This window comes from Ixodes scapularis, unplaced genomic scaffold (assembly GCF_016920785.2).
Source record: "Ixodes scapularis isolate PalLabHiFi unplaced genomic scaffold, ASM1692078v2 PGA_scaffold12__126_contigs__length_90152505, whole genome shotgun sequence".
In the NCBI taxonomy this organism is placed as follows: domain Eukaryota; kingdom Metazoa; phylum Arthropoda; class Arachnida; order Ixodida; family Ixodidae; genus Ixodes; species Ixodes scapularis.
The window spans coordinates 61,270,028-61,342,116 of record NW_024609838.1 but is presented as its reverse complement, the minus strand read 5'-3'; the positions used below and the strand labels follow the sequence as shown (position 1 = coordinate 61,342,116).

Sequence of the window (72,089 nt, the reverse complement as noted above, 5' to 3'; positions counted from 1 at the left end):
CTTGCGCCTCTAAAAAGAGGTCAGCTTTTGCTGCCACTTCGTCCAAAGTTCGGCAGTCCCTCTCTTTAAGAAATACCGCTAGCTTGCTTGAGCAGGTCCCGAGAAACTGTTCCACCAGAACCGTGTCTCGTAGCGCTTCGAAGGTCTTTTCGATTTCTGCCACCTCAACCCACCAATCAAAGTAACCTGCCAGCCTAGCGGCGAACTGCCTCCTAGTTTCACCCTCCTCGGGTTTAGCATCCCGAAATCTCTCACGGTATCCCTCCTTTGTGTACCTAAATCTCTGGAGCAGAGCCAGTTTTACCTTAGGATAGTCCAACGCGTCCGTGGGTGTCATGCGACCAACCACCGTGAGCGCTTCTCCTGTCAGACACAGGCCTAATGTCGTCGCCCATTTGTCCTGAGGCCACCCCAAACCTGTCGCTGTGCGCTCGAAACGCTGCAGGTATGCATCGAGATCGTCCCTCCGTTCGTTGAATTGCGGGATCAACTTGTGAGGACTCCCTCGCAGAGCCTGGACTGGCGCGTCTCCGCGTTGCCCATCAGCCCCTTCCTGGTGACCCCCTCGGGCAGCGATTCTCAACTGCAATATCTCCCTTTCTTTCTCTAGGGTAGCTTGCTTAGCTAGTTCCCCTTCGCGGTTTTCCCTTGCCAACTCACGCTCGTGAGCTCTCTCCTCCCTTAATCGCGCTCTTTCGTCGTCCACCCATTTCCTTAACTCTGGCCCAGCATAGCCCAGTTCCTTTCCGACAGCCGTTAATCTCTCTACCTCCATGACCCTGGATGCCTTTCGCCTTCCGACGCTCCTCTACCTCTCAGAAGAACAAGACGTCAGAATGGGCCAACATCCTGGCAGGCTCGCCAATTGTCAAGTTCCTCCGCGGGGACGAGGGCAGATCGAAAGACGAAGCGACACATAAGTAGACGAACAAAAGTTAATTTACTCACAAGCACAAAAAAAAAAGAAAACAGAACAGGAATAAAAATATAAGCCGAAGTGAAATAACAAAAATAGAGTGATTAATTAGCTATAGTCAATACAGTCAGTCTCGGTCGCGCGCTGAGAACACTCACAGTCTCGAGCGTCGATCTTGCTTGGAACGGAACGCGGCCTTGTTCCTCGATGTTACGGGTGTGGATCCAAGCTTGCTAGGAGCTCTGGGCCTTCCAGCACCGGTTCGATGGTGTCGCTTGACCGACCAGGTTCGCGGCCTGGGTTGACAGGAGTGTTGCGAGGACACCCCTTCGCGTCCGCCTTCGAGCTCGAAGTCCAATGCTCCGGGCTTCTGGTGCGAGCAGCAGGCACGACGTCGCTCCGGCTCGATGGCGGCGAGAAGACCTGGAGCGGAGCCAGGGTTCACCAGGAGCGAAGCCTGGGCTGCCGGGAGCGTTCGCGTGTCAGCTGCCGCCCTTCAGGTTCGTCGTCGAATGTCTTGCGCGAGCTTCTCCTTTCCCTTTTGCTCGAGCATATCCTTTCCCTTTTGCTCGAGCTTGCCCCCTTCTTCGCCTTTTGCTTTCACTGTCACTTCAAGAACGTGACAAGGATATAATCAGTATAATTTGCCCGTAATTTTTGGAGGATGACGGTCGGTGCAACAGTGTGCTCATAAAATTTTAAAAGGGACCAGTCTCAAGCGATTGGCAGTCTCTCCCAGGAGGAAATACAGTGGGCTGGATGGAGGAGTGTCACTCCATTGATGGGAATCAGGAGAGACGCGTAATATTCCGTGAGCCGAAGACTTAATGGCTGCACGGTGTTGGGTTTGTTCTGGAAAAGGCGAGAGAACCTTGAATGTTTTATGGCAGAATATGGTGGATGGTGAGGGTTGATGATGATTGGAGGTTTAATGGCGCAAGAGCAACTTAGGCCATATTGCGCCAAAACTGAGGTTTTTATTAGGAGCTTAGAAATGCAATCTGAATAACTGCAAGCTACAGCTGGTGTAAAAGGCCAGTTTTATGCAGGAATTTTATAACTCAATTGAATGGTACCAAGGGTTGATCACCAAGTAGAAAATATGAATAAAAAGGAAGATGACCTCGGAACAGTTTTGAAAAACATGACTGGGGCTGTTGATTTAAAGATTTACAATGCCAGAGGATGTGCCAGACAGTCATAGCTTTACCACAGTTGTCGCAGATCTTAACATCCTTATCGCAAAACAGGTGCAGGTGAGTCAAATGGGTATGCCCAATTTTTAAGCGGCAAAGAAGAACTTCAACGTGACGGTCTTTATGAAAAAAGCTCTCCCGTACCCCCAGAAGGGGCTTGATGACGTGGAGCTTGTTCTTGTTTTCCATATCCCAATACAGCTACCATGACTTCATAAACAATTTCTGTATGAACGGTTTCAGGTCTTGGTGTGGCAGGCCAAGGGGCAGTTTTGGGCACTCGTTCGCAGAGACAGCAAGCAAGTCTGCTTCATCATTGCCGGGAATATCCACGTGGTTTGGGACCCAGCAGAAGTTGATCAGGTGTCCTTGTTGAAGTGCTCGATTTAACCGAACCCGAAGACGTTGCAAAAGAGAGTTCTTGCTGTCTGTTAAGGACAAAATTGCTAGAACAACGCTCTGGGAATCGACGAATCAAATTTAGTTAAACTTAGGGGTTTTACGTGCCAAACCTACGACGGGCATCTGGCACGCCCCAGCGGAGGACTGAGGATTAATTTCGACCACCTGGGGACCTTTTGACGTGCAACCGAAAGCTCGGTTACACGGCGCCTTCTCCGCAATAAGCCTCCGTCATATTGCGGGCACCTCGGTCGGGATTCGAACCCGCCACCTGGGGATCCGTATGCCGGCGCTCTCGCCTCGGAGCCACCAAGGCGGCTTGGAATCGACGAACATAATATTGTTCTCTAATAAATACTCCACAGCCAATAAAATGGCATACAATTCAGCTGTAAAAATATTTGCAAGGGTGTTGAGTTGTCGAACTTTCCTGAAAGCAATGGAATAAACCGCACATCCCGCAAGAGGAGAATGGTAGAAGGTCCCAAGGCGCAACTCTCTCATTGCTCCTCAACAAAGCAGACTCACTAAAGGGAAGATGGAACAATGTAGTCATCCCTTGAACCCTGAAGCTCACTGGCTGAGCAATACTAGGCTGGTTTTCAAAGAGTCGGAAGGATCTAGAATGTCGGAGGGCATCAAAAGTGGGTAGATGGGGATAGCTGAATACCTTGTAAGCATGACGAAGACTCAAATATTGTCGTCGTTTTTCCAGGGTCATTTGATGTTCGAAATGCCCCCGTGGCAAATCGGAACCACAGATGATGGACGGGGTCCAACATCTTTAGGACAGATGGATGCGCCGAGCCATAAACAATCGTGCCATAGTCCAGGCGAGACCGCACCAAGGAGTTATGGAATCGTAAGACGCACCGTCGGTCAGATCCCCAGGACGTATGCGAAAGGACTTTGAGAATGTTTGGTAAACGCAGGCATTTATGTTTGAACTCTTTGAAGTGGCGCATAAAACCGAGCTTTTTATCAAATATTAGCCCTAAAAACTTGTGTTCCTCCTTTACAGATATAGCAACGCCATTCAAGTGGAAGACTGGATTTGGAGACTGGCCACAACGGAGTGAAAAGGGAACACAAATTGCCTTTTAGGGAGAAAACCTAATGCCATTTTGTCAGTCCATATGTTCATCTTATTGAGTGTGAGCTGCAATTGCCGTTCCCAGCTGGACAGGTTACAAGAAGAAAACATTATCGGCACATCGTATACATTCATTGAATAGGATACAGATGGTGGTATAACATTAGCCAGACTATTAATCTTCACGGCAAAGAGTGTAACGCTTAATACTCCACCCTGAAGGACGCCATTCTCCTGGAGAAAAACATCGGACAGGATGGAGCCCAAACGCACTTGGATGGTCCAAGCTGTCAAGAAACTTTGGATGCAGCGAATCATGCCACCTCGGATACCATATGAGTACAAGTGTCGAAGGATCCCATACCACCAGGTAGGATCATAAGCCTTTTGGAGATCAAAAAAGACAAAAACTCAATGCTGGTGATGGACAAATGCTTCCCGAATAGAAGTTTCCAGACGGACAAGGTGGTCAACCGTAGAGCGGCCCACTCGGAAGCCACATTGATTTCTATCAAACACACCCTCTGCCTCTAAAAAGTGTACAAGACGGCGATTAATAAGACTCTCATAGGTATCGCCCAGGCAGCTTGTCAATGCAACTGGGCGATAGCTCGCCGGTAAGGAGGGGTCTTTACTGGGTTTCAGTAGAGGAATTATGTGGGCCTTTTTCCAACAGTCAGGAAAACAAGCAGCATCCCACAATAAATTAAAAAGGGTGAGCAAACTTTTTTGAGATTCAGGCAATAGTCTCCTTAGCATCTCGAATTGAATCCTATCCGGTCCAGCCGCAGAGTCTTTCTTGATCCAGAGTTCAAGCTCACAGCATGTAAATGGCTTGTTATATGGAACACCCTGAGCATCAGACAAAGAAAGGGCTTGTTTTTCTGCTGCTGATCGAAACCTCTTAAAACACTCACTATAATTGGCTGAGTTAAAAACTTCCTGGAAGTGTTGACCAAGAACATTTGCTTGTTCCTTAAGCGATGTTGCTGATGGAAAAAGGGGCATCCTAAAAGACCCATACCCTCCCCTCATCTTCCTAAGACGATTCCACACTTCCTTTGAAGAAACAAAACAACTCAAAGACTACACATACTTCCTCTACGAACTGCCTTTAGCTTGCCTTCGCGTCCGGCGAGCCTTGGCTCTTCTTTTCTTGAATTCAAGTAAATTCCTAGGAGTGGAATAACGTCTGAAGATGCACCATGCCTTTTTTGCAACTTGCGTGTTGTGGAGCAGTCCTTGTTCTATCATGGCTTGCACCTCTTGGGGAGTCGTCCTGAAGTCTGGGGGATACTGTGTGATGCGGCATTTATAATCGCTTCTGCAACATAGAGCGTGGCATCTTCAGGGCGTATATTTACAAGAATAGACGAATCAATAAAAGCCTCCAAACAAAAAATTGAGCATTCAGCCTTTTTGGATCTCCACCTTGGGAGTCGCGTCAGAATGGAAGGAATTGGCATTGTGCTTTCTAGAACAATAGGAAAATGATCACTTCCAAAAGGATTATTTAAAACCTTCCATGAAAAGCATGTAAGTAAAATTGGTGTTGCAATAGAAAGGTAATAGATGTAAATGATTCATGTGCTGCACTAAAAAATGTGGGATCCCTCCCATTAAATGACACAACCCAGATGATAATAAAAAAATGGTCTACGACACCTCCACGTGTATCCTGGCGAGCACTGCCTCATAAAGGGTGGTGGAAATTAAAATCGTCCAAAATTAAAAAAAAAGGTGAGGTCATTGTTCAACAAGAGACTCAAGTTTACTCATATGCAGTGGAGAGTTAGGTGGCAGATAAAGAGAAACTACCGCGATCAAACGGTCAACAAGAAGGCGCACCGGTACAGCCTCTAGGGGCGCAGAAAGGGGGACCTCAGAGCAAGCAACACTATTCTGCGCCACCACTGCCACTCCTCCAGACGTATTAGGGTTGAGTCTATCTTTTCTAAAAACCTGGTGCCGACGCAAAATCTGCGTATGAGTGTTATTTAAATGTGCTTCTTGCAGGCTAAGTGTAATGGATCTCCAGCTCCCCCATAAAATAATTTATATCATCAATATTTGTCATTAGGCCACGGCAGTTCCACTGCATAAAATGAAAAATGGTCATTGTTTTAAAAATTGGTTAAAATGTGAGTAAAGACAGAACACTGGGAGTATAAATAAAAGTTCTAAGGCTGCCGTATGTGGCAAAAATTAATTCGCAATATCACGTTGATGAGATTACCGTTTTTTTGCTTTTGTGCTTACTCTGAACAGTCTGCCACTCCATGTCGTATTGGTCACACACATGAGTGGAGACTTCACCACACTCATCCATGGCCTCAGTTTCCTGAGGCGAGGCTTTTCCTGCAGGTTTCTTCAGGTTCGGGGAACGGGGCGCCATGCCCCGCCCGCGACCAGACCCAGCCAAAGGGGCAGAGGAGGTGCTGGGCGAAGCGTCGCCCAAGTCCACGCGTTCCTGTCCCTTTGGCGCTGCAGGCGCGGCACGAGAGCCATGCCGCTCCTTCGATGATGCTCTCTCCAGGGAGTGTGGGCGAGAGTGCCTACTCTTCTCCGTGGAAGGATACTGCGGAGGAGGGACGGTTGTGGTAGCCACCGGCCCATCCTGGGTCTGGGAAACAGCCTGAGAGGACAAAGGCTGTTGTCCCGTTGAAGTGCGAGGGTTCGCTCTCTTTCTGGGAGGGTCGGTAGACCGCCCAGCCGAGATTGCACGCCCCGGAAGCTGAATCTTCGACTGGGGCGTGGGGGACTGCCGTGGCTCCCCATAGTCCAGAAAGGATGTCTTAGTGGCCACTGGTACCATCAGTGATGCAGGTCCCCGATGCACCACTTGGGCGTAGCCGCCTTTTCGTACAAATGCAAAGCGACGGTGTGCTTCAGGGTAAGAAACGTTTACTTTAACTTTTAATTTGAGGACCTCTTTGTCGTCTTCCCATGTCTTGCATGATCTGGAATATGGTGGGTGAGGTTCAGAGCAGTTTATACAGTGTGGATTGTTGGTACATGCATCAGCTTCGAAGTCAGTCTTGCTACACTTTGCACAGGTGGCCTTTCCACGGTAGCTTTGAGAGCCATGGCCAAATCTCTGGCACTTGAAGCATCTACAGGGGTTTGGCACATAAGACCGAACCCTGCGGTGCAGGTACCCAGCCCTCACAGCTTCAGGAAGGACGGTTAATTGGAAGGTGAGTACAACATGTTTTGTTTTCAGCTCGTTCCCGTCACGACGCATGGTGATACGCTTTGCAGCTGTGACAGCTTGGTCAGAGAGGCCTTCAACAATTTCACTCTCAGAGATGTCAAGAAGGTCATCCTCGGAGATAACTCCTTGAATGCTGTTTAACGTGCTGTGGGGACAGACAGACGTCATAACACGAAATAGACGTTAAGCCTAGTAGTGCGCAGTGCTCTGTTGATTCGTTTCAACCTCAACAAGTAAATCATCGGAGCTCATTTTCTTTACCTTGTAGTTTTTCTCTATTCCAGTTTCAAGCACCTTTGCTACTAAGAAAGGGGACATTTGTGAGAGCTGCTTATCGCCTTCAGAATGAATGACTAAAAACTTGGAGAATCTTGGAGGCAGGTCAGGTGTCTTTGTAGTGATGGCTTCGGTGCGGACACTTTTCAGGGCCCGGTAAGTGATGTTTTGTCTAGAACCTATAAAGATGGAAGAAAAGATCAGTGCCCGGGTGCACCACCCACCACGGAGCCCGACAAGGGGGTAGGTAATGTACCGTAGTAAGAAAGGCTTGGCTGACACGATTACTCTACCAGTGCTGTCCGGGCACTATACCCTAGTGTGGTTGCAGGGACAGGACCTATTTCCACTCAAGGTTGGCCCTTGCCGCCTTAGGAGGTGAAAAAGAAAGGAAGAGAGTGCAGAAGAAAAGGGAAAGAGGTGGAAGGAAAAGTGAAAGTAGGAAGAAGAGGGGAGAAGGGGCGACTGGCTGAATCATCCTGGTCGGGCCAAGCCAGGACACCCGTCTACGAGATGCAGGGGCCTAAGCGGTGTATTGCCTCGCCCAGGGGGCCCCGAAGGGTCTAAGCGTATCCTGGGCTGAGCTCAACCACCAAGGTTCCCTTTTCCGGGTTAAGCCACGCACAGCCAGACATGGGTGGGCGAACCCACATGGCTCGGGGTTCGTAGTGACGCCACTTACCAAGCGCCTACTAAAGTAGACGCCCCCTGCGTGCGGGTATGGGCACCCCCTGCGGATTTCGGGGTCCGTGGAGACGCCAGTCTCCAAACACCTGCTTTCACAGGTGCCCCTGCGAAGGATGGTGAGGGTTAGCTAAAACCTTGTAGGCATATGTCATGCTCAAATTTTGCCTCCTTTTATACAATGAAAACTCGTGACTCTGCATGCGAACTTGCAACTGGGGATGTACGGAAAGCGCCCATGGCAAGACGTAAATCGAGATGGTGCACTGGGTCTAGCATTTTAAAAGCTGATGGTCTTGCTGATCCATATACTATGACACCATAGTCAAGACGCGATCGCACAGAATAATTGTATAGGCGAAGAAGACATTCTCTATCTGATCCCCAAGACCTGTGGGCTAGAACTTTTAAGATGTTCACACTTCGAAAACATTTTTTTAAGAGACTTCAGGCGAGAAATAAAAGTGAGTGTTTTGTCAAAAATTACGTCCGGAAATTTACGCTCGGTTCTAACAGGCAAGCATGTTGCTTTAGGTTCAAGCTCTGGATTCATAGTTATTCCACGGCGAAGGGAAAATATTACACAAACTGTTTTTTCCGGAGAGAACTTAAAACCATTTTCGTCTGCCCAAGTACCTAGCTTATTTAGCTGAAGCTGGCGTTCACAGCTGGAGGAGTTACAAGAGGAAAATGAGACCTGAAGACTGGCTACGTACAATAAATATGGGATTGAAGGTGGTATTATCCTGGCATTAGAGTTTATCTTGACTGCAAACAACATAGCACTTAAGATGCCCCCTTTGGGAACTCCATTTTTCTAAACAAAGGGATCCGACAGAGTACAGCCCAGTCTAACCTGGAATTTTTTATCTGTCAGAAAGCCTCTTATACACCTCAGCCTACGGCCCCCAATACCATAACTGTAAATATCCTTAAGTATTCTAAACCTCCATGTCGTGTCATAGGCTCTTTCTCAGTCAAAGAAGACAGAAATGCAATGTTGTTTACGCACAAACGCTTCACGGATAAGTGTCTCCAGGCGGACTAAGTGGTCCACTGCGGATCGTCCTTGACGAAAGCCGCACTGGTTATTTGACAACAAATTTTCTTTTTCTAATAGGTATATTGACCATCTATTAATGAGTCTCTCGTATGTTTTTCCTAGGCAGCTAGTGATTGCTATTGGTCGGTAACTCTCAGGAAGTGCTGCGTCTTTGCCAGGCTTCAGAAGCAGCGCAATTGGACCACAGATGTCCGGCGGACATCCGCTGGACATCCGCAAACAGACAATTCGACGTCCGTAGGAGACCCCACGCACATCATGGGGACGTACTAGGGACACCGTAGGATGGTCCCGTGCAAAGAAATCAATGTTTCAAGAAAAATCCCACGGACGTCGAATCCGGACTTTCGGATGTCCTTCGGACATCCTTTTTTTCTGTTTAGATGGCCAGGGGCCCGAAGGAAAAATCCATCAATGTAACCCTGTTTGGCAGTCAATGTTTTCTAGTGGACCGCTGACTGTGCCTGACTGTACGTCAAACATGTCTGATTGGCCAACAAGTTACTCTGACCGACAGTCAAGCCCAAGTCAGACTCCGCTTGTCGGCTTTCTGATGGTCTCCTGGTGGCAGTCGGCCGCCGCGAAATTCCATCAAGATGTCTTGGTGGCGATTCTGATTGTACATCGATTGGCTCTGACTGTACGTCACAAAGCTTTGACGTGCAGACAGACGTACGGTCAAAGGACGTAAAGTTCGTTCGGATACCACTATTTCGTCGAATCTATGAATACGAAAAATAATCTATGCACAAGAAAACTATTTCAGGACGTGAGCCCATAAAACCGCTGATGTTAGAGATATGACACGCAGCCGACCGACAACCTTGATCCCAAGCCCGCCGAAACGCTGAAAACGCCACTTCGCTTCGCCCATAGAGGCTTCGCCGAGCTTTCATGAACGATCGCCCTCGACTCGTTTTGTTTGCCCGCTTGCTCCAACCTGTCGATCCTGCCCGGGCTCTACAGTGTTTTATGTTTTAGTAGAATTTCTACTCGACAAGACCCAGCCTCTTGTGAGTTCCGACGATGTAAGGGACTTTAGCGGTGTAGTTGAAGACGACAAGGTGTACCTACTGGGCCGGAGACGCGCGAACAAAAGGATCGCTCTACGGCGCGAAAGTACTCTACATGGCAGGTGAGTAGAACTGAAGTACGGCGAGTGATGTACGAGTGCTTTGCATAACATGCTGAAGTCTTAACTGCATTTGCAACCGAAGCATCTCATATAAAACGAATGGTGATATCGAGTTTCCTAAGCAATGGCGTAGCTTAGGGGTTAGAGTGTCCGGTTTGTACGCAAGTGGTCGCGGGTTCGATCCGCGGTGGTCCTGCTTTTTTTTTTTTTTTTTCTAGAACATTTTGTTTTATCGAGGCATTTGGCGATATTTATGAGTGCGTATAGCTTTACTCTTATATAAATGCTGCCCTTGTTGATAAAAATCCCTTGGCGGTGGCAGTCAGACGTCATCTGATGGACCATGAGATGACGTCTGATGGTCCATCATATGACGTCTGACTGCCACTGCCAATGGAATTTCATCAACAAGGGCAGCATTTATATAAGAGTAAAGCTATACGCACTCATAAATATCGCCAAATGCCTCAATAAAACAAAACGTTCGAGAAAAAAGAAAGAAAAAAGTGAAAGCCGTTTACAACTCCCTGTAACGCCGAATTAGAGCGCAGCTCTTGAGGAGGAGGAGGGGAGGGTACTTGGGGGGGGGGGGGGTCAGGTGACCTCGGGTGGGGGTCACGTGACCCGGGGGGTCGCGTGACGATGACGATGCGATGACGTCATAAGTAACGATGACGATGCGGATACCGATGACGTCATCAGTGATGATGACAATGACGATGCAGATGCCGGTGACGTCGTCAGTGATGATGACGATGACGATGCGAATGCCGGTGACGTCATCAGTGGCGTCACTGTTGACGTCATCAGCGATGATGACGATGACGATGCGGATGCCGGTGACGTCATCAGTGACGTCACTGATAACGTCATCAGTGATGATGACGATGACGATGCGGATGCCGGTGATGTCATCAGTGATGATGACGATGACGTTGCGGATGCCGGTGACGTCATCAGTGACGTCACTGATGACGTCATCAGCGATGATGACGATGACGATGCGGATGCCGGTGACGTCATCAGTGACGATGACGATGACGATGCGGATGCCGGTGACGTCATCAGTGACGTCACTGATGACGTCATCAGTGATGATGACAATGACGATGCGGATGCCGGTGACGTCATCAGTGATGATGACGATGACGATGTGGATGCCGGTGACGTCATCAGTGACGTCACTGATGACGTCATCAACGATGATGACGATGCGGATGCCGGTGACGTCATCGGTGATGATGACGATGACGATGCGGATGCCGGTGACGTCATCAGTGATGATGACAATGACGATGCGGATGCCGGTGACGTCATCAGTGATGATGCCGATGACGATGCGGATGCCGGTGCCGTTATCAGTGACGTCACTGATGACGTCATCGGGGGTCACGTGACTTGAGGTGTCACGTGACCTTGGGGGTCACGTGACCCTGGGGAAGAGGTCACGTGACCTTGGGGTGACCTTGGGGAGTCACGTGACCCCCGATGACCTTTGGGGACGGGTCACGTGACCTTGGGATGACCTTGGCTACGCCGACGGCGACGGCGACGCCGACGCCGCTCAAGCCGGGAACGGGCCCCTAAGAACTGTGCTCTAATAAAAGCACGACCATCGCGGATCGAACCCGCGACCACTTGGGTACGAATCGGACACCTTAACCCCTATGCTATGTAAAATAACTGGACGATATTACTGGTTACAGCATGGGTAATGGGTTTAATGGGACGATGCCCGTTTCAAGCTCGCACCGTGGCGTATAAAATTGATGCTTCCCCTAAGCCCCCTCACGTGATTGTCGTCGTCGTCTCTTCTTCACCGATCGCTGTTGAAAATATTCAACAGGCTGCCGTCTCAGGGGGACAACGAGGCAGCTCGAGAGAATAAAGAAGTTGTACTGGCCGCCGTAGTATTTGTCCACTTGCCAACTTTAAGTCGCATGATCGAACGTGGGAATCCCGACCTGGATGCAATTGTGTTATCCGTCCTAGTTTCCACATCGTTTTAGGACGCATTGGCTCGTGTATAATTACGATGTCTCCGACCTTTAGATCATTATTTTCCTGTGGCTTCGCATGATGTGCCGAACGAAGCAGCAGAAGGTAGTCGGACATCCATCTTTTCCAAAACTGTGCAACTAGTAGTTGTCGGTAGTTCCAGCGTTTTGAGAGTTCATCTGCTCTTCGTTGTAGCGCCTCGGAGTCTTTGGATGACGGCAATGCTGTTAGTCGCTTGGCGATCAGGAAATGAGCAGGAGTTAAGGCTCTTGGCTCGTCGTGCTCTGAATGCATAAACGTCAAGGGTCGTGAGTTCACCGCAGCCTCGACTTCTTGTACCACAGTAGTGAGCTCTTCGAAGTTTAGTGAACTTCGTCCAAGAATCTTTCGAAGGCAGGACTTCACGCTACGAACCATCCTCTCCCAAAATCCTCCCCACCAGGCTGCCCGTTCAGCGCTAAATTTCCAGGATATCTGGTTGTGGGCAACGTAGTCTTGAACGTCCTGGTGGCGTAAGGCTGTCCATACTTCCTTGATGTCTTTAAACAACCTTTTGAAGGGGAGAGCGTTGTCCGAGTGGATGACCTTCGGCAGACCTCTTCGTGCCACAAACCGACGTAGTGTTAATAAGAAGGTCTGAGAAGACATGCTTGATATGACTTCAAGGTGGACCGCTCTTGACACTGCGCACGTAAAGAGAGCTATGAAAACTTTGTTCGGGGTCATGTTCTTGGCATAAAGGGGGCCTACAAAGTCAACTCCCACTATTTCGAAAGGGTTTGTAGGTTCGATGCGATCAGCAGGTAGAGGCGCTGTAGGTGCTGACAGTGGCTTGAGCCGATATCTAGAGCATGTAGGGCAGTTCTTTATACATTTCTTTACCAATTGTCTGCTTCGAATAATCCAAAATCTTTCACGCAATTGTGTTAATGTCTCAGCAACTCCTCCGTGTAGAACTCGGATGTGTGCATTTGAAATTATCAACTCCATTAGGCGATGGTTGGCTGGTAGAATGAGAGGATGTTTTACTTCTTCTGTGGAACGCAATTCTTGGAGCCTTCCGCCTACTCGCAACCCTCCTTTGTCATCAAGAAAGGGGTTAAGCTCGGCGATCTTTGACCTTTTACTTACTTGCCGTTTGTCTGTCAGTAAGGCTATCTCTTCAGAGAATACCGAGTTTTGAACATGTGTGATCCAGTGAAGTTCTGCTCGGGTTACTTCCTCCGCTGAGAGGTGATCTGCCGACAGCTTTTCGCTAGAACAGTTGTTCATAAAACGAAGTATCCAGGCAGTAACTCGGATTACCTTCTGCAGTCTGCTGTAACGATGGAGATCGAACAACGGCTCGAAAGAGCTAGTTCTCACTGGTAGTACAGCAGCAGGTATGCAGTCTCTCTTCTGCACCAGAGCTTCTTCAACGCAGTGGTCGGGCCATTCATAAATGTGTCTCTGGAGCCACACTGGACCTCCCCACCAAGTTTGGGCAGCCATCAGTCTTTCGGCTGAAATTCCCCTAGTGAGAAAATTGGCCGGGTTATCCTTTCCTGGACAATACCTGAAGTGGGAATTTGCTGTCAGTCGTTGAATCTCTTCAACTCGATTTGCGACAAACGTTTCCCAGCGTTGCGATTGCCCTTGAATCCACTTCAGAGTAATCATGGAATCTGTCCACATGTAGCAGGTAAAGTCATCTGTGTCAAACGTCTTCTGAACGTATCTCAAAAGCCGTGCTCCAATGAGCGCTCCTATCAGCTCTAACCGTGGGAGCGTTTGCCGTTTGAGTGGGGCAACCCGAGCTTTTGCTAGTAATAGACGAGTATTGACGTTGCCATCATTGTCAGATGATCGAATGTAGACTGCAGCGCCGTATGCTTGAGGACTGGCATCCGTGAACACATGCAGTTCGGTAGACCGCTCCAATCCTCGCAATTCGTGGAATAGGAATCGGGTTATGGCGAGTGTTTGAAGCTGATGAAGTTCGTTGCACCACGTGCTCCATTCATTGCTGATCTCTACAGGAACCTCAGCGTCCCATAAAATGTCTTGTTCCCACAGCTTCTGAAAGATCATTTTCGCCCGAATCGTGAAGGGTGGGATTAGACCCATGATATCGAATATTCGCGCCCATGCTTGGAGAATGAACCTCTTAGTGTTGACTCGTGACTCCAGTAAACTTAGGACGGTTTCCAATGGCACCCTAAAGGTGTCTTCGGACGTGCTCCATACCACACCTAGGATCTTTGTTTCTGGAGTTCTTTCTGCAGGTCCATCAGGAATTTCGTCGCTTCCTTCAGTGAAACGCCTTTGTAAATCCTTGTAGTTTGATGTCCACTTCTTCATTGTCATTCCAGCCGCTTGCATAATTTCTTGAGTTTCCATGTATATTTTAAAGGCGTCATTCTCATTTGCGGCCCCAGTGAGAAGGTCATCCACATAGAATGACCTCGCCAACATGTCAGCAGTCTCTCTGTGTCTGTCAATATTCTGAAAGTGGTGCTGCAGCGTAGCTGTGAGTAAAAAGGGGCTAGAAGTAGTTCCAAAAGGCACGCGCGTCATTCGCCATTCTTGTAAAGGCGGTAGAGTCCCAACCGTCTCGGGTGCGCTCGCGAACCAAAGAAAACGAAGAGCATCCCGATCCTCCGTCCTGATTGAAACCTGTAGAAACGCCTTTAGAATGTCTGCTGTCATTGCAACCTTCCTAGTTCTGAATCGCAGTAGGATCTGCAGCAGCTCGTCTGACAACTTAGGGCCTGTTTCCAAATGAGAATTGAGACTGTCTTTTCCCTGTTTGTGCGAGGACGCATCGAAAACTATTCTCACTTTTGTTGTGACAGACTGTTCTGTCAGTACTGCATGATGAGGCATATAGTAGAGATGTTCGGGCTCATTCATGACGTTATTTGCTTCTGCGTGAGGAACAACTTCTGCGTGACCGTCTTGCAGGTACTGACGAATAGCGCTGTCGTAGTTCTCTAGAAGGACCTTGTCCCTCAGCAGCTTGCGGACTAGTCCACGCAGCCTAGCTTCAGCCAGGTCTCTGTTGTTGTCGAGCTGCTTCGTCAAGTCGGTTTTCCACGGAAGGGATACTTCATACCGCCCTTCGCTGACACGAACTGATTCCTGAAATCGTTCGAGTACCTGCTCTTCATACGCTGACTTGACCATAGTGCCTGAAATCCCAATGTGCTCCAGGTCCCAAAATGCTTGTAAGCTTCTCTCTTCTCTTTTTTGAAGTGCGTTGATACGAAGTGCGCACGCAACCACATTTGACTGGTTAGTCAAGGAACACGATGCTTCCATCGGTCCTTGCACAGTCCATCCAAGGCGCGTATTGACAGCCATTATTGATTGGTCTGTATTTCGGGTGACTTCTCCCTTGACAATTTTCCAAAGCTGGTCGGCTCCAATCAACAAGCTGATACCTTCAGCCGACCAGCTTTGGAAAATTGTCAAGGGAGAAGTCACCCGAAATACAGACCAATCAATAATGGCAAATTTTACAGAAGGAATTCTTCTGTAAAATAACTGGACGATATTACTGGTTACAGCATGGATAATGGGTTTAATGGGACGATGCCCGTTTCAAGCTCGCACCGTGACGTATAAAATTGATGCTTCCCCTAAGCCCCCTCACGTGATCGTCGTCGTCGTCTCTTCTTCACCGATCGCTGTTGAAAATATTCAACAGGCTGTGCCACCTCTTGGGAAACTCGATTTGACTATTCGTTTTATACGAGATGCTTCGGCTGTAAATGCAGTTAAGCCGTCAGCATGTTATGCAAAGCACTTGTACATCACTCGCCGTACTTCAGTTCTATTCACTTGCCATGTAGAGTACTTTCGCGTCCTAGAACGATCCTTTCGTTCGCGCGTCTCCGGCCCAGTAGACCTGGTACACCTTGTCGTCTTCAACTACACCGCTAAAGTCCCTTATATCGACGGAACTCACAACAGGCTGGGTCTTGTCGAGTAGAAATTCTACTAAAACATAAGACATTGTAGAGCCCGGGCAGGATCGACAGGTTGGAGCAAGCGGGCAAACAGAACGAGTCGAGAGCGATCGTTCATGAAAGCTCGGCGAAGCCTCTATGGGCGAAGCGGAGCGAAGTGTCGTGTTCGGCCTCTGGTTCGGAGCTTCGGCGGGCTTCTGATCAAGGTTGTCGGTCGGTTGCGTGTCATATCTCTAACGTCAGCGGTTTTATGGGCTCACGTCCCGAAATCGTTTTCTCGTGCATAGATTATTTTTCGTATTCATAGATTTGACGAAATAGTGGTATCCGAACGAACTTTACGTTCTTTGACCGTACATATGTCTGCACGTCAGAGCTCTTTGACGTACAGTCAGAGACAATCGATGTACAATCAGAATCGCCACCAAGACATCCTGATGGCATTTCGCGGCGGCCGACTGCCACCAGGAAACCATCAGAAAGCCGACAAGCGGAGTCTGACTGGAGTTTGACTGTCGGTAGAGTAACTTGTTGGCCAGTCAGACATGCTTGACGTACAGTCAGGCACAGTCAGCGGTCCACTAGAAAACATTTACTGCCAAACAGGGTTACATTGATGGATTTTTCCTTCGGGTCTTCATTCGGAAATTTTGCAGTGTGTTTGCATTCATGTTTCGTTTCTACAGTAGGCTAGGCTGTACCATTGGATTTCTATACATCACTACAGCACCAATGTATGCCAGACATCTATGACACCACTTTGCAGTGGTAGGGTGACTTTCGGGGGTAACTAATTTTCAGTGATATCACAGCCCTAAGGTACTAACATCAAAGCAGCTGGCAGTTCACTCCAATGTCAATATATTAGGATGGTGATATCACCCTGAAACAGAAGTTGTCCAAGACAGCCCACCACCACAGTGTAGTGTCGTTAAAATCTGGAATATATTAGTATCACTGTGATGTTCAGAAATTCAATCTGCAGCCTCCAACCGACAATGAAAGGAAACATGAGTACAAACACAATGCACAATTCCATAGTGAAGTGACATACATGAATAAATACATTTTTAGAATAGAATTCCCAGCTGAAATGTTGAATGGCATTCAGTCACTTTGATTACTGGAAAGCATTAGCACGGGAAATATATAATGCATTTTTGGTGAAGAGCTCTTTTTAAAAGATTAAGATGTGGCCGTATCAAAGCCTCATGAACATATGGAAAGCAAGCATTTGGGTGATGCAAGGAATAACATTTTATTCAGACTAGCAGGGGAACATCATATCATAGATACTTCTTGTACCTGACGAAAACCTAGTAAATATTAGGTAAGCAGGTATCCACGCAAGTTGAGACAAGACAATTAAAATGCAGCCTCTGCACATATCACAGTTTAAAAGGAACATAAGAGTAGGCCCATGCAGCACTTCACTTCATCGTTGGCCGCATTCTCAAGCAGTGTCACTGGTTGTCAACCTTTAATATTATAACACTAAAGTATATGCCACTTCAGTCATAAAAAGGAGAAAAGAAGGTTCACAACACTCACAATCACATGTAGGCAAGTATAAAACGGTATGAACATAGCAGAACACAAAACATCGGTTCACAAAGATCATGGAAAAAATAATTCGCAAAGCACGGGGCAAAATTAACACACTAAATAAAATGTTTTGAATAAATTGTAAAGAAAGGTGGTGAATTTGATATTGGAAAGCAAATTAGAAAAAAAAAAACGCTTCCCGCTTCCCTCATTTAGATGAAAGCAGTAAACTTCCAATATACTTATCTCGTTAAGCTTCTTTTAGCTATGAGAAATAAATTTTTCTCAATGTCATGTTTATACTAACCAGAAAACAGAAGTGAAATGAAAAGCACATTTTCCCCGCCCTTCCCTAGAAGACTAGAATGCTCAACATTGTCAGACTTTAAACACTCTCACATCCTAAAATGAACAGAGGCAGGCGCTACGAGCCGCCCAAGACAATCTAGCTTGGAGAAATTGACACATAACAAGCGCCACATAATTTGGCGTTCAACTGCAAGTTTATGTGTCATGCCTTTACACTAGATTGGTGCGATGGCTTAAAGCGTCTGCTGCGGTCCACTTTAGATGGAGACAAATTATATGCCGCTCGGCAGTGTTGGACGCTGTTATGCTCAGCCTCCTTGCTGGCATGTCGGGAGGTAAAAAGTCTAAGAAAATTAGGCAACCAAGCTACAGAGAAGCTGTGAATGACATAAACGCTGAACTTAGATAACAAAGAAGTGGCCTCTCCAACGAATAAAACAACAAAAACCATAGTCGCTACTTAAGAAAAAAAGACAGGTAAATGCCTTGGTGCGGCTTGCTGCAGTCGTCGAGCGGTGTGGCAGATCCGGTTGTGGCAGATCCGGTTGCTGGCTTCGTTTACTCGGAATCTGGAAATTGAAAGAAAAAAGTCACTAGAGTTTATATTGGTGTTTCTTCCATACTAGCCCTTCTAACTGAGGTTAAGCGGGTACAAATACCCATTGTGTGCTCCATGAAAGTGAGAAAATGACCAGTCAACCGAAGAACATCAGCTGCTATGCATTGGACTAAAAGGCTGAAGAGGCCTATATCTATAAGCCACGATGTTGGCTTATAGATGGCAATCTGAGGAATGATAAGTGTCTTAACCAGGCGACAAACAAAAAGGTTTGCCTAAACAAGAATGTGCTGAAAAAGTAATGTGGTGTTTAGGTCCTCAATGACAGTCATACACAGTCCCTTCTTAGCTCTTACACTCCCAAGTTATTTTTGAAAAACGCACATCAAAATTTTAAAATAATTTTAGATACAAACATCTTGAAAAGTTTTATTTTTATCCAAACAATGTATTGCTTGCACGTCTGGCTCTTGAATACAAACAGAATAGTTCAGTATTATAGGAAAAAGTAGTGTTTAAGAGAAGCGTTCCCTGAATACAAGGACAGATTGTGAATATACAAAGTTTAAAATAACATATTAATAACCAAATACACTCAAATCAAATTCCAAGCGCACAGCCATAATTTGGTCATAGCACAGATTTTTTACTATCCACCGACTTCCATGAAGTGTAGTAGGGTACGTTGTTGGGATAGTTGGTTCATCTTAGCAGACCATATAAAATAGCGCAAAAAAGACAAGGACAAGAAGTATACAGGACAGGCGCTAACTTTCAACCAGTGAAAACTAGTTCAAAGTTAGCGCCTGTCTTGTATACTTCTTTTCCTTGTCTTTTTTGCGCTATTTTATGTTTTACTAATTTCATGAAGTAGATTGCAAACTATGTGAAGGGAAGTGCCGGACCCGATTGAAGAAGGTTCGATCATTGGAAACCAAAACATAAGCTGGCACTTTGCAACAGGGCCAATGAGACAGCTACTAACCGTGAATAGTACAAGTGTGCACCTTGTAATAGGACTGTCTTTATTCTACATTTCCATGTGTATGCAATTTTCTAACTGTAGGGCTACTTTGCCAAAAAGTGGACTAGCGATTAAATGGTTTATTGCATGTGTATTATACATCAAGATGAAAAATTAAATATGATCATGACTCGGCACAGCTATGAGGTATAGAAAACGCCACAGTGGCACGCTCTAGACATTCCTAGGCATCTGAGGGTCTACCCTCATTAAAATGCAGTTGCCTTGGCAGGCAATTCAACCCACAATCTCCAGCTATTCTGAAACGGCGTAGGTACTGCCCCAACTGGGGGATGGCCAATATTCTACTGTATTAAAGAAATACTATGGCAGTTATATGAATGTTTAATTACAATTTTTAATTGAAGGAAGCACTGCCCATGAAATAATGATGACCTCGCATGCTGTAGCCCATAGGCATCAATAGCGACAAAGGTTTAGACACTACAGACTTGCAGGAAGCATACCGTCAGTTCGGTCGGCTTCTCTTTGGTTTTCTTGTTTTTTTCCGGCCATGCGCTCAGGTGCGTGATAGAGCCACGACTTGATGACGTCTTCTATGGCATCCTTTGAACCTGGCAGCTGCCTTCCAGCAGCTGAAATTAATAAGTGTGTATGAATAACATAATACCAGTGGTGCCTCACACAATTGAATGTGAGTGTTCCCATTGAATACTGCGCCGTCAATAGATCAACCCACTGTCTGGACTTTCGACAGCCAGTTTGATAACAGTTAGAGAAATAGATGCATTTTTGCTTATTATTATAAACACCATTTTTGTAAAGAAGGTCCACCAACAGATAAAAAAGGCTGTTGAAACCCCGAGTTTAAACCCTAGCACAGAAGAAATGTTTAGGTTTTCCGGGAATTCTGCCCAGATGGGTCACTACCCTCCCTTTTGATTGCTTTAGATCGACACAGCTATAGAACATCCACTGACCACCCTTTTCAGATAAAGGGTGGACACATTTATTTCGAAGCAGCAAAAGCTATGTTGGGATAAAGCTGACAGAGATAATAACACACATAAAACTTAATGAATGTAGGTATTAGGGATGCTGAACAGAAATATGGATATCACAAAACTAGGTTAGACGCTACAAACCATCATTCGTGAATCACACAGCAAATGGGAGGCTAAATGCATGTAGCAATTAGGCGTGCGGCGATGCATTCCTTGCTTCTTTTTTCTTGGCTTCACCTCCCTGCGGCACAAGCGAGCCTGCTTCCTATCCACTAACCCTTTTAGCAAAAAAAATGAGACGCCACGCGCCCCTGAATAGTACGGCCATTTACTTGCGATATTGCTGCACGAGTAATATTTCGGAGGGTTTGCATTGTCCTATATGACGTTTCTGCTGCCCTGGTTTGTAAAATACAAATTTCAGTTCAGCACCCCTTTAATCTCCCAAGCATAATTATGGACAGGCCCAGATTACAGACAACCTTTCGGGGGGGAGGGGGGCTGATATAAAAAAAAGATGCTGGGCCAGGCTTTGAGTAATTGGAGGGGCATGCATGTTTCGCCACTGGCCGGAGTAATAGAAAAGGAAGGGTAGAGATGTTAACTTACCAACAATTGCAGCGGTAGTCCTCAAGGACGAGAAGTTGTGCTTGCCTTACCCACGAAAACTGTGCAGCTAGTTGGTCACCTAGCAGGTGCTCTAGAATGCACTTTTTTGCCTTGCTGGCCGTTTTCCCTGAGATTTTCCTGAATTCTTGGACCTGCATAAAAAGCATGCCAGTGTTTACGTTTGGGCTGAAGCACTTTAGTTATTTTAAAAAATAAATGTGTATAATCTTAGGCAAGATTTATATGCATACCAGAATAATATTTAGGATAGATTATAAGAAAAAAAAATCCGCAGTCAATATTTGAGATTACTAATACGCTGGGTGTTTCAGCAAACTTGTGCCAAAGGGCAAAAAAAAAAAAAAAAAAAAAAAAAACGCCGGTGAACATTACATGTGTCGAATCAGTGCATTAAATTTCAAAGTCCTCTGAGCAAGTCATTAATTTTTTTGTGCTATGTGCCAAATTGGTTAATAACAAAGAATAATTACCAAACCTCCAGAATATTAATTTGTGCGCGAACGATTCAATACAAACGTTGTAGAGCGTGTTAAGAAACATCCAATCTTGTTATTTCCATCAAGGTAGCCTTCGTGTCTACATTTATCTAGCTTTAATGCAAGCGCACGGGATTTTAAAAAAAATCTCCTACATGACTATTAAGTGTTGAAAGGGTCACGTCACCTTTGAGCTACGCTAGAAGGTCACAGATATTCTCCCAGCGCTGGATAGGCTGGGATGTCTCTCTGAAGGTAGAACAGAGATAACATCACAACACGCTTGCAGAGAGCCACATGAGATTTTTTTTAAAAATCTTGTTCGCCTTCATCACACCTTGATAAATTTAGACACACAAAGGCCATCCTCATGGAAACAACTTGATTAGGCGTTTCTGAGTATGCTCTACAACTTTTGTGGTGAGGGTTTGGACACAAATATATATTTAAAAAGTTACTTAACACACCGGGGTGTCTAGCAATATATATATAGTTTTTAAATCCCCGACATTTAGAGTTTTCCCTGACTATTGCGATCAAATTCCCCGACCGTTACATAAGCATCGAAATGTGACAACTGCTGGTAAACTCATAATATATGAATAATTTCACAATTTAAAATAATATAATAAAATTTTTCTCTGTGGTGCTATAAAAAAAAATGAAAGCCGTTGACAAATCCCTGTAACGCCGAATTGGAGCGCAGCTCTTGAGGAGAAGTACGGAAGGGTACTGAGGGGGTCACGTCACCTGCGGGTAGTCACGTGACCTCGGGGGGGAGGGTCACGTCACCTTCGGGGGGGGGGGGGGGGGTTCACGTGATCTCGGGGGGGGGGGATCACGTGATCTCGAGGGGGTCACCTGACCTCGGGGGGGGGGGTTCACGTGACCTCGGGGGGGGGGGGGGGTCACGTGACCCCCTCCCCGGTTACGCCGACGCCGACCCCTACTGAAAAAAACCATTTGAAATTCAAACGGGTGGCAAACTGGTAAATCAAACGGGTGCAAACTTGTCGACCCGTTTGGATCAAACGTGATTATGGGATACGGGTAGCCGTTTGAAACGGTACCCGCTCGAAACGGTACCCATTTGATACAGGTGCCCGTTTGAAACGGGTGCCCGTTTGATACAGGTGCCCGTTCGACCTTGCACGTGACCACACGTTGGAACGTGCCATTCGAATCGGGAAATTATGCGCTAGCCCTAAACGGGGATCGTCTGGTAGGTTGGTTATCTCAAACTTATTTAAGACGTTCCGAAACTCATAAACCTATTTATAACATGGAGGAAACACGTAGAACAAATGTGCTCACGTAGGTGCTTGCAAATGGACAGGAAAAGACACAAAAGATTGTTTTCAATTCTCGTCAAAGTTTATTACGTCTTCTGTAGACAAGTACAAACGTGCAAGCGATCTGTGAAATGTGAGAAGCACACTAAGCTTTTATACAACTAAGAATATAGCAAACCAAACAAGAACCGAGGTAATTCTAGACTATGAAGGTAGACTTTCGGGAAATTATTCGCCGGGCTGCCGCGAGAATAGTGGCTGCATAATTATATAGATAATCTGGAAGAGTACGAGTAGAAGAACGGTCAATCGTTGCCAAGAAGTAAGGTTGCAGTGCACTTACCATAAAAATAGCGGACTTGAAAGATGTAATCCGTGATATTTGTCGACACGGTCAAAGCATGACAACCACACAAACACAAATGAGAGGGAACGGCTTCTTGGAAGTTTCAACACGATGTGGCGCACGAGCTGTCAGTTGCCGAACCCAACCAAACTGCAAGAATCCCTGACTTCTTTGAAGAATCGCTTGTTGCCGATATAGACGTAGGACTTTTCGAACACTGATAGATTTGGTGCACATCCAATACGTTGTCGACAGACATCCTAATAAGACCGCAGGGTTAGGCGACAGATCGAAGAAGGGAGACGCGCGAAGTTCGAGCTGGAACTGACAACAAGCAGACAAAGAAAGAAGCGGCTGCTAGGCGCACCCTTCCGGATCTCGATGCTTATCAGCGTGTAGCTCTCGCGCGGCCGCGGGTCACGTGACGGGTGACAAGAGAGGGGGTAGGGGGCGAGGACCACAGGGACGGCCTGGACGGCCCCTGTCCCTCTCCCCAGGCATTCCAGTGAGATGTGTTTTTGTACCCTATTGAAAAAGGCCAATATGAAGTCGGCTTATTGGAAATATTGTATTCCAATGGAGATGATGGAAACCAATAAAACGTATTGTTATCCGATTAACCCAATAAGCACGATGGGAATTCATATCGGAGCACAATATCCCGATATAGTATGCGGTTATTGGTATACAACAGGATATTGGAGCACAATATCCTGATATAACTTGCGGGTATTGGTATACAACACGATATCGGAGCACAATACCCCGATATAATACACGGTTATCGGAATAGAATACGACATCGCGTGCATATTGGTGACCGACATGGACATACTGTACGGCCACACGATATACAAATATCGGTCGTCGATCATGGGACCAAAGGAGAATACAATATGATATCGCGCGCATAAATCTCAGAACGCGGATACCAAGTTACCAACATGAATTACGTTGGCATATCCACACGGCAATACGCGAGAAATATATTGGGTGTGGATACACACATAGTATAAACGTTCTGCGTTGCGAACACATTAACATTGATCGACAATGCAAGTAGTACAGCTGTTAGTACGGCACACAGTACACACAGCCTCGCGCGTTTGAAACTAGACAACCACCAAACCATTCAGAACAACTATAGCCGGAACACCCGCCGCGACCTACCTTTTAATGACAAAGCCCAATAACGACGTGCTCATTGGAGTGATTGTTTTCCAACAAATGTTTATTGCAGTTGTAATGCAACAAAAGTTGAGCGCCAAACGATAAACCCAACGTACCGGGATAGAATTCGATGTTGCAACACAACATCGCAATACAACAAGAAACCATCGGTGTTGAGACACAACCACCAGACCGAATACGATATCAATACGAAGTTACCGACGGCGAGAAACACAACATCAAACACGATACGTTCGAAGTTACCGGTGTTGGGACCGAAATCGAACACGATACGTGGCAATGTCGGTTCGCACGATAAAATAATGAGGGTGAATAGGTTTGACAGGTCACGTGCATGTAGTTGCTTCTTACGCGCACATTTATCGATATTGACCCACCTTTCTGGGTAATCCTACGTGGTACACAAAATCCACGACGACATGCGAGCACATTTCACCCACCACTTTTCGTCGCCTGTTTCGCGAGATTCACACACTGTACAAAAAACGACGTGAAAAATACGTGCATTTGCGCCATGAAACGATACGTTGCAGCCTCGTTTTTCGAGAAGATAGTTTCCATCGCCAAACCGCGCGCGCGCGCGCAAGCTCGCGCTTCGGAAGCAGTTTGAACTTCGAACTGTTCGAACTTCGAAGGGAGCGAGCCCGGCGAGCCGGCGATGCCCGCGAGTCGGCGTGCTGCCGAGCCAGCAGAGCTGGCAGAGCGGGAGCGGCCGAGAGAGCTGAGAGAGCCGAGAAGCGGAGCATGCGCAGTGCGCAGCGGGCTGGCGTCGGTTGCGCGACCCGGCTGACCCGGCGACCCGGCCAGCCGGCGCCGTCGCGCTGCCGGCGGGATTGTCGTTCGTCGCACTCTGTGCTCGTGTGCATCGAGCGAAACCTACACACTTTCAATTGCTTCGAAAGGTACGTATACACGACTTTATTCCTTGCAGCATTGAGTGCTTTGGTGTGCGCGGATCAAAGTAAACACCGAAGGACAGAAAGGAGACGTGAAGTTTTTAAATCGCGGCCTTTTTGAACGCATGTGTCCCCTGTTGAAAACTGCTCTGTTGCAGGCGTCATTTCGACTGCGTGTGCACCAATGTAACGTCAGTCACCGTTCACACTCGGCTAGCTTTGCCAGTTTGTTATCTCATGTGCGAAATAGACGTAGAAACCAGCGCCGCGTCTCTTTCGGATACTCGGCCTCCAGCCCCCTTCCTTCCGGCGTGCTTTCTGCCGCGACCGTTCGGCGCATTGGATTCGCGGGCGCGTCAGGCTCGTTCGAAGCTGGTTCGAAGATGCGTTGTTTGAAGCTGACGAGTCGCCGAAGTGTTACCGGAGCTTCTCTTTAGGAAAGTCGCAATCGACGCTCGGCGGCTCGGCTCTGAGCTCGTACTTTTCTCCTCCCGGGTAGACCATGAGTGCCGATGAACGAATTTGAAAAACGCTAGCGAGTGACCTTGTGACGCCGCCCAACTGTCCTTCTATCAACGGCGCAAAGCAAATAATGTACAGAAAAAAAAAAGAAACGCGTTTTTTATATTTTGTTGGCCATGTTTCACCTCAACGCAAAGTGAATCGCGGCTGAACGTCGGTTGACTCATTACTGTGCCTAGATTGTAACGGAACCTTTTTGGTGTGATCTTATTCTGATATCGTTATATCTCGCCTTTTCATCTTGGCTGCACATTTCTAGACGACATTCTACACATTGCACTCCTTGTCGACATGTCGCAGGTGTGCTTGAGATGGAAGTCACTGTTTGCTCACTCCTTGGTGCACATATTTTATGTTCAACATCAGTTATCTGAAGGAGGCTCCATGAAACCCTGGAATTTGTTTAGAGGTACCTCTACATACTGTATTAGAGTGCTGTTTTCTGTGTTGTAGGTTCGTACAAAACCAAATTGCACTTTCTAATATACCTTATGACTGTTTACTACAATAAAAGTTGCAATGAAGCATTGGCCACGAGGGGTAACTCGGCCAACGTGGCCGACAAATTCCTCGCATAATTTTCTCCGTGGGTAATTTTGGATGTTGACAAATTTTCTTGTGAATAATGAGTGTTATGCACATATGTTTCTTCTACTTTTCAGACAGGTACATCAGTTAGATAAACCCCAGCAAAGGCAGCAAGAGAGTCTCGTAGGGTCACACTAAGGATAACGGCATTCTTGTCCGAGTCCTGGGTCTTCTCACCGAACTTCACTGAACATAATGGTACATTTCCTTTCCTTAACTTTCTGGGAGCCAAGGGTGAAAGACTAGGCAGAGGGCATGACAGGCGGTCGGCGGAGAAGTCACGAGCTGGCGCGAGACAGTACGTGCTGAGCGAGGCTGGAGCTGGGCAGGAACATCGGAGCCGGGCTGCCTGGCCTGGCCCATGCCGAACCCCGGAGCGGTCCACCAGCGAGGTTTGAAGTCCGATCCGGCAGAAACGGCGAGTCCTGGCCATCTAGCCTAGGCTATGACGATTCCACAGCGAGACTCGGGCAGTGATAGCCCGGGACAGCCAGTCTACATAGCGCTGGCGCGGCAAGGACGATCCGCAGGCCTGTACACTGACTCCGACTGTGAGCTCTGATCGACGGGCGACAACAAGGGTCGGCGTGCCTGGACTGCCGGCTCCGAACGACGGGCAACCGTGAGGTACAGTCAACTTATTCGCTGTCTTCTCGTTGCTGTATGTCACTCCCTGGGTGACAGGCGGAGCGCATACCAATTGGGCGGTGATTATTATAGCTAAGCGAACTCCATAAAGAAACCAACATTAAAATGGAAAATCCAACGTGAGGCTCGTTTGGTATGCCTCTGCTTCTAGTCGTCCCCAGGGAGTCTCACGGATTCGTTAAGCGGGTTGTTCACCAACGCTAACGATGCCCGTTGAGACAAATATGTTGGAATTTTGGCGACTTGTCTCACGGCAGAGCTCAGCAGGTGTCTCCTCCAATCGAGTACCTAAAGGGCTCGAAGAACGAGGTTGCAGACCCGCTTTCTCGGGTACCCCAGATTAGTGGTTTGCAAGAGACGGGGAGCGCGTTTAAGATGTAAGAAAGTTGTCTTCAGAGGCAGAGGAGAGTCACGGAATGTTCGCTGGAAGGCAGGATAACGAGTGGCAGGAGGGGAAACAGCCAGGACTCATTGCAGATTTAGGATTTAGGTTTGGGGTGATGCGGTAGGCAAGTAAGCGCTTGTCGAGGCCTGGAGTACAGATGGGTTTTTGTCAGTGGGTGTTGGAAAGATTGCGGAAATGGCAGTTGACACCGGGAACACTGGCAGACAAGATTGTCAGCGGGTGTCGGGTAAACTGGCGGAAATTGCGGTTGGCACCTGGAATGCTGGCAGCCGAGTTAATGAGCACTGTTATTTGTAACTGCTCTGCCAAGACGGCTAGTTGCTTTGCGTAAGTCCAACAATCGACGAAGGGCGGAGGGACGACTCTCCCTTGAGGGGGGTCGTTCCAAGAAAGCTACGAAATGATTTATATGATTCTTTCTCGACTTCACTCTGGCCGGTCGTGGCAGTGACAGCAAGACTTTTAATAAGTTATGTCGCGTCACGACCTGGCCGGGGATGCGGCGGTAGACATTTAGGTGGCTTGTAGCTGTCCAGCTTGCCTTGAGGTGTGAACGGTTGAAGCAGGCTTGCTCGCTGAGCGTGAACGGTGGAAGCGAGCCTAAGGCCCACTTCAGACGGGGCAATTTCCCCCAGCAACTTAACGTCGCAACACCAGCAACACGGGCCGCCTGCGTTCACACGCTGCAACCGAATTGCTATGACTTGCCATCATCATAAATTTGGATTTTTCTTGCACTATATAGACGCACAACTACGTGCTAAAAACGTGTTTTTATATCTTTGAGTGGCGTTGAGAATACTCACTCATGTTTCTGAAAAAGTTTATTTCCAAAATGATCCATTTCAAACCAGGACCAAGTCTTCAGCTGTCATCCTCACCACCACAGGGGTGTCACGTGAAAATATTGCGTCCCTGATTGGCTGCTGCCGCTTCAAACTTCTCCAGTTTGTTAGAGTTGCTTGTCTGTTTTGAGCCGAACCTGATCTCAGAAATTCGTTCTGATCTGGGAAAACCTAGGGAACAACCCGCCAGCAACCTCAAAATTGCTAGAAACGTTGCCCCGTCTGAAGTGGTCCTTAGGGAACTGAAATCAAGGGCAGTGGAGCTCTGGGTTCAAACCCACCTGGAGACGTTTCTTTTCTTTTTGCCTTTTTTTTAGTATACTGTTAACGACTTCATTTTCGCGGACTCAAAATTTGGCGAATCGGGCCAAAGCTGAAAATTTGAAATTATTCGCGGGTTCTAATTTTCGCGAACCGAGCTTAGCTTCCGTAGTGTTCACATATTGCCCGAGTTGTTCGCGGAACGTATTTTTCGCGTTTGTAGGCGATTCGCGAAATTCGCGAAAATTAGTTCCTCGCGAAAATTTAGTCGTTTACAGTATATATATATATATATATATATATATATATATATATATAGATATATATATATATATATATATTTATATTTATAAATAATACTTTTTTTAGTTTTAACGTATAGACGCAAAATTTACACACTAATTCAAATTCAGAAGTGCTTTTATTTACACACCAGCTCCCTAGTGCTTGCAATAGCTTCTTGCTGAGCTATTGCAAGCTCTGCAAGGGGAGGGGAATCTTCCCACCCTTTGCAGGCTGTAAAGCTGTGGCTTGCACAGCTGAAGCAGGTCGCACCTCGCACACTGGCTCCATCATCAAGCATAGGGGCTGCTTGAGTTGCGCCACACCGTAAGGCTATATGCGGTCGGGTCACAGCACCTGGGACCATTCGTCGCTGTGCTCAGCTATGGTATGGTAGCATGGTCAGGGCATGAAGCAGGGGTACAACTTGGAAATGCTCATCTTCATCACATTTGAAGCACATTTTTTTATTACTTTTGTGTCGAGTTGTTAGCATTTTAAGGGTGAGGAAGCAGGAGCGAGAGCAAGAAAAAAATTGAAAGCCGCTCTTCATGAGAAATTATTACGAGCACTATTAAGCCGTGGAGTATTCTTAAAACGCTTCTAAAGTTGAATTAGCATATAAATTATGTGCTAGTGCCTCAAAAACAAATTTAAATAAAATTAATAAGGATAAAAATATACACCAGGAGGACTTAAACCAGAACTACACAGTTGTAAATTTGAAATTTGACACCATAAACCACTTGGCCACCACCCAATTTTATTTTTAGGTCGTTTATCGAGGTATATGAATTTCGTTTGCAGCTGTCGGCTGCAAGAGAGATAGCCTTATTTTCATTTACTTTACTATTCCCATCAAATATGACAAGTGACCAAGAATAGAAACTCATTTGTCGGCCGAGGCACTGTACTTGCATCAAGGCAAACTAGTCTGGCTTGGTAGGCTTATATTTTGTTTCATCCCCCGTTTAGGATTCTGTTGTCGCTCATCAAAAGAAAAAAAAAAACTGACTAAGTCTGACTTATTCTGGTTTGCAGGTACCCTTGGCAGTAAACTCTGCTAAGTGGGGCAAAATATATATTATTCATTTTTTAGCAAATATGCATTGTTTTAGCAAAATGAGCTACACTTTTTGACTAAGGTGAAACAGAACGAGCCTCTCCACCTCGGTCTGTTTTCATCTCTCGCAGACACTATTTCCTGCTTTTTGTGGTTTGTATCAGACTTTTGTGTGTCTGTCCGGCCAAAGCATCTGTGTTAGACTCAGACTGGTTTCTTTAGGATATGTGCAGGTAATCTTCGCAGCAAATGGCTGCCAATCAGGAACACAAGTTTGTTCTCGGCCACCAAGAGCAAGTATTTTCAAGGTGAGCTATTACCCGCCTGTATGAGTTTTATGTTTCATTCCTCTTGGATGCCATTTCCTATGTGTTCTGGTCTTGCATTAGTATTTTGTTGTGTCTCTTCTGCAAAAACACCCAAGTTTGACTAAGACCGGGTCTTATACATGCAGGTCTTGGTGGCAAGCACCAGCCAATCAAGGCCAAGAGTTTGCTCTTTGCCGCTCATGGCAAATGTTTTCAAGGTGAGTGATTGATGCCTATCTGAGTTGTGTGTTTTATTCCTCACAGACACTCTATTTCCTGTCTTTATAGTGGTCTTGTGTCAGGCTTTTGCGTCTCTGTCTGGCCGAAGCATCTGTGTTAGACTAAGACTGGGTTCTTTAGGATATGTGCAGGTATTCTTCGCAGCAAATGGCTGCCAATCAGGAACACGAGTTTGTTCTCGGCCACCAAGAGCAAGTATTTTCAAGGCGAGCTATTGCCCGCCTATATCTGTGATGTGATGGCTGCGCCAATTGCGCCAAACTGCGCCAAGGGGCTAACCCTGCTACATCCTGCTACATTTTGCCAAAATATGGGTAATCTGCGCCAAAGGGCCAATTTTGGTCGCCTTTCAAAACTGAAACTAAACTAAGTACCGTAACTGAGCATGCATGAGCTAGGCGGCGCAAACGGCCGCCCGACACAAAATACCCTGCATCAATCATCCATGGTTTTTTACATGGTTTTTTCCGCCATGCCGTCTCTCCTTTCATGTCTCGTCGTCTCGTAAGCGTAAGCCTCGTCTCGCTTTTTTTTTAACGATAGTTGCCGGCGTGTGTGTGTGTGCTGCGACGCTAGCGTGCTGGGTACCAGCCATGACGTGACGCTGTGAAACGAAACTATGTTTCGGCGCGGCGGGAGTTACTTTTTGAGCTGAAGCTCTTGCTCCTAAAATCAACGGCCGCAAGACGTTGGAGATATGGAGCTTCCTAAACTGAAACATAAAAACCGCCGCATGTTCGTCAACATTCATGTTCTTGTTTAAAACATACGCTGCTTGAAAATCCCTCTCTAGCTCAAAGACTGCTGTGTCGAAGTATTGATTACCTAGGTTTCTCTTGGTGGGCTTTCTTTCGAGAGGGACCCCGGTACGTGAAAAATGTGTCGCGAAGAAAAATTGAAGTGAGCTGAAGCAAAGAAGGGAATGTCTGCACGCTGAACCCACAGAGCGCGCTTGTTTGTCTTGAGTTCAGTCGTTGCACAAAGCTACCCTGGCTCGCGATGTCTTGCATCAATGCGCTCAGGTTTTTTTTTTCTGTGTTTATCTCATACATCACCTGCCGGCCTTGCAAGCACGCGGCGCTGGACTCTTTTTTGTCGCATGCTGTGCAGTTACATTTTGCATAGACTTTTGGAAACCAGTTGGCGGCAGAGCGGAGAGGCATGGTTTCGGTTTCGATCGAACAGCCGTTTCGCTCGCGCGACGAAGCACGTGACCTGCAAGCCTGCAGGAGTTGCCCTCACGTGCATGTGAACCAAGGATGCGAACATAATTGCACAACAGAGGCACCAGCTGGGACGCTTGCAATTCATTGTTTTACATTTAATTAGTTTTGACGAAAATCTGGCACGTCGGCAACCAGTAAAACGGTGGCAAGCAGTTTTTCGGAATTGCTTGGCAATGCCTACAGCACTGTACACTTGTGGGATGTCGCAATATTTCTTTGGAGACATTGAAATTGGACATTCATCACTACCCTAAGCTAAAGCAAAGCTTACTCCAGCCTTGCAGAATGTTTCGAAAAGCAAAAAGAAATGTGTCATGTCATTGGCATTTCAGTTACATCTTGAAAGACTCCCAGGTGGCCGAACTTCACCATAATTGGTTTATTTCGGCGAGCATGATTCTCTTCGCGTGTCCAGCATTTAAAACAAATATTTTAATTTTTATTAGAATATCTGCTTTAAAAGCTACTTTTGATGCTCCAAAACACTGTTTTGGCTGCTCCAAAGGCCACTTTTTCTGCTCCAAAACGGCTTAGGCCAATCACATCACTGCTATATGAGTTTCAGCATTTGTCAAGGAGCGCAAAAATCACAGCCCGGGGGTTGGCCATTGCAAAAATGTTGACTCAGAAGCGTATAGGGAGGAAGCTTTACTAAAGTATCCACCTGCCTCTGCAAGTGAAACCAAAACTGAGAATCTGGGTTCCATTTGAAAAAAAAAATTGTCAGCCCGAATGAACTCAAGGCGGCACGGAGCAAACAAGCCATGATACGAGTAGGCTTGGTTCAGGCTTTTGTAGGGGTGGTCGATGACTTGTTGTTTTCTAAAAAGTTATCTTTTTCTAAAAGTGTGGTGGTCGAATATTCGGGGATGGGCATTGAGTCAGGATCTTAAGGTAAACATTTCATCCACATGCCGGGATTCATGTGCCTTGTCCCCCTAGCTTCAAAATTTTAGGTTTGCAAAAGGGGTGCGTCAGTATTGACGTCTCATTTTACGTCAGGCCTTTCATTTTAAAACTCCCTATGAATGACATGGCTAAAATTCGTTTGGGTGTACTTCCTCCCAGCAAGTATATGGTTCTGTCTCAAAAGGTCTAATCTGATGTTGACTGCACCTCAGGTCTCCACCGACGATTCATCAGGACAAGACCCAACCGGGACACTAGGGAGGAGCGGCTTAAGCAAGGGAGGCTACATATACGACAGCTTCTTGCGGACAAGAAACGAAAATAGATAGATGGTGAGTGTTTCAATTGCTAAGCCTTTTGGCATGCACATTCTGTTCGTTATGATTGAAGATTCCTGCAGAGTTCAATTTCAACTATTGTTAAATACCGAGCATGCGCTCAGATCGCGGAAGCGCCTACCCTCTGATTCGAAACGACCCGCAACTAATCAAAGGGTATACCAGACACCCATCCACCTGTTTTCAGCAATGCTCAAAATATTAAAAGAGCACATCAAGCGCCAGGCGCTTTGGCGTCTTTGCCACAATGGCGCCAGTTGCAGAGCTGACAGACCTGTGACTGGCACAAGCCATGGCATGGCCTTTGGGAACCAGGGAATCGAGATTAAAGAAGTAGCGCAGAAATTGAAGGCGGGTGGTGAAGGTGAGCAGAGTTAATGGAAAACAAGGATGAAGGGGGTCCGTCGTATGAGGCATCTATGTCCCGTGCGTGTAATTTGAATGTGCTGTAGGCAGCTACTCGAAAAAAATTGTTACTTGTACGTAACTAATCAAAAATCTCTCTTGCAGTTTCCACGGCCCACAAGCCAGCAGGTGCCAGTTCGCTCTCGTTCAAAGGTGAGGATTCCAGATTTTCTAGTTTGCTCTGGAGCAGCAATACTGAAGCCAAACAAGCGGTACGGCATATTTAATTGACGGAACTTAGAACGACTGGGGACGCTTTCACTGAAGCTTGTTTTGCTGCAATACACGCGTGTATTGTAGCAAAACAAGCTTCAGTGAAAGCGTCCCCAGTCGTTCTGAGCTCCGTCAATTAAATATGCCGTATCGCTTGTCTGTCTGGCTTCAGTGTTACTGTAGGCGACAAAACATGTGCCCAGTTTTGTCACAAGAGGCATATTATGTCACGCACATGTAATTTTGATTTTATCTTGCTTAGTGTGCTGTAGGTGGCTGGTCAAAGAAATTGGTACTTGGACGCAGCTAATCGCAAATCTTTCTGACAGTTTCCAAGGCTTAAGAGCCAGCAGGTCCCAGTTTGCTTCTCCTCAGAGGTGAGAATTCCAGATTCCCCAAGCAGGAATACTGAAGCCAGACGACCGGTACAGCATTTTTAATTGACAGATCTCGGAACGACTGGGGGCTCGTGCATTGAAGCTTATTTTTCTGTAATACACGCGAGCGACATTGACGTATGCCCAGTTACGTAGTAAGAGGTTATCTATGTCCTGCGCATGTAATTGTTTTAATCTTTTCGACTTAGTGTACTTTACGGGGCTACTCAATGTAATTGCTACTTGAACGCAACTAATCGCAAACCTCTCTTCCAGTTTCCATGGCCTACAAGCAAGCAAGCACCAGTTTGTTTCTCCTCAAAGGTGAGCATTCCAGATACTTCAGTTAGGTGCAAAGCAGGAACTGTGAAGCCAGACGAGCCGATAGGTTTATTTAATTGACGGAGCTCAGAATGATCCGTGGCAGTGGAATGGAAGCTTATTTTTCCACAATCAAACGCAGACATAATTTTGAATCTATCCGGCTTAGTGAAGGATTACTACTTGTTGCAGCAAGGAATATGTTAAATATATTTGGCATGGATAAGCCCAGTGTTTTGCTTCTTTATTCATAATTTGACAACAACAACACTTTTTATTTTATCACTCAGAAATACACACAAGAAGAGACTGCGTTGCAAAGAAATGTCGTGCTGAACGTGATATCCCAACTCGCATATAGTTTTATTGGTAGCCGATATAATATATTGGATTCCAATATCCATAATACGCTGAGTATATTGGAATCGTAAACCCTTATTGGATCCCCATACGACACATGGGGATCCAATAAGGGTTTATACGGTATTGGATTCCAATATTTTCAGCGTATTATGGATATTGGAATCCCATAACAAATCCTTATTGTAATACAATACAATAAATGTAATGTTTTCCAATACACTGTCTATATTGTATTGCAATACAATAAAAAGATATTGTTTACCAATATCCATAATACGCTGTTTATATTGGGGTTTTCCAATAGGGTAACCTCGAAAAAAAAAAAAAAACACGCGCGCACGCATTTTAGCACGCTTGAACCTTGGAAATGGCGGCGGGGCGGCCAGAAGCTCGGCTTGCGCCCGAGCGAAGAAAGCACTCAGCGCGAGCTCGTAGTTTGACTGCTGCAACGGCGGGCGTGCTCTCGCAATGCTTGATGTTCTTGCAGCCGCGTGTACGCGTGCTACCTTCGCTGCGCCTTGAATTAAAGTGAAACGGAGTCTAGACGTACATTTTTTCACGCGGTCGCGTCTTCTGTGAGAGAGATTCGAGCTGAACAAGTAAATTGAGGCAACAAAGATGAACAAAGTTTTAAAGTTCTGTCAGAAATATCGGCTCACCAACGTCGCGCGTTTACGTAAAACAACAACAAAAAAGGTGTTAGTTTTAGTTTCAGTATAAGCGAATATCAGCGCAATTGAAATATAAATATAATTACTTGCATTACGCGGACGATCTGAAATCGATGAACCGGCGCTCCCAGCCTTCCGGAAACATTGGCTGCCACGGATGAAACGCTAGGCGTGCCCACGCCGCCGATCTGTACGTTCAGTATCAAACGGGCTCCTGAGAGCCGTTTGATTAAACCGGTACAGTTTGCAAAATGGTCACCGGTTTGAGCAAACGTGCGACAACTTTGCCCAAACGAGTCGCCCATTTGCCCAGACGAGCGACCCGTTTGACAAAGGGGTGACCTGTTTGTCCAAATAGGTGACCGTTATGGCTCATACGGGAGACCCCTTTGAGCCATACGGGCGACCCCTTTGACAAACTGGTGACCGGTATGGTTAAACTGTTACCGGTATGGACCCGTTTATTTTCATATAGGCTCCAAATGGTTTTTTTCAGTAGGGACGCCGACGCCGCTCAGACTGGAAACGGGTCCCTAAGAGCTGCGCTCTAGATGTCATGTCGTAACGTGTTTTACACAGTTTCTGGCAATGTAATTTAGCGCAGCCACGTCAATGCGCGACTCTTGGGCTTCATTGCACACCACCGCGTCACTCGCACTGGCCTTTTTCTCTGATTTGGCCAACGTCTAGACGAATTCCCTGACAATTCTCTTATTTTCGCAGGTGATCCGAAATTCCTTGACAATTCCAGGTTTCCCAGGTTGCTAGACAAGATTAACTTGTTAATGGAGCTGTGCAACAGTTTCAGTGCTTTGCTTAACTAATGTTGGAGTAGGTGTCTCGACTTTTCTGAAGTAAAGAGCAAAAAACCGCTTTTGTCTGCACGTCCTAGTTTTTATTTTAAAAATAGACAAAGATTGAGGTTTTCGGCACCTCTCAGCTCCTTCACTACCGAGTCACGTGCGCTGTGCCGTCAATGGGGAAGGCGCGGGGTTCCGGTGAAGTTCTCTCATTAGAGCCATCAGTGAGCAGCGAAACCTCATCCGCTCGCGACAGCGTGACAACGTGCTGGCAGGCGCAGCCAACGCCCGCAGCGCGAACAATATGGTGAAAGGAGGAAAGTCTAATCCGGCTTTGGCCATACCCGCTTGGCCCTGTTCCCCTTCCCCCTCCGGCTTCTGGCGGCTGTTCCGTAGCTGACGGTTTTGTGGACATAAGATAGATGGCGCCACTGAAACTTCGTATAATAAAAGTTTTGTCGATGATACCAGGTTTTGACGCATTTATATTTATGTTAGAACGACAAGATTTATAGAAAAGTTACCTTTTATCGAGGAGGTATTCGCACAACTTGCTATATTTCTACAAGATTCCCCATTGACGTCACGCCGCGTGTTTCTCATGGCCGCCGCTCGCGGCTGCACCTAGAGGAATATTCTAATTTTTGTCTCGCGATTACGCGGCGGAATCGCTGCATTTTGAAGGAAGGAGGTGTGTTTTCTGTCATTTGTGGCAAGGCGAACAATGTCAAAAGTAGAAAACACCTATTCTTTCAATGTTAAAATTGATGCACAACTCCTTTAATTAGCCAGTTTGGCACATCGCAACAAAATATTATGACTCGCCCAGTTGGACCGTGAACAATACTTTGTTGGTTCGACAGGCGTAGTTTGCACCAGCTTTTTTTTTACCCCTTGGCACAAGTTAGCTGAAACACCTTGTACAAGACATAAAAACATTGCTTAAAAGCAATGTGCTGCATAGTTCCTCTTATAGTGAAACCATGCAACAAAAAGGTGCATGAGAGAGTTGTCATGCATTCAGATATTACAGCGATAAGCAACTGTTACATCACAATGCCAGGCAGATGTAGAACCCAAAGCACAGCCAGACTTTTGAAAGGCAATTTACGAAGTTGCCAAATTTTGGCAGTTCTACTCGGGTTCATTTAGAGATAATCTTATCTAATGTAGGTAGACATTCACTGAACTGCCCTGCAGTGTATAGCACCTCCTTTTAGAAAATGCAGCATTGTCGACTCTGTGTAGCTGTATTAAAGTGCTCACAAGACTCGCCGCCTTTTTGTTCACCAATGTCTTGTCAAAGGCCATGAGGTCAACTAGCTTGTTGAACGGTTGTTCGAAGAGACGGGGGCGTACGGCGACTGCATGGCTTGGAAGGACTTCACAGAGCTTGTTCAGCATTTCCCCATGTTGCTGGACGGTGAAACGAACAATGTTGAGGAGCCTCAGGATGTGCTGCTTGAACCCTTGTTCTATAAAGGAAGCAATTAATTAAAACAAAATTTACATGATCATTCATATAAGGCATCTCATAATGCACCAATGAACATAAAACAAATATGGAGGCTTAATTCAAAATTGAAAGACGACAAACTACAAAATATTTTGTCACATGCTAAGAATTTATTATGTAATATACAGCAATCGCCAAAGGAATGTAACCCAAATTAAAAAAAAAGTCGTCATAATCACGCTGAGGCGTGACATGAATCACCGCGATAACAGCGGAAATGCAATAGTACGTTTAGGAATGTAACGCAATTACCTCGTATATGCGTCATGCATCATTGCGAAAATCACCACGCAATGTAATACAATAGAAGTTAGGATGAGCATGCAACATACCCAGGAAAACCGGAAAACTAGAGAGGAAGGAGGCGCTGCCATTGCATGATGCGACTAGAGTGTAAAGTGATGGAACCCGTGGAGCAATCTAGAAGACGTCTGCAGAACTGCACTTGTATTTTGCGTAGATCCAGCGGGACTTTAGCACCATCTAGGAGGCCATCACAGAATAACGATTGTTTTGTGATAGGCATAGGAAGGATTTTATTGGAAAGCTGCCAATAACTGCTATCGCAGTAAAATATAAAAAAATCTGTCTCTCATCCTGTGATAGTCTAATTTACTTTAACGGTCACACTAGGTGGTAAATTTGTTTTGTGAAAATAAAAATATAAATAAAAAATACTTTTATCAGTGAAAGTTATTAATAAAAACTACATTTTTTATGGAAAGACAGGGGTTTAAGCCTATTTCGGATCAGAACTTGAAAACGTTGTTGCAAGTCATTTGGGCATTTTAGGAAGCTAACACAGGTAGTGTAGGAAAGGAGACCATTGTCACTTTGCTTTCGTCACCCAGTTCATCTGGTAGATGCCCTACAACAATGTTTTTAATGCTGCGGTCTGGAAGATGCTTAACTTCATGCTAGACCATAAGATATTTATTAATTTTTTTGTAACTTTTGCTATTTTTATTTGCAACTTACCGAGGCAAGGCTTTTCCTTCAAAATATTTATAAACAAATACACTGCCTAGCTGAGCACATGTCGTAAACTACAGGGTCTATAAATGTAAAACTGATTTTTGAGATTTTTTTAAAGTGACTTAGATTTCTGTGACCCTCGCTGTCTAGTTATAGAAGAAACAAATGGTATGAAAGGTACAAAGGACGCAAGAGTTATATATCAATTAAACACTTCAGCCTTACCTGCTTAACTATCTGATTATGACAAAATTTATATTGGACTGTCTCTCTATCAACTGGCCTAGCTGTGTAGAAAGAATGCCTTGTGCCAAGCCTTCGCTGTCTGATACATTTATATGAACTTAGGCTCTAATGCAGAAAACGTCCACTTGATGCAACTGGTGCAGTATAAATGCCAAAAAAGCAGTTACCCTGGTCTTGTGGATCCTTTCTTCCTCTTGCCTGATGCCCTAGAAGTTCACATGTATCAATAACACTCAGGATACTTGTGTATCATTGCTATACATATGTAGGAATGGAGACTCGGTAAATAACGCTCTACGTATTTATTTACAATATTTTACACTGTCCTTTTTGACTAGCTCATCGAGGGGCCCTTCGCCGAATTCCAAATTCCGTGCAACTCGCGGCCCAGGCACCTCGTGTCCTTAGCTCGTGCCTGTCCCGTGAGCTTGGCGCCGTTCAAGCGCTGGATCGCTGCCGATAGCTACCGCTACAGGTACTTCCCCCCGAGCGAGGAAGCGGTCTGGCGAGCGTTCCTGGCTTCGAGAGGGTGCGTGTGCAGGCTGGCGTTCATCTGGAACCTGACGCGAGGTGGCTTTGGAAGGCGTGTGGTTGCGGCGAGTAGAAATCGGGTGCCAAGTTACCTGGCTTGACTCTGTCCAGCGAGACTACTTCTTCTCGACCGTTGACGTCGAGCGTCAGGTTCTTCTTGTCTCGACGCAGTATCAGATAAGGGCCGTCATATGTAGACTGCAAGGGCTTCTTCATGCCGTCGTGTCGAACGAACACGTGTGTACTTTTGTCGAGATCGCGGCTGACAAAAATGTGTCTTGTGGAGGGCGTCCTTGGGCAGGTGGACTGAAGATCTTTCATTAGTAGTCGCAGCCGCTGGACGTAGTTTTCTGCTGTTTTCTGTGTAATGTTGGCTGAGGAAGAAAAAAAATCACCAGACAAGCGGAGTGAGGTGCCGTAAACGAGTTCAGCTGCTCTGCAATTAATGTCCGATTTGAAGGCTGTTCTGATTCCCAACAAGACAAGTGGAAGAGCCTCTGTCCATGCCGAGCTGTTGGTTTGTGCTTTTATGGAGACTTTCAACTGACGATGAAAACGCTCTACCAAGCCGTTGGAGATTGGATGGTAGGACGTCGTATGGATGTGTTGGATTCCAAGGAAATGGGAGAGGGTCCGAAATAAAGTCGCTTCGAACTGATGTCCTTTGTCCGTTGTGATTGTCTGCGGGACACCAGAGCGACTAATCTACATTTCAATCAGTGTGCAAGCTACGGTTGTTGCGGTGATGTCTTTCATTGGTGCAGCTTCGGGCCACCGCGTGAAGCGATCGACGCAGATCAGAAGATAACGGTTTTCTTGTGATAGAGGAAGTGGTCCCACGATATCAACGTGAATGTGGGCGAAGCGATTTTCCGGTGTGCTAAAATTCCCCAAGGGAGTCTTGGTGTGCCGGTGAACTTTCGAGCGTTGACACTGGATGCAACTTTTGGCCCAGGACCTCACGTCAACGTTGATACAAGGCCATATAAACCGCGAAACTATCAGTTTCTGGGTTGCTCGTATCCCGGGATGGGACAAGGAGTGGAGGCAGTCAAGAACTGTTCGTCGCAAGTCTGCTGGTACGAAGGGGCGGGGACGACCTATCGAAACTTCGCATGCAACTGTGTCGTCACAGTCGGGCATCTGTATGTCTTCAAAGACTAATGTCGTTGACGTTGTTCGTAGGCGTTGTAGTTCGAGGTCGCCTTGTTGTGCCTCCGCCAGCTGTTCGTAAGGAACTGCAGGTCGTTCCGTGGAGCAGAGATTGACCCCAACTCTGGAGCGTGCGTCAGCTGCGGCGTTGTCCGTGCCCTTAACGAAGCGGATGTCTGTGGTCAATTCCGAAATATATGCCATCTGCCGTATCTCACGCGGACTGTGTGCTGTGCTGTAGGAGGCTAGCGCGTAGGTCAACGGCTTATGGTCTGTCAAGACGAAGAAGCTTCGACCTTCCACGCAGTGGCGAAAGTGCTTGATGGCAAGGTATATTGCCAGCAGCTCACGTCCAAAGGTGATGTATCGCCGTTCTGTCGGAGTCAGCATCTTCGAGAAGGAGGAAAGTGGTTGCCAGTTGTTTCCGTCTTGTTTTTGTAAAACCGCTCCAACAGCTCCATCCGAGGCGTCGACCATGATGGGGAGCGGTGCGTCGCTTTTGAAGTGGCTGAGAAGGGTGACGTTGGCAATGATATTTTTTACTCTCTCGGAAGCTTGGTTGGCGGTTGCCGTCCAATGGAGTGGCGCTGCCTTTACTTTGGTGGCCGGCAGTAGGTCGTAGAGGGGATCGCAAGCTTGGGCGCACCGAGGTATAAACCGTCGATAGAAATTCACGAGTCCGAGAAATTCCCGAAGTTTCTTCGCCGTCGGGGGTTGTGGAAAGCTTCGGATGACTTCGACTTTCTCGGGTAATGGCTGAATTCCACGGCTATCAACGTGATGGCCAAGAAATTTATGTTCGTTGACGCCGAATTCACAATTGGTCGGATTGACGACAAGTCCGTATTCTTGGAAACGCGAGAAGAGTTGTCGTAGATGTTCGGCGTGCTCTTCCGGAGTGTTGCTGAATACAAAAATATCGTCGATATACGCGAAGGTGAATGACAAACCTCGGAGGACTGTGTCGACGAATCGTTGAAAGGTTTGTGCAGCGTTGCGGAGTCCAAAGGGCATTCGCATGAACTCGTACAATTCAAACGGTGTGATGACAGCCGTCTTGGCGATATCTGCCGGTTCAATGGGGATCTGGTAGAATGGTTCACGAGGTTCACCTTGCTAAAAACCTTCGCGCCCTGCAGGATGCCACCGAAGTCCTGAATATGAGGGATTGGGTAACGGTCGGGGAGAGTACACTGGTTTAATGATCGGTAGTCCCCACAGGGGCGCCAGTCCCCGGTTTTCTTCGGGGCCACGTGAAGTGCCGAAGACCAAGGATACAAAGATGGCCTGATAAAACCAAGTTCATGCATGTGTTCGAATTGGTTTTTGGATATCTTGAGGCGGTCGGGAGCGAGTCGACGTGGTCTGGCGAAAACCGGGGCCCTTTTCATCACGATGTGATGTGTCATGGTGTGTCAAATGGCTTGATCGGGAGCAGGTGGGCGAAACACGGCAGAAAATTCGTCGGCGATGGCTTGCCAAGGAGAACTCGTTTCTGTTCGTGGAAGAGCAAGTTTAAGAGGAGGGGACTTCTACATGATAACTTGGACGCTTAATTGCGTCTCGGTGTCAAGGAGTTGATTTCTCCTCAGGTCCACGGTCAGTGCGAATCGCCACAGAACGTCTGCTTCTATGATGGCCTGCCGAACATCCGCGATAATAAAAATCCAACGGAATGTCCGGCAGAGTCCGATGTCCAACGTCAGGGACCTTTCGCCGTACGCTTTTATCGGGGATCCGTTAACAGCCTGGAGCGGTGGGGACTCTTGGCGGCACCGGCGGTCTTCCAGCGTAGGAGGTACCACGCTTTCCTCAGCCCCAGTATCCACCAGGAAGCGGACCTTTGTGTTGCGGTCCGTGACGTAGAAAAGCCGGCCTGAAGTTGGTCTTTCGACGCTGGCGGCCTTCAGCGGGTGCCCATGTCGTTTCCGGAGTAGTTACACGGTGGGCGGCATGCTCTGGCTTGGGATCCGTATCTCTGGTGGTACCAGCATACTCTTGGAAGGGGGGACCCAGCTCTTGATTCACTGCGGCGCCGGGCAGCGTTAGCTCGTGGATTGACGGTCAAGGATAGGAAGGTCGTGATGGGAGGTTACGAATCTCACGACTCAGCTGCTCACCCTGGCCTCTATGTGGTCGTTGAAGCTGAGGAGTAGAGCGAGCTGGGATCCGATGTCGGTCACAGTAGTGCACGGCGTTGAGGAGTTCTCTTGACGCACCGCTGAGATGGCAGGGAAGCCTACGTCCATTATTTGGTCGGCCATACGAGCAAGCGTGGAGATTGAGTCGGTGGCAGATGTACTCAAAATCATACGGACTTGGCTTGGTAGGCGTTGTAGAAAAAGTTCTTTAAATATGAATGTGTCCATCGTTGTGGCTTTGTCTCCAAGGAGGTGCTCCATGCGTCGCAATAATTCTGTAGGTTTGCGGTAGCCGAGCTCTTCCGCAGTTAACAGCTGCTGGATCGCTGCCGATAGCTGCCGCTACACACATATAGGTCAATACTGTTTGGTTGGCACCACAACATAAAATTATGAGGCAACCTATAATGAATTGTATCCAATGAAATTAAATCTATAATAGTGAGCTAAATTTCCGGGACCATGAAACAGAGGTATTCAACCGTGTCCACCCCTTCTCAGGGTATGCCTGTTCAAAAGAGTGTAGGTTCACCCTACAATAATGGTGCAAAGCAGTGAAGCTTCACAAAAGTGCAGGAGCTTCAAATATGGCTGCCAACCTTTCTTTGAATGTTTCAATTATTTTCGGAGAGCTTTCTAATATGTAGCATTTAGAAAAGCCTATATATATTTTTGACACATTGTCAGTAAGACACCAATTTTTACAAAACTTGTCAACTGCAGAGTGTGATGAAGTTTGAATGAGAAGATTGCCAGTAGGTCAACCTGCTCAACTGACATTAAATTCAAGTTACCGATTAATCATTTGCGATTACGTGAGCCATTAATGTATTGAATTAATTTCCCAGCCCCAACGTTAACTACTCCGAGAGGGCATGAAGATTTAACAATACCTTCATAAAAGGACTGATTCTTGTGAACCCTCGATGTCTGTAATTTAAAAAAACAAAAGAACTGTTAATTGTCTGAAACTTGCTTATAAGTTGCAGGTAGTATAGGATTAAAAATGAAATAAACTGTATTGTTGAATAGAAAAGCAAAACACTCGCTTGATTTCATATATTGTGCCACCTTTAAATATGTCTTACATTGCATACAGTAAATATAATTTAATTATACTTTTAAGTTAATTTGTTACCAGCAAAGCAGGCATTGCAGTGGGTTTTTCCAAAAGAATGGACATAAATTTAGAAACCTGGAAACATAAGTCTATGCTCATGTTCTCAGATAGTCCGCACAGTGTAAAATATCAGCTTTCTAGACATGTATAGTCCACAGACAATGGTCCGGAGAAAATGGCATGCTATTTTAAATGCTTACCTATCTCTGTAAGGTTGGAGTCATCGAAGGCTTCAAAAGAGGATGCTCGTGGTTGCCTGTCACTTGTAGAGCACACAACGGCAGTGGGAAGTAATGCTCTGCTAAAGGCTGTTTATATCTGCACTAAGAACTTGATAGTGAATATTTCTCCTGGCATTAGAAACAGGCGAGAAGGAACCTTTAATTGCAACCTAAGTGATACGGATTTTTGTTCTTGAAAAGTTCAACACTAGACAGTACAAAAGGTGCTTACTGTGCACACAGGGGTCACCAGAACTGCTCCTTGGGTGATCAGGCAGGTTACCTGCACCTAAAGCATAAAAAAGACTTGGCTGTTGATGGCCATTAGATTATGGAAACATTGCAGGACCTGGAGTAAAGCACCAAATTAACAAGAGAAATTTATATATACAATTTAGGGACACAGACCTTGCTAAAACTGTCATAACACAGAGATAAAAATACAGCGGCCTATCTCATCCCCGAGAGTAGGTATTAGCATGAAATGCTTTGAATGGGAGCCGACGCTAGTGACATCTGCATGCCCTGGGTACATAACAACGTGCAAAAAAAGAACGGTGGCTTTCTTGACTTGCATTGCATGACATGCGGTTGTACCCCACTGTTGGATGAAAGCGTAAAAATTGGGAAATGCAAGTCAGCGGTAACACGCGAAATCATAGAAGCCGAGCACATTGATTATTTAGGAGACACCTGTGTTTCTATGCCGTCGATTCCATTATCGGAGAAAGAATTGTTTTTCCTGAGAACGAGATAATGTTGTTTCCCAGGTATGCTCTGTGATGGTGTTTTTCCTTTACTTTTGTCGTTTTGTTGTCATTGTGACGATGGTTGAGACAATATATACCGGAACACATTTTCAATAAAATTCAGTTGAAAGTTGCGCCTTGTTGTGTCCTCTTCTCTGCTGTTGTCCTCGTCCTTGTTGCGCACAAGATTGTATCGGAGAGAGAAGCATGGAGCAGCAAAAAATGCTGATAGAGGCGATCTGTCAGGCAGAGCTTCAGAAGAAAAACTCCAGTGTAGAAGCGAACAAGCCTGAATTCAACTGCCTTCAAACAGTCCATTTCATCGAGTCCTCGAGACTTTCGCGGGAATTCGCTTAATATGTGAGGACGCAGCTGCTCGCTTTTCTCGTAAAAAGCATGCCGCTCTAGCGGCCCCAAGCGAACAGCGAGTGGTCCTGAAGTCCACAATGAAAGCAGTTTCTTCATGACCCCAAGCAGAACAAGAAGCATATAGTCCAAGGGCAAATCGTGCACGCTGTTGATAGGCAGGTTCAACAGAATGGACTCTCCTTTGTGATCTTCTGCATCATGCTGCTGCCTGAAACTGAAGTCTGTGCGTAATGGGCAGTTCATGTCAAGGAACACTACTCCTTCATCCGAGTACAAGCCCTCGACCGTACACTTTGGGCAACCACTGTAGCCTCCATACCCCTTCGTCATTGTTATGAAGGCTCGTGCAGGAGCATCGCAAATGATGGACGTCACCTTGACTTCTACAAGACTTCCATTGACAGTGACACCTTGTGAAAGCAATGCCTGCAGCTCTTCAACGAAAGTGACTAAGAAGTTGTTTGAAGACACTGGCTTCGAGTGCCCTGCAAATGCACCAACAAGGAATGGTGCTATATCATCAATCCCACCAACCAAGCACTGAATAGGCCAGAGTTGCATTTTCGAACTCTTTGACAAGGGCAAGCCATCTATGTTGAAACTGAGGGTAAGGAGAGCGGGCAACTTCTTTACATGGCACAATCCATGTTGCAACCCAGCAGCAAGTCCAAAATGGCAGTATTTCCATGGTTCCACAGTTTTGATGGGGAGTTGTTCATGTGGTCTGCGAGGAGTCGGTTACAACGTGCGTCCATCTTTCGGCAGGTCGGACAGTCCACCCCGACTTCTTAATAGCTTGAGGAGAGCTGTCACTGGCCTTCTCTTAATTCTATGATCTATTTGCCCACTCTCGCAACGAGTCTTGGAACCCGGCAGGCATGCCTGTACCTTCCTCAGACTCGCTGCACTCGGAAGCACCCAGACCTGGCAAGCCGCCTTCAACGAACTCAACGCACGAAAACGCCTTACCGCAATCTGCCCCTTCGCGCCTGGACTCCTGGCGGCATTGCTCGCTGGTATCTTTCAACGGCGGTGGATATCGGAGGTTAGTTGCGGTTAGTTGAACACTCTCATGTTCTGTCTCCTGAGCGTCGTCGTCGCCAGCGTAACCAAGAAGTTCAAGAGTTCTTGTTTCTCGAGCAGCTTTTTCACAAGCGTGTGCTCCTAGCGAGCGCGGCATGATACTTGAAACTAGCAGATCCCATACGGAAAAGAACAACACTTCGCCACAATTGCATACAAAATGGGGCTATATCTGAACTCGTACATAAAAGGTACATCAACCGGCTAAAATGAACACAACTTGGCATATACTCACCTTGGCACTGACGACGACGTGGTGGTAGACGATAACTGTAAAAAGGTAAAAACGCGCGAACCTGGGGGCGCCGACTGAGCGAGAACAAAGGAGTCATAACGACAATGGCAATATTGCCAATCTTGCGGCTACTACTTCAATAGAAAATTTTAGAATAGCGCATACTAAAGCTTTGCGTACGCAAATATCGTTGTGGCCACTGCGCATGCGCAAAACGATGACCACGTTTTATGCATTGCGTGCGCTATTTTAGCGCACACTATTTCTCGGAAATTGCGTGCGTACGCATAAGACTTCTCCACCCTATTGGAAAACCCCAATATAAACAGCGTATTATGGATATTGGTAAACAATATCTTTTTATTGTATTGCAATACAATATAGACAGTGTATTGGAAGACATTACATTTATTGTATTGTATTACAATAAGGATTTGTTATGGGATTCCAATATCCATAATACGCTGAAAATATTGGAATCCAATACCGTATAAACCCTTATTGGATCCCCATGTGTCGTATGGGGATCCAATAAGGGTTTACGATTCCAATATACTCAGCGTATTATGGATATTGGAATCCAATACATTATATCGGCTACCAATAAAACTATATACGAGTTGGAATATCACGCTCAGCGCAAAATTTCTCTGCAACGCAGTCTCTTCTTGTGTGTATTTCAGAGTGATAAATTAAAAAAAATGTTGCTGTTGTCAAATTATGAATAAAGAAGCAAAACACTGGGCTTATCCAAACCAAATATATTTATCATATTCCCGAACTGGAGAATCTGGCATTTACTGCAAAAGAAAGTTAATTGTTTAGGACCCTCATTCAAAAACTTGATGTTTAAAAACAGAATGCGAAATCCTCACCTTTTAATGAAAACCGCACCTGCTAGCTGTAGCCATATAGAAACTGCAAAATAAAAATTTGTGATTAGTTCGCAACAAGTAGCAATCCTTCACTAAGCCGGGTAGATTCAAAATTATGTGTGTTTGATTGCGGAAAAATAAGCTTCAATTCCACTGCCACCGGTCATTCTGAGCTCGGTCAATTAAATATACCTATCCGCTCGTCTGGCTTCACTATTCCTGCTTCACACCTAACTAGAGTATCTGGAATGCTCACCTTTGAGGAAAAACAAACTGGTGCTTGCTTGCTTGTAGGCCGTGGAAACTGGAAGAGAGATTTGCGATTAGTTGCGTTCAAGTAGCAATTACATTGAGTAGCCCCGTAAAGTACACTAAGTCGGAAAGATTAAAAAAATTACATGAACGGATATAGATAACCTCTTGCGACGTAACTGGGCACACGTCAATGTCGCTCGCGTGTATAACAGAAAAATAAGCTTCAATGCAGGAGCCCCCAGTCGTTCTGAGCTCCGTCAACTAAAAATGCTGTAACGGTCGTCTGGCTTCAGTATTCCTGCTTCGGGAATCTGAAATTCTCACCTCTGAGGAAAAGCAAACTGGGACTGCTGGCTCTTAGGCCGTGGAAAGCGCCAGAAAGATTTGCGATTAGTTGCGTCCAAGTACCAATTTCTTTGACCAGCCACCTACAGCACACTAAGCCAGATAAATTCAAAATTACATGTGCGTGACATAATATGCCTCTTGTGACAAAACTGGGCACATGTTTTGTCGCCTACAGCAACACTGCAACCAGACAGACAAGCGGTACGGCATCACACCTAACTAGAGTATCTGGAATGCTCACCTTTGAGGAAAAACAAACTGGTGCTTGCTTGCTTGTAGGCCGTGGAAACTGGAAGAGAGATTTGCGATTAGTTGCGTTCAAGTAGCAATTACATTGAGTAGCCCCGTAAAGTACACTAAGTCGGAAAGATTAAAAAAATTACATGAACGGGATATAGATAACCTCTTGCGACGTAACTGGGCACACGTCAATGTCGCTCGCGTGTATAACAGAAAAATAAGCTTCAATGCAAGAGCCCCCAGTCATTCTGAGCTCCGTCAACTAAAAATGCTGTAATGGTCGTCTGGCTTCAGTATTCCTGCTTCGGGAATCTGGAATTCTCACCTCTGAGGAAAAGCAAACTGGGACTGCTGGCTCTTAGGCCGTGGAAACCGCCAGAAAGATTTGCGATTGGTTGCGTCCAAGTACCAATTTCTTTGACCAGCCACCTACAGCACACTAAGCCAGATAAATTCAAAATTACATGTGCGTGACATAATATGCCTCTTGTGACAAAACTGGGCACATGTTTTGTCGCCTACAGCAACACTGCAACCAGACAGACAAGCGGTACGGCATATTTAATTGACGAAGCTCAGAACGACTGGGGACGCTTTCACTAAAGCTTGTTTTGCTGCAATACACACCTGTATTGCAGCAAAACAAGCTTCAGTGAAAGCGTCCCCAGTCGTTTTGAGTTCTGTCAATTAAATATGCCGTACCGCTTGTCTGGCTTCAGTATTGCTGCTTCAGAGCAATCTAGAAAATCTAAATCCTCACCTTTGAACAAGAACGAACTGGCGCCTGCTGGCTTGTGGGCCGTGGAAACTGCAAGAGATTTGCGATTAGTTACCTCCAAGTGACAATTTTTTTGAGTAGCCAACTACAGCACATTTAAGATTATATGCACGGGACATAGATGCCTCATGCGACGAACTCCCTTCATCCTTGTTTTCTGTTAACTCTGCTCACCTTCACCACTCGCCTACAATTTCTGCGCTACTTCTTTAATCTCAATTCCCTGGTTCCCAAAGGCCATGCCATGGCTTGTGCCAGTAACGAGTCTGTCAGCTCTGCAACCGGCGCCATTGTGGCAAAGACGCCACAGCACCTGGCGCTGGATGTGTTCTCTTAAAGGCCGACGACCACACACGAGATTCTGCAAGGCAGAAGATCCTCCTCCCCCTGGGGGAGGAGGAAACCGGCAACGGTGGACAGGGTAGGAGGGCCGAGAGAAGGAAGCGAGGGAAAAGTGGAAAGCGCAAACTGGTCGTCGGTCTTTAATATTTTGAGCATGGCTCAAAACAGGTGGATGGGTGTCCGGTATGCCCTAGGCTTATTTGCGGATCGTTCCGAATCAGAGGGTAGGTGCTTCTGTGATCTGGGCGCATGCTCGGTATTTTACAATAGTTGAAATTGAACTCTGCAGGAATCTTGAAACATAACAAACATAATGTACACGCCAAAAGGCATAGCAAATGAAACACTTACCATCTATCTATTTTCGTTTCTTGTCCGCAAGAAGCTGTCGTATATGTAGCCTCCCTTGCTTAAGCCGCTCCTCCCTAGTGTCCCGGCTGGGTCTCATCCTGATGAATCATCGGTGGAGACCTGAGGTGCGGTCAAAATCAGATCAGACCTTTTTGAGACAGAACCATATACTTGCTGAGAGGACTTACACCCAAACAAATCTCAGGCCTGTCATTTATAGTGCGTTTTGAAATGAGATGCATGATATAAAATGAGGCGTCAATACTGACGCACCCCTTTTGCGAACCTAAACTTTTGAAGGCCTTGTCCCCCTCGCTAGGCGGACAATCACATGAATCCTGGCATGTGGATGAAATTTTTACCTTAACACCCCGACTCAATGCCCATCCCTGAATATTCGACCACCACACTTTAAGAAAAAAAACGATTTTTTTTACAAAACACAGAGTCATCCACCACTTCGACAAAAGCCTGCACCAAGCATACTCGTACAGTGGCTTTTTTGCTCTGTGCCGCCCCAAGTTAATTCGGGCCAACAATGTTTTTTGTTTTTTTTTTTTCAAATGGAACTTACATTCTTAGTTTCGGTTTCACTTGTAGAGGCAGGTGGATACTTTTGTAAAGCTTCCTCCTTATGCGCTTCCGAGTCAACATTTTTGCAATGGCCAACCCCCGGGCTTTGATTTTGCGCTCCTTGACAAATGCTGAAACTCATATAGGCGGGAAATAGCTCGCCTTGAAAATACTTGCTCTTGGTAGCCGAGAACAAACACGTGTTCCTGATTGGCAGCCATTTGCTGCGAAGAATACCTGCACATATCCTAAAGAACCCAGTCTTAGTCTAACACAGATGCTTTGGCCGGACAGAGACACAAAAGTCTGACACAAGACCACTATAAAGACAGGAAATAGAGTGCCTGTGAGGAATGAAACACACAACACAGGTAGGCATCAATCACTCACCTTGAAAATACTTGCTCTTGGTGGCCGAGAACAAACACGTGTTCCTGATTGGCAGCCATTTGCTGCGAAGAATACCTGCACATATCCTAAAGAACCCAGTCTTAGTCTAACACAGATGCTTTGGCCGGATCTGATACAAACCACAAAAAGCAGGAAATAGTGTCTGCGAGATATAAAAACAGACCCAGGTGGAGAGGCTCGTTCTGTTTCACCTTAGTCAAATAGTGTAGCTCATTTTGCTAAAACAATGCATATTTGCTAAAAAAAAGTATATATATTTTGCCCCATTTAGCAGAGTTTACTGCCAAGGGTATTTTTGCACACCAGAATAAGTCAGACTTAGTAAGTTTTTTTTTCTTCTTCTGATGAGCGACAACAATCCTAAACGGGTGATGAAACAAAATATGAGCCCAGCAAGACAGGCTAGTTTGCCGTGTGCAAGCACAGTGCCTCGGCCGACAAATGAGGTTCTATTCTTGGTCACTTGTCATATTTGGTGGGAATAGTAAAGTGAACGAAAATAAGGCTATCTCTCTTGCAGCTGACAGCTGCAAACAAAATTCATATACCTCGATGAATAACCAGGAAATAAAATTGTGTGGTGGCCGAGTGGTTTCAGGTGTCAAATTTCAAACTTACAGACTGTGTAGTTCTGGTTTAAGTCCTTTAAGCCCTTCTAATCTAAATTGTTTTTCTTTTCTAAATTTTTGAGGCACTAGCACATAATTTATATGCTAATTCACCTTTAGAAGCATTTTAATTATACTCGGCGGCTTCCTAGTGCCCGTAATAGATTCTCAGTAAGAGTGGTTTCTAATTGTTTTTTCTTGCTCTCGCTGCTGCTTGCTTCCTCACCCTTAAAAGACTGACAACTCAACACAAAAGTAAAAAAAAAATGTGTTTCAAATGTGATGAAGATCAGCATTTACAAGTTGTACCCCTCCTTCATGCCCCGACCATGCCACCATACCATACCTGAGTGCAGTGACGCATGGTCCCAGGTGCTGTGACCCGGCCATATATGGCCTTACAGTGTGATGCGACTCATGCAGCACCTATGCTTCATGATGGAGATAGTGTGCGAGGTGCGACCTGCTAGAGCTCTGCACTACAGCTTTACAGCCTGCAAAGGGTGGGAAGATGCCCGTCCCTTTGCAGAGCTCGCAATAGCTCACCAAGAAGCTATTGCAAACACTAGGGAGCCACAGAGCGTGAATAAAGGCACTTCTGAATGCGAATTAGTGTGCAAATTATGTGTCTATACATTAAAACTAAAAAAAGCATATATATGTATATGCATATGTATATATATATATATATATATATATATATATATATATATATATATATATATATATATATATGTATCAGGGATGGGCAAAATACATGCAAATATATTGAAATACAAATACAAAATACTTCGTCAAAAATGTATTTAATTACAAATCTAATTACATTTCCAAAAAAGGATTTAAAGGGATATTGAACCAAAGAATTTAGTGTCCATAATAAGTGGCGCACGTTCTTTCCACGAGCCAGCAGCCGCCGGTGTGCGCGAGCACACGCCACGAAAATTACGTCAAAGACCTCCATTCTCGCTTAAGAGGACAGTGAAATGCGTGGGATTCGGGCCAAAGGAGACTAAAGCCAGGCTTTTCATCTCTACAAGTGACAGCTACGTGCTTGTTAGACCAACTAATCGCATACCTGTTACACCAGACATCACTGTGTAGATGAAAAACTTGTCTTTATTCTCTTTTGGCCTGAAGCCCATATATTTCACTGTCATCTTAACCGCGAATGGAGGTCTTTGACGTCATTTTTGTTGCGTGTGCTCGCGCACACCGGCTGCTGCTGGCTCGTAGAAAGAATGTGCGCCACTTATTATGGACACTAAATTTTTTGGTTCAGTATCCCTTTAAGTACAAGATACAAATACAACGAAATGTGTTTGGTCTCTTCCAAATACATTCCTCAAAATTAGCGTCAGCGACTTCAGGGCACCTGCAACGGGTTTCTGGGTATCTCATTTTAATTTTGTATCGCACACTTGGGAGTTAGTGTGCGAGGCTCTAGCAGTCTTGGGTAGTAACGCGTTACTAGTAACGCGTTACTAGTAACGCGTTACTGTAACTTCGTTACTTTTTTGGTAACTTGTAACTGTAACGAGTTACTTTTTAAAAATGTAACTTGTAACTGTAGTTCCATTACTTTTTTCTGAAGTAACGATGAAAGTAACGACGTTACTTTTGTCGTTACTTTGCAGTGTTTTATGAATAATATATCACTGAACGAGGGTGCAATCAAGCCATTCCTTGCACTTTCCAAATCGTCTATTCCGAAATTTCGAGTGACAAGTTGGCCTTGCACAAAGTTGTGAATACGTTCTCTCTCGCGAGTCACGAACCGAATATAGCCACGTGTAGATTTTATGAAAAAATATCTAGTTATCTTTACGCACGCGCTTGTACTTCGTGCCTAAACACTACCATCTTACCGCCGTATTCAGAAACCTCACTCGAACTCTACTCAAACTGAAGGGCCCCTCCACTTCCTCGAGGAAGGCGCGAGGGCCGGCGCTGGCCAATCGCGACGGCGGATCCGTCCTCGCGATTGGCCAGCGCCGGCCCTCGCGCCTTCCTTGAGGAAGTGGAGGGGCCCTTCAGTTTGAGTGTAGTTTGAGTGAGGTTTCTGGAATTCGGCGGTTAGTGTCTTGAAGCACTACCTCTGCTGTGTTTTTTCTTTTTTCTGTGCAAACGCTTTTTAATCGGGTGAATCAACCGTAAAACAATAATACACGTGAAGGGCACTGCTCATGTCTCGTATTTTGATTAGCGCCACTACTCCGCACTGCGCATGTTTCGTATTTTGATTTGCGCCACTACTCTGGCGTGGAAACTTTCAAGCACTAACTTGGAGAAGCAACTGCTGCTAAGTTACAATATGAAGTAAAAAGCGTACTTTTTTTTAATTTTATGCAATAAAACGTTGTGAGGGGCGTTTTCTAGTTTTTTCTAAAATTTTGTTTTGTGTTATAGAAAAGTAACTGAAAAGTAACGTCGTTACTTTTTAAAAGTAACTGTAACTGTAACGAGTTACTCTTTTGTTGCGGTAACTGTAACGGTAACTTCGCTACTTTTTTCTGAAAGTAACTGTAACTGTAACGAATTACTTTTTAAAAATAACTTACCCATGACTGGGCTCTAGTAATGTTATAGAAATATAATCATAAAAAATGTAATCAGCTTGGACGTAATAGGTTAAAAAAGTACAGAGCTTCAAACAGCTTTTTTTTTGTCGATTACATTTTGTTATAGACCAGGGGTGGCCAAGCAGCAGCTCGCGAGCCGCATGCGGCTCTTCGCGTGTTCAAGTGCGGCTCGCTGCTTCCTACCCTAGCCACTCCCCCCCCCCTCCCCCCTTTCCCTGGTCACACGAGCACTTCCCCAAAAAGAGAAATGAAACGCGCTTTAAATCGAAAGACAGGTTGCGGTTTGGCAGTGCTATCTACTACCTTACGTACAGTTTGGACTCGGATAGATTGAAAGTAATTCGAATATCGTTTATTGCTCTCGACAAAAACTTGCCTCCCCCCCTTGCCCCCCCCCCCCCCCCCCCGCCCCTTTCCGTGGCTCTTGGAAGTTCCGTGGTTTTGTTTGCGGCTCTTCGGCTGGGTCAGCCTGGCCACCCCTGTTATAGACCAACAAAGAACCGAGACGACCAAGACGCGCAGCACTATCTAGAGAATTTTTTATTGTTCCAACTCGCACCAGTTACGAAAATCTGGACAACCCGCGCATTTAGAATGTTCCAGGCAAAAGTATGGATGGAAATCAGGCTGGAAAGCATCACAAGTGGTCACAGGCACTTGTTTAGCCAGTCCGCTAGTGAACGTCGATTTCGTCACTATTCTTGCCCTGGACTAGCACCGTAATCATAAAGTCACTAAACGCTTGTGCTTGATTGAGAGACACTGCATTCGGTGCAGAACGTAGTTTTCTTCCTACTCTGAACACATCTTAGGTGAGCAAATTGAGTCGTGACAATAAATTTGAGGGATGTATTTTCGCCCACAAAATTGTATTTAATTACAATTGTATCTGAAATACCCACATTTTAATATTTAAATACACACATGAAATACATTACCCAATTTGTAATTAAATACAAATGCAAAATACACAATGTATTTGGAATACGTATTTCAAATACTTGTATTTGCAATATTGCCCATCCCCGATATGTATATATGTGTGTCTGTGTGTGTGTGTCTGTGTGTGTGTGTGTGTGTGTGTGTGTGTGTGTGTGTGTGTGTGTGTGTGTGTGTGTGTGTGTGTGTGTGTGTGTGTGTGTGTGTGTGTGTGTGTGTGTGTGTGTGTGTGTGTGTGTGTGTGTGTGTGTGTACTAAAAAAAGGCAAAAAAAAAACTCCACGTCTGTTTGAATTAAGAGCTCCACTGCCCTCGATTTCAGTTTACTAAGGCCCGCTTCAGACGTGGCAACTTTTCCAGCAATTGTGAGGTTGCTGGCGGGTTGTTCAATAGGTTTTCCCAGATCAAAACAAATTGTTGAGATCGGGTTCGGCTCGAAATGGACGAGCAACTCGAGCAACTAGGAGAAGTGTGAAGCGGCAGCAGCCAATCAGGAATGCAATATTTTCACGTGACATCCCTGTGGTAGTGACAATGACAGCTAAAGACTTGGTTCTGGTTTGAAATGGATCGTTTTTGGAAATAAACCGTTTCAAAAAGACGAGTTAGTATTCTCAGCAATATTTAAAGATATAAAAACATGTTTTTTTATGTAACTGTGCATCTAAATAAAGCAAGGAAAATAAAATTTCATCATGATGATGGCAAGCTCAGTTGTCATCATCATCACCACCACAGGGGTTTCACGTGAAAATATCACATTCTCGATTGGCTGCTGCCGCTTCAAACATCTCCGAGTTGTCCGAGTTGCTCGTCCGTTTCGAGCCAGGCCAGATCTCAGCAATTCGTGTCGACCTAGGGAAAGCTATAGAACAACCCACCAGCAACCCCAAAATTGCTCAAAAAGTTGCCCCGTCTGAAGCGGGCCTAAGACACTCTATTGTCTGGTACAGAGACCATTTAGGAATGTTTTGGTGTTTAAACGTTGTACTACCCTTTTTACAAAAACAACAACAGAAAAACACATTTCAGAGGGAAAAGTTAAGGAAAGGGAATGTACCATTATGTTCAGTGAAGTTCGGTGACATGACCCGGGACTCGAGCAGGAACACTGTTATCCTTGGTGTGGCGCCATGAGACTGTCTTGCTGTCTTTGCTGGGGCTTATCTAACTGAAGTACCTGTACCCAAAGTAGAAGAAACATATGTGCATAACACTCATTATTCACAAGAAAATTTGTCAACATCCAAAATGACCCATGGAGAAAATTATGTGAGGAATTCTTCGGCCATGTTAGCCGAGTCCCTTATTGTGGCCAATGTTTCATTGCAACTTTAATTGTACTGAACAGCTATAGGGTATATTACAAAGTGCAATTTGGTTTGTATGAAACTACAACACACAAAACAGCACTCTAATCCAGTATGTTGAGGTATCTCTGAACAAATTTTAGGGTTTCATGGTGCCTCCTTCAGATAACTGATGCTGAACAAGAAATATGTGCACCAAGGAGTGAGCAAACAGTGACTTCCAATTAGTCCCGCGACATGTCGACAAGGAGTGCGATGTGTAGAAGGTCATGTAGAAGTATGCAGCCAAGATGAAAAAGCAAAATATAACGTTATCAGAATAAGATCACATAAAAAAGGCTCCAGAGCAGTGAGACAATCTACAATATAGGCACAGTAATGAGTCAACCGACGTACAGCCGCGATTCCCTTTGAGTCGATTGAGGTGAAACGTGACAAACAGAAAAATAAGAAACGCGTTTTTTTTTTCTTTTTTACATTATGTGCTTTGTGCAGCCGATAGCAGGGCGGTTGGGCGGCGTCACAAAAATTTGACTCACTCGCTAGCGTTTTTAACTTCTTTCGGCGTCAGTCGGCACCACAGATCAGTGGTCGGCACTCATGGTCTACCCGGGAGAAAAAAAAAGTACGAGCTCAGAGCCGAGCGCCGATCGCGACTTGCCTAAAGAGAAGCTCCGGTAACAGTTCGGCGACTCGTCAGCTTCAAACAACGCCTCTTCGAACGAGCCCGCGAATCCAATGCCTCGAACGGTCGCGGCGGCAAGCACGCCGGAAGGAAGGGGGCTGGAGGCGCTCGAGAGGTATCCGAAAGAGACGCGGCGCTGGTTTCTACGTCTATTTCGCACATGAGATAAGAAGATAGCAAAGCTAGGCGAGTGTAACACTGACTGACGTTACATTGGGGTACACGCAGTCGAAATGACGCCTGCAACAGAGCACAGCTAGAGGCTTTCAACAGGGGACACGAGCGTTAAAATAAGCTGCGATTTCAAAACATCATGTCTCTTTTCTGTCCTTCGGTGTTTACTTTGATCAGTGTATACCAAAGCAAAGCACTCAATGCTGCAAGTAATAAAGTCGTGTATACGTACCTTTCGAAGCGATTGAAAGTGCGTTGGTTTCGCTTGCAGCTCACAAGCAAGGAGCACTGTCTGTCGGTCTCACGTGCTCGTCATGCTCGCGTTGCTCGCGTCTCGACGGGTCGCGCGCAGCAGTGCGCATGCTCGGCGCACGGCGGCACGGCGGCTTGGCCAGGCTCAACTGGGCTCGGCGGCCCGGCTACGTAGTCAGGCGGCTCGGCTCGCTCCCTCCAAACTCCAGCTGTTGCGCGCGCTGGCTGACGACTTCTCAAAAAACGAGGCTGTAACGTATCGTTTGACGCCGCAAATGCACGTATTTTCCACGTCGTTTTCTTCTTTTTTTTAACAGTGTGTGAATCGGTGTGATGAAGATAAAGAGTGGTGGGTGAAATGTGTTCGCATGTGGTCGTGGATTTTGTTAACGACGTAGGATTACCCCGAAAGGTGGGTCAATATCGAGAAATGTGCGCGTAAGATATGTCAAACCTATTTACCCTCGTTATTTTATCGTGCGCTGCGAACCGACATTGTCACGGGTCGCGTTCGATTTGGGTTCGAACACCGGTAAACCATTTTTTGTTGCATTACGACGACTGCAATAAACATTTGTAAAACGATCACTTCAATAAGAACGTCGTTAATGGACTTTTTCATTGAAAGGTAGGTCGCGGGTGTACCAGATAGTTATTCTGAATGGTTTGGTGGTTATCCAGCATTTCAAGCACGCAAGACTGTGTCTACTGTGTGCCGTGCCAACTGCTTTATATACTTGCACTGTCAATCAATGTTCATGTTTTCGCAAGGCAGAACGTTTGTGTTAAAATATCTTTCTCTCGCGTGTTGCCGTGTGGTAACTCGTGCAGTTTTACGATATCTTTCACGCGATGTCATATATGTGGGCATACCGATATCCACATGTTGCTTCACGAACGCTGAATATCGTGTTACGTTTTCTGTTGTTGGTAACTTGGTATCCGTTCTGAGATATATGCACGCGATATCATATTGGGCCCGTGATCGACGACCGATATTTATATACCGTGAGGCCGTACAGTATGTCCATATCGGTCACCAAAAGGCACGCGATGTCGTATTCTATTCCAATAACCACGCATTATCGGGGTATTGTGCTCCAATATGGTGTTGTAACCACAAGTTCTATTGGGATATTGTGCTTCGATATCGTGTTGTATACCAATAACCGCAAGTTCTATCGGGATATTGTGCTCCAATATCCTGTTGTATACCAATAACCACATACTATATCGGGATATTGTGCTCCGATATGAATTCCCATCGTGCGTATCGGGTCAATCGGATAACAATAAGATTTTATTGGTTTCCATCAACTTCATTGGAATACAATATTTCCAATAAGCCGAGTTCATATTGGCCTTTTTCAATAGGGCAAGGAGGATTCGTGATGAGAAGTTGGCTAAAGCCAAGACAAGACGAGCACAGTTAAGAAATGGCGGCTCCCAGGACGATAGCTAACGGCCGCTTTGGCGGCGTTGTGAGCGCGACGTCGGCAACATCCTTGCGCCTGCGATTTTCAATACAGGACGGCATTGACGACATTGGAGTAGGTGCGGAAAACCCAGAAGATAGGCAGCGATCACCGTCAACTTGATGCTTGCGACGAGCGAACGTTTTTCGGCGAAGGTCAGTACACTCTTGCCGACGCGACTCATGCGGACACGACCGGTCGACCGCTCGCCTCGCATTCTCAAGTTTAAACAAATGTAAAATATTACTGTGAGCCAAACATTTTTTTTCTCAATTTACAGCATTTCGTCTGTGAAATAAAAATTTGGACTCTATCTTGGTGGCGTTGCAAGCGCGAGATGCTTGGGCTTTTGCGTCGCGGCGGAGAAACGCTGTTCTAAAACTCTGTTGCGTCGCGTGCGCTAACGCAAGCGCTAAATTTAGCGCCAGCGTGCGATAAAATTGCGTGCGTTATTCTAACGCTCCCTAATAACCAGCAGAGACAATCGCTTTAATACAGTAAACAAAACCAACAAGCACTCCCATAAAGTAATAGAAAGTGTCATTAGAAATAGCTATTGCTATAAAACGTGACAGAGTGAAATAAAAACTACTATTTTTAACACTGCGTGGCTCGCGGCGGGTGCTCGGGTGCTCAGGGCAGGATTTTGTTTCGGGGGGGGGGGGGGGGGGGGGGGGCTTGCCCATGACAAAATGCTGTGTAAGGGCGAGGGTGAGAGGGGGCCCCAGCAAAATGGAAGATTTCGGGGGGGGGGGGCCCGGGCCCCATGCCCCCCCCCCCCTCCCCCCGGCTACGTGCCTGGGCTGGGCCCAGGGGCTCCGAAACCGGGGGTATGGAGGGCGGTAGGAGCAGTCGTCCCCAAATATTCTAAACCAGTGGGAACATTCCTGGCATCCCCTACACGCAAAACAGTTCCGACTGCCTGCCCTCTGTCCCCCCCCCCCCCGTCTTCCCTCCCCTTACCTGTTAGGCTGTTGCATGCTGAAGCTGTACTCTATAGGCGACGAAGCCGACGAGGCGCCACAGGCTAATCCGACGCGAAAGACAAACCATGTGCGGAAGGTGCCAACGCCTGGCTATACCGCGTTGGAGCCTCCGTGCGTTGGAGCCTCCGTGCGTTGGAGCCTCCCATACCAGACTGCAGCCTTCATTTTTCTGCACTGCTCTTCGTCAGTGGTCGATATATAAATATATATATATATATATATATATATATATATAAACACACACACACAGAGAGAGAGAGAGAGAAAGAGGTTAACTACATGATGTGACGTGAGCCCCCAGACGTCGCTCTCACACATCAGATTTACTTCCAGAGACCCTGGCTGGGCCGTATAATTAATACCGATCTTGTACACGCGCAATGCCGAAATAATGCGTTGCTACAACGGACGTCCCAAGGATATCACGCACGGCACCTATCCAACAAATCCACGAGGGGACATCTGCAGGACGTCCAACGGAGTAAAGATATTGGACTTCGGTGATCGCAAAAAAAAAAAAGACATCCAATGTTTGTCCCTCGGACATCCTGTTCGGCACCTGGACGTTAGGATCTAAACAGGATGTCCGTGGGACATTTGTGGTCCAATTGGTATGAGCCCGCTTTTACGCCTGAGGGAAACATGCCTCCTTCCACAGAGAGTTAAGAAAGAGGAGGAGGTTTTTAAGTGAATCATGCGAGAGCTTCTGGAGCATGGCATAGTGCAGTGAGTCAGGCTCTGGTGCGGACACCTTCTTTACATCAAGAGCCTCCTTGAGCTCAATCACTGTAAACGGCTTATTATATGGTTCTGAGTTAGCCCCCAAATAGGAATAGGGCAACCGTATGTGTGAGATTTAAATCGTTGAAATTCTGCACTATAATTATTAGAGCTGGATACGCTATGGAAATGCTGAGCAAGAACATTAGCAGCATCTTTGACAGACCCTAGAGGCAAGTTAAATATTGGGATGGTGAAACAGCGGTAGTCGCCTTTGGCTTTTTGCATGCGATCCCAAACCTCGTTAGCGTAACGAAACTACGTACACAAGAGAGATATTTGATTCAAGATTTTTTTCTTTGCCTGCTTTCTTGTCCAGCAGGCCTGCGCTTTACGCCTTTTAAATTCAATCTTGTTCTGCCTGGTCGGGAAACGCCGGAAAACATCCCAGGAATTACTTTGCCTCGTAAGGGTGGTTGAACAGTCTTCATTCCACCACAGCTTGCATTTCTTAGGTACGTTACCGGAGGTACGGGGGATAGACTGCTCGGCGGCATTAACTCTCTGTTCAGTAACATACCCTGTACTTACATCAGGGGATAGAATGGTTAATAGTGAAGCGTCAAATGTAGTAGCTTTTCTAAAACGTTTCCAGTTTGCTTTATCCAGTTTCCATCTAGGCATACGTTTCTGAAGTCTGGGGAGGTCAACGAGGCTCTCTAAAACAACTGGGAAGTGGTCACTACTGAAGGGATTATCTAAAACCTTCCAAGAAAAACAAGGAAGCAATGATGGTGATGAAACAGGCAAATCAATGCAAGTAACAAAGTTGCGAACGGCGCTAAAAATGTTGAAGATTTGTGATTTAAGACATAAATTTGACGACAATACAAATCTTTCAATAAATCCTCCACGGAAATCGATTCGTGCACTGCCTTACATGGTGTGATGAGCATTTAAATCACCTAAAATTAAAAACGGCCGCGGAAGTTGAGTTAAAAGCTTCTGTAGGTGGTGCTTATGTAGGGGAATGTGTGGTGTAAGATAAGGTGAAACAACAGTAATGATTCGATCGGTGAGAATCTGTGCAGCCACGGCCTCGAGAGGAGTGTCAAGAGGGACTTTGACACACGCTATTCCACTCTGCACAACAATTGTAACACCGCCAGATGAGTGAGAAGATGAGTGGTCTTTGCGGAAAAGATGATAGTTCCTCAAAACTCGCGAATGTTTGGATGTCAAATGAGTCTCCTGTAGTGCTAGGGCTAATTGACGTAGCTCTTTAAGTAAAAAGTGAACATCATCTATATTGTGAAAAAAGTCTCTGACAGTTCCAATGCATTTAGCTAAAATGGACCATACAAAAACTTAGTTAAGCATTCTTGAAAAAGGGGAGTTCACACCAAGTGGATGCATTCTATGTCCATGCGTTGGGGCAGTGACACGTGGTGGTGTTTTTTCTTTTGATCTGCTTGATCGGAAGGTTTTGTGCCTCCCTTGGCAGGTGGAGAAGGTAGTGTCGGATCGACAGATATCTCCATTGCCTCCTCTTCCTGCTGTGAAGGGGAAGGAGAGGGCCCCGCACTGGGCCTTTTTAGAGGGAGTGGTGTCCAGCACCACTCGAGGCTTAGTATTAAGACGAAGGGGCATCATCTTGGAATGTGGGAGGTTCGGCGGGGCTGCCGGGGTCTGTGGACCCACAGAGGCCTCGCTGGGAGTTGGGGGCTGGTGGAACACTCAAAGTCTCGAGGACTGTACTTAGTGCCCACCGATGCCTTGAGAGGCGGCACTGCCCCCCTGGCAGCCGCCTCGGCATAAGTGCCTCCTCGAGGGAAGGAAAATCGTTTCCTTGCCTCAGGGTACGTGATATTCTCTTTTACCTTTAACGTCAAGATCTTCTTTTCTTCTTGAAATTTCGGACAGGCTCGAGAGTAGGTTGGATGGGCATTGGTGAAGTTGACATACTTGAGAAGTGTACCCTCGCATGTGTCAGCTGGATGGTCTGTAGCTCCGCACTTTGCGTACGTCATTTTTTTGCGACACGTTACCGAGCTGTGACCAAATCTTTGGCACTGAAAGCATTGTCTCGGGTTAGGTATATAAGGGCGCACCTTACAGCAAAGATTGCCTGTTTTGATAGTCTCGGGCAGTACAGTGGAAGCAAAAGTGAGAACTAGATACTTCGAGGGCCTCTCCTGTTCATCCCTGCGTATAGAGATTCGTTGCGTGGCGACCACTCCCTGCCCAGAAAGGCCCTCCAAAATCTCGTCCTCGGTAGATTCTCCCAGATCATCCTCCGATATGACTCCCTGACAACTGTTCAATGTGCGATGTGGGCTGACGGATACTTTGTAGTCAGATATCTTGTTTAGATCCAAGAGAACCACACTCTGTAGTTCATTTTCTACTTCAACGAGCAGGTTACCGGATGCTAGTCTCTTTTTTCAAATTTGGACCGATTAGGTTTTCTAAAGTTTTTGAAATAAGGAAGGGTGGAGAGCTTAGCAAGTGGTTTTCCGTTTTGTTCTGACTGCATTACCAGAAAGCGGCTGAAGCTATTCTGGGCTGCAGCTGATGTCTCTTTGGTGAATACTTCGCTCCGGACCCTTTTCAGGGTCCGAGCAGGGGAGGTTTTTTGTTTGGAAGCCATATGATGGGCAAACACTTGAACGTCCATAGCGCACCACCCACCGCGGATTCCAACAAGGGGATCGGTAACATCTCATAACTGGTCTGGCTTGTCTGAGTATGCTACTCTATCAGGGCTACCAGGATGATATAACCAAGTGTGGGCCAAGAGAGAGTTCTGTCGCCACCCAAGGGTAGCCCTTGCCGCCAAAGAAGGTGAAAGCGAAAAATAGGAGAAAGGAGGAAAGAGAAAGAAAAGAGGGGATAGTAGAAGCAAAGGCGACTGACTGAAACATCCTGGTCCGGCCAAGCCAGGACATCCGTCTATGGGAAGTGGGGGCTTTGTTGTTGTTTACGGTTTTAATGGCGCAAGAGCAACAATGGCCATACTGTTCCAAACAGACAGAAGACTCACGGCTCAGCCAGTTCACGAGAAGATCAAACTCTTCACTTGCCGTAACTTCCAGAGTTTGCACCATACTTTTGAATATCGCTTTCCATACTCTGTAATTCTCGGGGTGGTAATCAAACTTGACGAGTCCTGTGCTGACAAACCTCGACGGATCAGGCATTTCAGCACACCACTTAATTCTGGAGCAACAACTTGCTTTGTAGGCCGTTCAGTTGAGCCATTGTGGACGGCAGCCTGGTTGTGCACGTAGTCTACAGTACGCTGAGCACGAACTTCTGATACTTCTGAGATGGTTCGGTCAAAGTGATGCTCCCCGCCGTGCTGTTCTGCAGCCGCTTGCAGGATTTCTGCTTGAGATTCCATAGGAGCCGCTTCCCTTTCCAGCTGTACACTCTCAACAAAAGGGTAGTCGTAGGGTACTACATTTGGGGTAGTCAGAAGCCGTTACAGATATCGCTACCCCCCCTTAGTAATACTAACGACCCCATGCGTAGTCACGCGGCATGAAATCAACGGTTAGTCATAGTGAGCACCCCCAAAAGCAACATGGCGGCTTGCAAGCGACATTGGAGCAATACGAGCAAGGCCTAGCGAGCTGGACTGCTTTTTGCTAAAATACGATTCTCAAGTGCGCATGCCCGTTCGCTGCCTTCCGTGCGCACTAAAACACTCCAAAACGCGCCTCGAAGCACCGGCACCGCACCTATTATACGAGTAGGGGCGGCAATGTGAAAGGGGGCATTCGAGGGGTTTGTCCGCGACTGCTTTCGCGCGGCCGGCTGCATTTACTTCGCGACCAGAAAACATTCAAAGAAGGAATCGTATAGTGACAAATGAAATGATGTCTTTATTGAACAGAGAATCTGCTTGCTGTGCTTGCCGCAAGTGATCCGGCGTTTTCGGTTGACAGTGGCGAGGCGAGGCATCACCGATTCAGGCGGCGTCTGTTTCGATCGTTCAACGCTCCTGCTCACCTGTTAGCATTCGTTACCCACTTTCAAGTCCCTGGTAATCCCCACCGCGTCTGTGCACGCACTATCCACCGCACGGAACACCCATTCAACTGGCTATGGGACTGATCCACTGATCCCACTGGGACGAGAGGCCGAGAACCGAGCCCTTTGTGGCTGCTCCATGGAGCTATGGAGCGCCTCCATGCTTTTCCCTCAAATAAGTAGACACATAAACGCGCGGCTCCTTAAATAGGGCGGCGACACGCGCCACCTAACGGAGAGCGCTCAAACTAAGAAAAAAGAAACTAACAGTCTTCGCTCTGAGCGCCTCGCCTAACATGCACGTACTGCATATTCCACACCACACTTCACACATAGGCGACATGAAGACACCGTACAACATTATACATGAACGCGGTCACAAACAGCACAAGGTACAACATGAGATATCGACACTCTACATTCCTATATACACGACTAGTTGACATTACCAGCTTATATAGTGCTGTATTTTCTGTGACAGATTAGGATGGTGACCACTGTTATATTTTGCATAAATACAAAAAGACTGTGCAAGATTTATCTTTATGTATTATTTTCCTCTACTGCCCTTGGGAAAGCGCTCGTATCTCTTATGTAATCCATTGAAAAAGTGAACTGCAGCTTATAAATCAAATTGAATAGTCGCTACACGCCCCGTTTTGATCAGTTTCGTTTTCTCGCTTGCCTACACTTCAAGTATACAGAAGCCTGTTTAATTAATTGTATTAATTATCGAAACCAAGTTCAGCTATCATAACTGTCTGAACACGCTGATGCATTTTCTTTTCTCTTTTTACATATCCGAATGACTTCAGCGGCGGTTGATTAAATGGTGAGTACACTGAGCGCGCGCAGGTGATTCTAGCGAAGCCCGTCCGCCGGTCCTCCCCGGAGCGTTGTTTCAGTTTTCTTCTTTTCGCTACAATTGTTTCTGATCAAAGGCGTGTCTTTCAAATATGCGTTCTATGCGCTCGCGCCAAAAGGACAGTGCAGAATTGCCGTTTTCGGGCCCGTGCCTTCACCTACAGCGAACGCGAAATACGTATGCTAAATTATTTGAAGCCTGGTTCAGACAGCTGCGTTTGACTGCGTTGCGGCAGCGAGAAACCAGGTCATCCCTGCTGCTTATATCGCGTGCCAAGACGATTCCGTGAATTGGATTTTACGCTTCATACGAATCACAGATGTGCCGGTGAGTCGCTTTCGGTTCTTGACGCATGTCAAACGCATTCAAACTCAATGTCTGAACGGCCTCAAGCATCAAAGAACGCCGAGAGTTGACCACCCTGCGGCCCGGCTGGGCCGCAGGGTGGCCAACTCGCACCGCTGAATTCTTGGGGCGACATCGTACGATAAAGCTAGCTTGATAGACTTCTATCTGTTCTCAATGGGCGGCAATATCTGTGCATCGTTTGCACTCAAATAGGTTCGACCAAAGCAACATTCGCTTGCAACTGCGTCTGCATAATGAACCAATATAAAGAGCGAGACAAGAGGTTTACGCACTCAAGTCACCGAAGCTGTCTGCCGATGAACACAGCACGTTTACGCACCACCGTCTTCGGATGAATTCTGCAAGGTCCTCCCGATAATGTCTGGTGAGTTTCACAGACCCTTTAGAACGGCCCTGAAATACCACACAGACCTTTTAGGACGATCCTGAAGGAACGCACACCTCTCAGAAAGATATCTTGATGGGCCCCGCAGACCTACTAGTAGAGTCTGGTGGGCCCGTCAGACATTTCAGGATATCCTAAAAGGCCTCTCAGACCCTCACAAAAAATCCTAGCGGACCTCACAGACCTTTTTTCAATAGGGTTCTCTCCTCCTCACTTCGGTTCACCAGCTTGACGGGACGTAGCGAGGAGGAGAGAGAATAAGAATCGTGACGTGCCTTGTCTCGGCGGCCTCGTCGGCCGGGTTCAATCGCGCACTTCTTTTCCCAAAAATACAGCGATCCTTTAGATATATCGCCGTATGAGTGATATTTTGTTCTGGTTTTGTAGCTTCCCGCCTATCCGCCGCGCCTTGTTTTGTGAGCTCGAAATTTTGGTTCAGTATCCCTTTAAGGCACAAGTGTTACACCGAGCACCGCGAAACAAAAGTAACGTCGCTCGAACGTGGCGTGGCAAGCGGGGCGGCGGGGCTCGGGTTATTTTCGAAACTTGAAGAGGCTTTACGGACGCGCGCGCCGCCAGCAGCAGCCTATAGGCTCGCCGCTCCTGTTTCCATCTATATTCTGTTTCACCTTATGTTGTGGTTGTACCGCAGGAAAGGCTGTAAGCGCGAGCTCCTTGCTCTGGGGCAGATCTCGGCGGCACAAGCTCTCGTGCAGTAAGGACAGCTGTCAACGCTATGAGCTCACCCTTCCAGCCTTCGCTGGCGTACAACATAAGGTGAAACGGAGTATAGCGGAGATCAAATGAGGCGCTGTCGTCTGCTCATGGAGCTCATGAGCCATGGCCCAGTGCCGGACGCTATGGTCTTTCCTTCTCATACGAGTATCGCATGTCACGAATAGAAAGAAGCCTCAACTAAACTATAAACAGATGCTGGATCAGGTGAACGTCTCCGCTTAAATAAAAATATCAACGCACCTGCGACGGCAACGTAATAACGACAGATCGCGAGGACGTAGAGGCGTAGGGCCCATACGTCGCCGTTGTATGTGTGTGTGTGTGTGTTTGTGTGTGTGTGTGTGTGTGTGTGTGCATGCGTGCGCACTCGCGCGCGCGCGTGTGTGTGGGGTGGTGGGTTGGTGGTGGGGAGGGGGATAGTAAAAATGGAAAGAGTCTGTGACGGATGTCACAGTCAGCCGAGCTTTACATGTGCGGCAATATGCGTGACTATATATGTGTACCGGTATATCTGCGGTGCGTGTGTGCGTGTGTGCGTGTGCGTGCTCGTGCGTGTGCGTGCGTGCGCTCGCGTGCGTGCGTGCGTGTGCGTGCGTGTGTGTGTACGGGCGTCGGTATTTCGTTTCCCAATGCAGAATAACGAGGAAGACGCTGCTACCCAGAGTGAAATTAATTGCGCCTGAGCAGTTTGTGCTTCGTACATGGCTACCGTTGCTGGTAAAAGTTTAGGAGATAGTGCTCAGTACAAAATAAAATAACCACCCCTGATTGGGAACCAGCGTATTTTCGCGCAGGCGGCAGGTGCGCGCCACTGAATGAAAACAAGGTAATGAAATCAAGTTATAAATTAAATATTTCTTTTTAAACGATACTCAAGCTTGAAGGCTCGAACCATCTATATTTACTGTAATGTTTTTTGCGTTGTTTCTTTAATTTTATTACATTTTTTTAGGTAGATACCCTAATTTGGGGCTTAGTACGTCATCAAACAAATATTCGATTTACTTTGTATTTCATGCACCCATGTGAGTGCAGTATATGAAAATACGATGTCGGCAAGGTAATACTTTTTTAATGAAATTTGAAAAGGAAAGCGATCCTGAGAATAATCTGAGGCAGAAAAACCGTTATTCACCCGTCTACCAATATTTCGTTCGACTGACAATGCTTGACTGTGCTTCGTGAAACAGTGTGTATGACAGGCGCTGGTCCAGAATATTAAAAACAATACTTGTGCTGCTTGCCATTAGGAACTTGGCAACCACTATGAAATATATGCTTGTGTAATCAGGCGTCTGGTTAACATAGTGTTTGATTAACGCTTTAATTAGTAAAAATAACATATAATAGTTTCAAATAGAAATTTCCTGGGCAAAATCAAAAACCAATAAGTCAGTCAAACTTCTAAATATTGGGAGCCCGAGCATCGTAAAAATACGTCCGTCCGCGATGTTTCTCCCGATTCTTAACATCTGCATTTTCGCTCCGCCTACTCTGCGCTTGTATTCCTAGTGGTAACTTCTGCATATCACTACGCTTCATATGTGATTCAAATTATTCCAGAGTTAACTGACTTAATGGTCTTCTGTAATGCCCAGTAAATTTCAGATTGGAACTATACCTAGGCTAATTTTACTAATTAATGAGTTAATTTAAACTTGTCTCTTGATTCACCCCGTAATCGCACAAGAAATATTGTATCTTGATAATTTACCTTGCCTCCGAGCCGTGCAAGCTAACGGCTATACCAAAAGTGCCCTAACGCGATGGCTGATCCTTTGAACTGCTGGCCAGCATCACGCTCTCAAATATGCAAACACTCCAAGTTTGTCAGCCCTTGTTAATACGAGGCTTCAAACATCTACATAGGCCAGCCGAAAGGAAGTTAGAAGTTATGTTTCTTTTTCTTTTAGCCGCCTCGGTGGCTCCGAGTAGGGATGCCGCGAACTTTTTTCGAATCGAAGTTTCGATGATCGAATCAAGCGGTTCGAAAGGTTCGAAAGATTTCGATTTTTCGAATTGTCTACATCGTAAAATTCGACGGAAGTCGAATTTTCGAACTTGTTAAGCTAAGAAGTTCGACGCTTTTCGAACCGTCGAACTTATTACGCTAGAAAATTCGATCTTTTTCGAACTTTCGAAGTTATTGCGCTGCAAAGTTCGATGCTTGTCGAACTTCCGAACTTAACTGACCAAAAAATTCGATGAATTTCGAACTTTCGAACTTATTTATCAAGAGAATTCGAAAAGTTTCGAACTTTCGAATCCTGAAAAGTCAGAAGTTCGACGAACTTCGAACTTTTAGGGTAAGAGTTCGACGTTCGTCGAACTTCGAAAGACCGGCGGACGGTTTCATTTGAATTCAAGTATTGAGGTACATTCGTAATCTTTTTTTCTCGAACTTTTGCACGCGGTGCTGCGTTCCTTACGAAAGACAATGCCGTTTGTTTCAATGTTCTGGCATGCTTAGTTTTAAAGAAATAAATTCCCGAAGGGGCGAGGAAGGACGACGGGTTTTTGACGATTATCGTTTGTGCCAGATTTGAAGCGCGCTGTAGCCGAAGCTATTTATGGTAGAGATGTTATACTTTTTTAAAGAATGATCTATGTATAGCCTAGGTAAGTGCCGTCTTAAGATGTGATTATTGTTATTCAACGTAAGTTTCGAAGAAATGTCCAAACATGTATCTACATGCAATTATGCCCTAAACTTGATATTTATTTTCGTCTAAGTTGTTTGAGGTATCGTATTTAAATTAACACCACGGACAGTACATATCATTGCCATCTGCAGAATACGAAATAATGTATTTATTGTTTTTTCACGTAATTAACTCATGGGAGAAGATTTCTAATAGTGTTCAAGTTCAGCACGTCATTAAAAGAAAACATTTTTTTTTTCGCTTCACGTTCCTGGGACGTGTTTCTTTTAGCCTGTACACATTTTGGTAAAAGAAACTTGTTTCGAAGTTCTGAACCTCTGAATATGCAAGAATACAACACTTCCGGCGAATTCTTGATAGTTTTTTTTTTCTCCAGCTTTTTATCCCCGCATTTATTCCTTTTTTTTTTTTTTTTTTTTTTTTTACTATTGACACAGGTATTTAGGTTGAAAAGACATAGCTTTGAACTTCCGAACCACTACGCATGTGACGAGTAGTGCCTTTTGACAACGAGTTTCTAACAATGACCATCTACGCAATCTTTTATGCAGTGAAGAGCAACAGTAGATATACATATGCTTAAATAATTTCAGATTAAAATTAGCTCGACCACTTCCTCTTTCCCCGTATTGTTTTCTTTAACAGTCCGAAATATCTGGACGGGGGGAAGGAAACTGAAGCCCCCCCCCCCCCCCCCCCCTCCCCCCGCTACCCTCTTTCCCCCCGTTTTTCCTCTTCCGACGCCACTCGTATGGTAGAACGCTCCTCGACCTCGAGTTGTGTCGGCTTTTTGCGAGGCGATTCCTCTGTCCCAGAAAATAAACCTCCAGGACAATTACAAACAATGCCAGCGCCATTCGAGCGGCGTTCGATCGGATTACTACCAGCGTGCAAGGGGTGGCGAGGTAGTTTGCCAGGTCGCTACAACGTTTTTCTGAGCCTCAACCTACTGGTCGCCCCTGGCCGTTTCGAACTGGATGAGTCTCGTAAAACAGTGTGTTCGTGTGATCACTACTGCGTGATGCAGGTTAAAGACCCCCCCCCCCTCCCGGACTGGCAGTCACAATTACTGATCTATGGTCAGACGTCACTCTGCACTGCCAAATATTCCAGCACATCCGGGACACTCGTCGTCTCATTTAATTGCCTGACCAGCTTCGCAGAATCTAGATATCACACCCTAACTTTTCTAAACTTGATTTTGTGAAAACCAGTGAGTCGTGAAAACGTTATTTGCAACAAACTGTGAAGGAACTTGAAAACCGGACTTCGAACTTTGAAAACTTGGACTAGAAAGGAATTCAAAATCTTCGAAATTTTTTTGTTTTTTTTTTCGAATTCAGCGATAAAAGAGAATCGAAACCTTCGAACTTTTCGAACTTTTTGCAGAAATAAATTCGAAATCTTCGAATTGTTCGAACTTCATGTCTATAAAAATTCGAAGCGTTCGAAGTTTTCGAATTTTATTTCCAAAGAATTTCGAAATAATCGAATTTATTGAACCTGAAGTAAAAACATATTCGAAATATTCGAATTCGAAATTTTAGAAACCGTGAAAGCTTCGAACTTTTCGAATTCGAAACTCCACCGTGATCGAAAGTTGCGAATTTTTCGAATTCGAACCTCGGTCGGTACGAAAAGATCGAAATTTTTCGAAATCGAACCTCAGTTCGCTTCGCAAATATCGAAACCTTTCGAAATCGAACCTGGGGTGGTTCGCGACATCCCTAGCTCCGAGGCGTCCGCGTTGGCCTACGAATCCCCACGTGGCGGGTTCGAATCCCGGCCGAGGTGCCCGCAATCTGACAGAGGCTGGTAGCGGAGGAGGCGCCGTGTAACCGAGCTTTCGGTTGCACGTCAAGAGATCCCAGGTGGTCCAAATTAATCCTCAGCCCTCCGCTGGGGCGTTTCAGATGCCCGTCGTTGGTTTGGCACGTAAATCCCCCAAATTTGTTTGATGTGTCTTCTTTATTTATATTAACTAGTCGATTCTCATTTTTCACTCGTTCCCGACATCCACTGCGGTCGATGACGTTATTCCGAAGGAGTGACGTCATGTTCTAGCGCCCGCGGCGAGCGGCGAGCCCGAGGAAATACAAAGAAAAAGTGACCGCCGCATACGCGTCCACCTTGGAGTGAGAATTCAAAAAGAAAGAAAATGAGAAGCCATTGGGAGCTAGCCCGCCCATTTTTAGCCACCCGTTGAATAACGGACCGCCTAACGGGCAGGCTGTGGGCGGCCCTGCGTTCATCCGTGACAGGAAAAGCAAAAGGGGCACCTGCTGCCGCGACGGAGTACACGGCTATTCCGGTGGGCCGGCTATTTTTGCGACGTTCGCCCTCGAACCTTGAATATAGCCTATAGCCGTGACGTTTGGCGGCCCCAGATTAAGTGTAGCGGATGCGCCTCTCCCTAACACGTGACCCCCGAGAGACCGCGGGGAAGAAAGCGGGAGTTCCCCTCCGACCCCCTCCCCTCCCCCTCTCCTCCTCCAGTCACGCATGTGCGCGCCCAAAACCCTACTGGAACCAATGGGAGCAGATCGGATCCACCCACCACCGGGCGGTTACAGTGCGTTGCGTCTCACTGGATCAGCCTGGTTACACTCAAAACCTCGTGGTACGAGATCGGATCCGTGCGGGTCTAAACTGTCCACAAGTTTGGAACCGCACGGCTCCGAACTGGAACCGCGCCGATCTAACATTTTTGTACGAGACGGCATCCGCTAGGATAGCGCGGCTCCGCGAAAATCGGTCGTTCGAGTGCCAGGCAAGAAACCCGTTCGAGTGGCAGTGTTAAGTTTGGGGCGGACTGCACAGTCGGGAGCAAAAGTTTGCGGGGCACAC

At 46.2% G+C, this 72,089-nt stretch overlaps 1 long non-coding RNA gene and 1 pseudogene across 1 annotated transcript; both read right to left on the bottom strand.

Annotated features, from left to right (window-relative positions):
• Positions 1–19,808: 19,808 nt before the first annotated feature.
• Positions 19,809–45,296, bottom strand: LOC120848129 (annotated as a pseudogene).
• Positions 45,297–48,771: 3,475 nt separating this feature from the next.
• On the bottom strand, positions 48,772–50,481 carry LOC121835280. Its single transcript, XR_006077521.1, has 3 exons — positions 50,437–50,481; positions 49,474–49,593; positions 48,772–48,810 (listed from the first exon to the last, which is right to left on the bottom strand). It is a non-coding gene; the product is annotated as an uncharacterized LOC121835280 (long non-coding RNA).
• Between the last annotated feature and the right edge of the window lie 21,608 nt (positions 50,482–72,089).